Source organism: Cebidichthys violaceus, unplaced genomic scaffold (assembly GCF_023349555.1).
Source record: "Cebidichthys violaceus isolate CVI_PGR_0920_01 unplaced genomic scaffold, fCebVio1.0.p SCAF_2, whole genome shotgun sequence".
NCBI classification, from domain to species: Eukaryota; Metazoa; Chordata; class Actinopteri; order Perciformes; family Stichaeidae; genus Cebidichthys; species Cebidichthys violaceus.
Genome location: NW_027176372.1, coordinates 4,644,121 through 4,716,209, shown reverse-complemented (window position 1 = coordinate 4,716,209; position 72,089 = coordinate 4,644,121). Strand labels below are relative to the sequence as shown.

Here is a 72,089-nt window from a genome sequence, read left to right as displayed (position 1 = left end):
AATCTCAATTCTCAACGTTATGATAGCCTGTAACAATTCTGTGACACCGGGTTATCCGTTCCTTACCGCTGCCCCTGAACGCAACAAACGTAAAACACGTGCGTCTTGCAGTCGATTATGGATCCCATCAGCACCCCCTGGTGTAAAAGATCATGTATGGAACACTTCTTCTTCTTCCGCCCAACTTGGAAACGGTGCAGTGAATCACAAAGTAGATTGAAACTTTTTTTACCAAGGATTTGCGCCCCTATTCAGTCATTGAGAATCATAGCTTTCGCGTTATGTTGCACACTTTGGAACCAACATCCAACATTCATCTCAATGTTTTTATGGACACAGCTGTACTCTACAACCAAACCAACGCTAAAGTCATGGAGTCATTGAGGAAAGCGAGTGGGATGGTAGTAACACGTTATGAGTGCACATCTGTTGGAATCTAGTGTCAGTGTAACCACACACTTTATCACTGTATGCAGTTTAACCACATGTTCCAGAAAGCAAGAGCTAAATGCTCATTACCTGTAACAAGGGGATTTGTTTGAAGAGAAGTTTATATTATCCATTTGGGAATAGAGCAGCTTATTATGTCACATGATTCAGAACATACTAAATTCTGTGTTTTTATTACGAGGATGTCGCTACAGGCCCAATTTTATTTCTTTTCTTGTTGGTTGTCTTTGCAGTGTTGGAAATGTAACCCTCCAGTTGACACATCTCTTCTATTTGTTACTAATATATGAATTAATAAAAGATAATGGAAGTAAATTCATCTGTTTTTTTACTATGAATAATTACAAATTTGCAGTGTTTAAAAAAATAGATATAAACAGTGAGTCAAAATAAATCATGTGTATATACAAATGTTGATGCATCAAGATGAATCGATAATCGTTTTATAATCAAATCGTGAGGTGCCTAGAGATTCCCACACTGAACCCAAACTTTGCGTGTGGTTTGAATTATGTGCTATAATAGATGTTTCCCAAGTAAAAAAGGTCTGTCACAAATTTGATTTGGAATATTGTTGCAATGTACTAAAACTATTTTTTTTGGAGGAAAAGAGTTGCAGAACAGGTATTGTCTAATATATGATCACAATCGTGTGTAAGGGAGATGGAGAGCTTTGCGCCTGGCAGTGGTGGCTTCTCCTCCGGCCAGGAGCAGCACTTCACCTCACTGCTCAACTAACCCATGCTGATAGATGACGACACAAGTGGGTGACTGTATATACTGAGAGAAACTTTCTATTTTCTTCAGCCATTATAAAAACAGAGCCAATTAAACTTGTCAGCCAGCGTGTTAAGAGAATTGTTCTGCATCCACCTGAGATTGCCTCACAAAAAAAACATCTCATGTTTCCTAACAGAAAAAGGATCCAGATCTTTTCATTTGTTACACCATTCATCTTGGAAATGACTAATTGAAGACCACAAACACACAAAGCATTTATTGTATTCAACCGTATGGGTAAATAATTATATTTGATTCAGTTTTTTTCTCAAATTGGATTTTTCTGATATAGAAATGCGTCCATGTTCCAACATCATCCAATGTGTCCATAGAACAACATCATCCAATCCAGTCAGTGTGGGCTATAATATTGTAATAACCAATAATTCTTTAACTGTAAAAATATGTTTTTAAATATATAGTTAGACTACGAGACCTTCGCATAAATGTCTATTTCTGAAAAAAAGATTCTACATTCATAATCCTCTGCATGTCGTATTTGTTATGTGCCATAAGTGATGTAAGTCTTTCTCCCAAATGGCCGCAAGAGGATGGCAACTAACTAACATTTGAGAAACCGGCCCATCTGGTCTGTTGTTGGAGAGTCACTAAAGGATCACTAAAGGATGTAATACAGTAGAGGTGTTTCAAGGCACTCCATATGTTCCTGCCCACTCTGGATACTTAGAAGGCACTGAACCAGTGAAAAAAGTGTTATTGTTCTTCAAGAGGGGCCTTAAATTACATTTTGATTTGATTAATACAAAGTGTTCAATGTCAGCTAAAAAACTGGCAACAATAGAACCCATAGATTTCACTTTTTTCATAATCACTTTTAAAAAAACAAGTATTTAATTAGAGAGAACATTTTCTGTAGCTCTCCAGGGTATCGCAGATGAGTCATACTTTATGATGCCTGAGTGGGAAGCCCTATGAAGAGTATTTTTTTTTATTCCATATTACACTGCCATCCAAATCGGGATATGGAAACTAGAGCACACTGCAGAGGTTTGGACATATATCTTGGTTTTACTGCCCGAAAAGGTCTCTTGCCACTGCACTGCCCCACATATTTGAGAAAATGTACTCTGCTTAGCCGACCGTGACCTCTGAGCTGTTCTGCCATGAACCATTTCCACACCTTACATACTGTATTTGCATTTTACACCTTAGTGACAGTCTAATAGGCTGCACTATTGGGAAGACTCAAACTAAATCACTAATTGGCTACACTTGACCTCTGGTCACCCCAAGACTGTTGAAAATAATTTCCTTATGGTCACGCATATGCAGTAAGTGACTACCAAAGTACTAAAAGTAGTAGCTATTATAGCTTAATATTATACTGCATCTGCAATATTCTTTGTAAAACAAATTCCCCAGTTGAAGTCATTCTGTTGCTCTTAAACAGGAAGCCATCCTGGGTGCCATCAGTGTAAGAATGAGTGTGAATGGGTGAATGATGACATAAAGCGCTTCGAGTGGTCGCAAGACTAGAAAAGAGAAATACAAGTACGGTCCATTTACCATTTACATGATTCAGCACAGTGGAGTTAACGGGTGTGAAAGAGAATGAGGTAAACTATGTTTTTTTATTGAGATAATGATAGAGAAAGACAGGAAAGGCAAGGGAGAGAGGGGGGATAACATGCTGCAAAGGGCTGTTGAAGAAACGTTTCTTTCAGGTCCAAATCTGTGGCTGGTTCAGATGAGTTTTATTCACTCAGTGGAGACAGAAGTTCACAACAAAGGTGTCGAATTCTCTCTGACCAGAGAGAGTTCTGGCCATATATACAGGGTTACAGGAAATAACAGTTAAACACAAGGTGTGGGTTGGGCTAAGCTTCTCAGGAAGGACAAGGTGATTGAATGTATCTGTACCCAAGATGTGTATTCGTTTTCAGCCCAGGGAGCGAGTTGGGTCTGGGAACTCAACTCGCAAGTCTGTAGAAGTGGATTTGCATCGGCTCAATACAGGTCGGTTTTAGAAATTGAAAGGCCTTTGATAAATTGAGGTGTGACCTCTGGTCTGGGCTTTCTTCACACTACACCGAAAGGTTTCACTAGCAGGTTTGTTAATTAATGTAAAATTGTCTCCGTCTACACAGAGGTTGAGAAAGACAGAACTGGCCGAAATACACAGGCAATGTAAAACAACACTGTTAATACAACTTGAAGAAATCAAATGTTCTTCTACAGGGCCCTGGCCGGACTTAAACCAGGGCTGCGGTAAGGTCTTAGCCTTAATGGTGCAACTCTGTCATCAAAGATGATGATCTAGTTGGAACTTAACTGACCAACGTATCCTCATACAACAGTTCGTATGATATCTAGGGAAAAGTTACTTCTCATTTTTTGTGCGTTTTCCTTTGGAAAGCCAGCAACATGTGTGAATTTCCATGTGTTACATGCATACGGTCTTTCCTGTCTATACAGGAAATTAACGCTACTTAGTTGGGTTTAAGCAACAAAACTACCTTGTTAAGTTTAGGAAAAGATCGTTGTTTGGGTTAAATTAACCACGGAAGTGCCGTAACTGCATTATGTTAGTTACGGTACAAATAAATCAACATTGCCTTCTTGTTTCACATGGGGAACGAACAGCGGTTTTGAGGCTGAAAAATCACTGGTTGGACCCATCCACCTCCACTCCCGCCCACTGTGTGCTTTTGCGGTCTTTATACAAAATAATTTAGATGGATATCTACAAATTATGACGCATAAACTAATTTGTGTACTGTATACAAATTCTCATTATTTCTGTTTGTTCCCAACATCTCCTTACCTGTTTAGTAAAGTCTGCATTTTTATTACAATTTCGCTCTACACATCTTTTACCGTTTGTGCTGATAAATGTAAAGGTGTATAAATATATACATGAAATGAAAAGCTGTCCTTGGAGAACTCTGGAAAAGGAATGTTGGAAGACACCTTTGACTTAAGTAACTACCATCACTGAACCGGGATTTGACACCAAAGCAAGATGTTTTTACACAACTTAAAAAGTCTGAAAAAATAAATTAAACCCTTAACAAAAAACTGGGCACCACATGACAAAATAAATGAATCCTCAACACAATGGAGTTGGTAAATAAAAAAAATAAAACTATTAGTTTTTTTCACCAACTCCTCAAATAAACTTAAAAATCTAGCAGTGGTTGCCTGTGTAGCTTGAAAACGCTCTTCCTCCTTCTGGGCCTCCTCCTTTAAAAAAGCCATCAGGTGCCCCCAAGTGGCCCGTCTTTTTCTGGGCCGGGGACAGGCAGAGGTGGATGGCTCATCGTCCTGTTCGGTGGTGGTACAGCTACTTGTGCCAGGCTGTGCAGAATCATCTTCATCACATGCCTGGCCACAAGAAGCTGCCCCAGCTCCAGAGGATGATGAGCCACTACCACTGGAGGCCACGTCAGCCACAGGCTCATGTTTTGCCCCCACACACGAGTCCATCAGGACTGGGGGAACCATAGAGGGCCTTCTCCCGATGGCCTCATGCATGAGGGAAAACCATGGCCAAGTAGCTGCCGTGGCCTCCCCTCCATCTGTCCCCGTCCCAGTGGGAGGATTTTTCAGGTCCTGTAAAATATAAAAGGGGATTTATCAGTGTGATGTGGACACTAAAAGCACTGGGAAGAGATGCATTATGTCACTAGTGATTTACATGGAAGTGAACTGATCTCTACAATAAAATACAATATCTCACCTTATATTTTCTTTTTAAACTGTCCCACTTTTTGGACACTTGTGTCAGTTGGCCCTGAGGTCCAAGCATCTTTATGATCTCTCTGTAGAGTAAAGTTATGGTATTCCTAGTATGATCCCAGACACATCATAGTGCTGTTTCATAAAAGGGCATCTGTTAATTGGCTGACAGATACAATATCTTATTCAAAGTCTATGTTATGAGCAATGTTTATTATCACAGACAGTATACCATTTGATTCAGGCCAGTCTCACATGCAAAGTGAGGGAAAGAGCCCGAGTGTGGTGACTAACAATAAGCTACATACATAATAATTACAGCACACAGAGGAGGCACGTGGAAAATGGTGAAAGCGCAACATTGCATTGTTTATTGATGCAGACACAGCGGAGTGTAAACTGATGTAGGGTTGTTATCTCACCCCCAGGCCTTCTTGGCTGTATGCTTCTTCCCCGTGAACAGGTGATCATTTTCGGATCGACATTTTATGAGTAATTTAGTCGATTCGTCTGTCCCTGATTGAGAGACATTTCATGTCAGTACACAGGCGCACAGTATTTCACTCACATATACAGAACAACTAATACATTAGTTTTACCATGTGGGGGACAATGGCTGTTAAAATGATCAGCTAAAGATAAATGCATTTACGTGTACACCAGCACTTCTCTTACCATAATGACTTGACCTGGAATGAACAAGCGTGTGTTTTTAACTGAATTCTGATTCATAAGTTTTTGTCACAGCTCTGCCCATTCTCTCCCATCACTCAACGCTCTCCTCACTCTAGTCATCAGCACAACTCCCCTCACCTGCCTCCTAATCAGCTCATTCAGTGCACCTGTTAGTCACCCACCTCATCAGCTCTATCACTCTCACCTGCTCACTCTGCTGCACTTACTATATAAACCCCTGCCTCTCAGTCACTCTTTGCCAGGTCACTATCATATCTACCCACCTGTTTGGCTCGTCTTGCTCCTGGTTTCCCAGTCTGCCTGCCCTGCAGGATTCTCGCTGTTCTCGTGGTTCCTCGCTTACAGCTCCTCCGAGATCCCTCTGAGATCCTTCGAGCTAAATAAGAGCTTTGGGACGGCCGTCAATATGGCGGTGCAGAACAACTTCCAGTTCAAGCGAGGAAATGACAATTAAGAGACTTGGGATGTACCCTAAATTACCTGCTATGTTCCCTGCTATCCTTGTCCTGTATTACATTACATTACAGTCATTTAGCAGACGCTTTCATCCAAAGCGACTTACAATAAGTGCATTCAACATTGGTAATCAAAAGAACTACTAGTCACCAGAAGTCATAAGTACATTTCCTTTTCCAAACAAGCATCTAAGAGCATGAAGCAGAGCATAACTCAGAGCCAAAGTACAGTACAGTGCAGAAACAAGAAAAACAGTTAGTGCTATAAGTAATACGAATACAATAAGTGCTAAGTGGAAGGCTCAGGGTAGCACTTCCTGAAGAGGTGGGTTTTCAGCCTGCGCCGAAAGATGGGCAGCGACTCCATCTTTCGGCGCAGGCTGAAAACCCACCTCTGTATGTATCCCTCGTGCTTTTTTCTGATTCACCTTACCTTGTTTCACATGTCATTTTGCTGGTTTTGGGATTTTCAATACTCACATTTGGACTCACCCTTGTAAGTTTTTGTTCATTTTTTGTTTATCAAAATCACCGTGAATCATCCCTCGGTTTCCCCGTGTCTATCTGCATTTGGGTCCATCCCATGTTGTCTTTTTTCCCCCTTGTGACAGATGAGAAGAAACAAAAATAGCTGTTATAAATTCTGAAACATCCCTGTCAAATGTAGGAAGTTTCTTGTCCTCTGGACCATCAAATATTCTTCACGTTCTCAGGCAGTTTATTAGGAATGTCAGAAATGCATGCTTGGGACCTTCGGTATCCATTCCATCCTCGGCTTGCCCCTCGTCATCAGTTAATTTCACTATCTCATGAGATGGGTCATATGAAGCACGTCTGAAGCATGGACTGCTTTGTCCCACATATTAGCTCTATTAGTATTGATCCTGCGGCAATATGTTTTCATTATCTTTGCTGAGAGTTCTTACACAATGTCTGCAGATTCCTCTGTGCTGGAATAAAAGGTTAATGGTCTTGAATTTATATTGCGCCTTTCTAGTACACGCTGCACACTACATTTCACCATACACACATTCATACGCTGATGGCAGAGCTTCATCATAATCTAATATAATTACACCAATGGCACAGCCTTTGGGATCAATGTGGGGTTCAGTATCTTAGCTAATGGCACTTCAGTGGATTCTGACTTCCTCTTCCTGTTTAAAACGGACAATACCAGCACGTTTGTCAATTTCCCGCACACTAATCTTAAAACATTTGGCAAGGATGCAAGAAGTAATGACTAAACATCCCAAAATATTTATGGGAGTTTTTCCTTATCGTCACTGATGGTGTAAGCAGTGGTGGGCCATCAAGGCCTTCTCTGCTGGCCTAGACAGAATCACAAAGTTAAAGCTATTTTATAATTTAATTATTTTTCATAAATACACTACATGTATTCTAAATATTTTTTTCCCATTAGCTTATTATCTCATTAATTCCAGCACAGCTTGTTTTTATCCAATCAGATTTCACCCCTATGCTGTCTCCAAGTAAATAAATCTGCCCGGAGGCCTTCAGAATTACAAGTGAATTCCTTTGCAGTTTAAGTAAATGGGGATGATATTGTTGATTGTCATAGTCTTCAACCAATCAGACTTTGTTTGACGTGTTGGCCGTATTCTTTGACATGTCAGAGACTTCTAGCTGGCCTACAAGTAAGCATTAACGTGCGGCTTGATTGGTCAGTGGCCTAGTGTGACTGTTGTGAAACTAGCCAGCAGAACTTTGTAGTAGTAAGAGTTAAAGTTTTAACGCTTAAAGATATTCAAGAAGTTTTTACTTGACATTACATTTTTTGCATTTTGGCGGTGACAATCCCAATATCTACTGCCTCTGTCGAGCAGACATTTTCACCCCTCAAACGCATTATAACATATTTAAGAAATACAACTGGGGAGGCTCCACTGTGATCACTGGCGTCCATGAATCGAGAAGGACCTCTTACTGGAACTGAACCGCACCGATGTTCTGTACAACCGCGTCATTAAACTCTTTAAATCAAAGAAAGGAGGATGGACTTTGTCTTTAAGTGAACAGCAGCTTTGGTAAGTGAACTGCTTTTGTTTTTTTACATCTGCAGTAGCGTTACTACTGTGTTCATTTTTCTACTGTTGTTTTTATGATATGGTAAATATTGCTCCCTCTGATGTGAATAATATTTGAATGGTGATCTTTAGTGTGTGGTGGAATGCGTGTTTTAGCGCCGGAGTTTTGCTGGATTGTGCAGAGGCCTGTTAAATCGTGTTATTTGGGCTTTATGTTATTCTACCTGCTTTGTTGTCATATAAATATATGTGACTGGTTATTGTGTTTGTTCTTGTCATTGTGTTAATTACATTGATTTTCACTATTGTCCGTTAATGACGAAGCTTCCTGTCATGCGCATACTCATGTATCTGCACTCTGTAGATGTGTATTTGTAGCCCTCATAGGTGTTAAGCTTCATGTAACATTTTATTTCACTTGTCAAATGTTGCAGTGTTATGTGAATATGCGTTTTTTACGTCATAATGACGTTATTAGGAGGTAGTAGTAGGACAGCACTGAAGGCCCAGGTTGTAAGGATTACAGGTACGGATACAGAATTCAGGTATAGATTTATTTACTTGTTAAAGGCAGGGTCAACACCGGGAGGTCAGTCCAAAAGGTAAACAAATCCAATAAGGTCGAGAAAACAGGCAGGCAGGGTCGGAACAGGCAGATCAGAACAATGCGATATATATAACGCTGGAGAGCTTGGCAGAGACACACAAGACAATCTGGCAGGGAACAAGTGCAAGTGAGGGGACCTAAATAGTGAGGGACTAATGAGTGAATGGGCTGCAGGTGAGAAGGGCATGGAGGACCAGGTGAGGGGAATGAGAGGTGATCGGGTGTGAATGGCAGGATCTGAAATGCCAGGAGAGTTAATTAAACAGGCAGGCAGGATGAAAACAACTAATATGAAGGGGAATTTGTGACACAGGTATAAAATACACGGTCAGCCACTGAAGTTTTGGATGTCATTTGGACCTGCATTCAACACACAAATGACAGATTAGATTGAATGAAACTATTATCAATTCACTTGATTTAAGGAGAAATGCCATGATAGATGCAAACTAACTATGAAAAGAAAGTGGACTGTCTCCAGATGGCAAATTAAAATGGACCACACTGCCATCTTCTCTTGAGACTGTTCACTGTAACTTTTGAAAGACAAAAGTTGTGGTGATTGATATGGATATGAAGATGCATTTCATTAATATCCTCTGTGTTACCTTTGATTAAATGTTTTGAATCCTTAAATCTTCCATTTCTATTGATTTCTGGTGAATTGTTATAATCAAGTGGTAACTGCACATTACAGCGTTCGCTGTCATTTCCCGTCTCCCACCTGGTTTGTCAAGTCTTCAACAGTGCAAATGTAAGATGTTATTCCTTGGTGGGCCCTTCCAATTCCCTGCTTCTCTTCCTGAACTGTGAAAGGGGTGTCTGTTTCTTAGCATCAGGGTAAAACAAAACATGGGCATCATCTTCCATATCCTGGTTTAAATCTTCAAAGCAGCAGCCAACAGTTGACCAGATGACCATTGAGGTTGAACATCAAGAGTAAGTGACTTTCCTCTCGCAGGTTTAAAGGAGTCACCTGACATCCTCATAACTCCAACCTCCAATCTGTAGAAAGGGAAGCAAATGGAACATTTAAAAAAGGAGCACCCGTCATTTGACAGTGTATCTACATTGGTTGTTATAAACAATGTAAGAAAGACCGTACCTTCACTAGTTCTGACATGTTTTTTTTCTTTCTCTCTCTTTTTTATTGCCCTACATTTCATAAAGGCAAATTGGTCTCAGGCGAAGGGCCAGACTAAGAATGGTTCAAAAACCCCAATGAAAAAACAAAGAAGAGTCGAGGAGCCACTTGCCTGGTGGCCAGGTTTGCCACGGAGCCCGGCCGGGCACAGCCCGAAGCAGCAACTTTGCACCCCCCTCCTCTCCATCCTGTGGGCTCACCACCTGCGGGAGGAACCGCTAGGGTCGGGAGTGCTGCCCCATGGGTGGCAGTGAAGGCCAGGGACCTCGACAGACCAGACCCGCGCAGAAAAGGCTGGCTCTGGGGACGTGGAACGTCACCTCTCTGTGGGGGAAGGAGCCGGAGCTTGTGCGGGAGGTAGAGCACTACCAGTTAGATCTGGTGGGGCTTACCTCTACCCACTGCATCGGTTCTGGAACCGTACTCCTGGATAGGGGTTGGACTCTTTTCTTCTCTGGCGTTGCCCAGGGTGTGAGGCGCCAGGCTGGTGTGGGGATACTCACAAATCCCCGGCTGAGTGCAGCTGCGTCGGAGTTTACCCTGGTGGATGAGAGGGTCGCCTCCCTACGCCTGCGGGTTATGGGGGGGGGGGGGGGGGAACTCTGACTGTTGTCTGTGCATATGCACCGAACAACAGTTCAGAGTATTTGGCCTTCTTGGAGACCCTGACTGGAGTCCTGTATGGGGCTCCAGTGGGGTACTCCATAGGGGAGCATCATCAATTTCCCTGGTGGAAGTCACTGAGGTAGTCAAACTACTCCACAGTGGCAAAGCCCCAGGAATTGATGAGATCCGTCCAGAAATGCTGAAGGCACTGGGTGTGGATGGGCTGTCTTGGATGACGCGTCTCTTCAACATTGTGTGGAGGTCTGGGACGGTGCCTAGGGAGTGGCAGACCGGGGTGGTGGTTCCCCTGTTCAAAAAGGGGGACCAGAGGGTGTGCGCCAATTACCGCGGTATCACACTACTCGGCCTCCCTGGTAAAGTCTACTCCAGGGTGCTGGAAAGGAGGGTTCGGCCGATAGTCGAACCTCGGATTGAAGAGGAACAATGTGGATTCCGTCTTGGCCGTGGAACAACGGACCAGCTCTTCACTCTCGCAAGGATCCTGGAGGGGGCTTGGGAATACGCCCATCCGGTCTACATGTGTTTGGTGGACCTGGAGAAGGCGTATGACCGGGTCCCCCGGGAGATACTGTGGGAGGTGCTGCGGGAGTATGGGGTGAGGGGGCCACTTCTGGGGGCCATCCAATCCCTGTACGCCCAAAGCAAGAGCTGTGTCCGGGTTCTCGGCAGTAAGTTGGACTTGTTTCCGGTGAGGGTTGGCCTCCGCCAGGGCTGCGCTTTGTCACCAATCCTGTTTGTGGTATTCATGGACAAGATATTGAGGCGTAGTCGTGGGGAGGAGTGTTTACAGTTTGGTGGGCTGAGGATTGCATCGCTGCTGTTTGCAGATGATGTGGTCCTGATGTCTTCATCGGGCTGTGACCTCCAGCACTCACTGGATCGGTTCGCAGCCGAGTGTGAAGCGGTTGGGATGAGGATCAGCACCTCTAAATCTGAGGCCATGGTTCTCAGCAGGAAACCGGTGGATTGCCCACTCCGGGTAGGGAATGAGTCCTTACCCCAAGTGAAGGAGTTCAGGTACCTTGGGGTCTTGTTCGCGAGTGAGGGAACAATGGAACGTGAGATTGGCCGGAAAATCGGAGCAGCTGGGGCGGTATTGCAGTCGCTCTACCGTACCTTTGTGACGAAAAGAGAGCTGAGCCGCAAGGCAAAGCTCTCTATCTACCGGGCAGTCTTCGTTCCTACCCTCACCTATGGTCATGTGGACTGGGTCATGACCAAAATAATTAGATCGCGGGTACAAGCGGCCAAAATGGGTTTCCTCAGGAGGGTGGCTGGCAACTCCCTCAGAGATAGGATGAGAAGTTCGGTCATCCGTGAGGGACTCGGAGTAGAGCCGCTGCTCCTTTGCGTGGAAAGGAGCCAGTTGAGGTGGTTCAGGCATCTGGTAAGGATGCCACCTGGGCGCCTCCCTAGGGAGGCGTTCCAGGCACGACCAGCTGGGAAGAGACTCTGAGGGAGGCCCAAGACCAGGTTGAGGGACTATATAGAGTTGAGATTTTGTCTTCCTTAATATATGTAATAAAGTGCTGTAATTTTTAATAACTTATATGGGTATTTGACTAACTTAGTGTTTCATGTGTTCTGCTCCACTCTTCACCTCTCTTCACTTCCAGTTGTCCCGTCCTGCCTTCCTCTTATGTGATGTCTCCTCGCTAATCAATAATATTATCCTATCATATGTGGAAACAATGTGGAGGAGAGAAAATGAAATGCAATCAAAGGGCTCACATGGTTCTCCCGAAAACAAGCTTTTATCATATTGTAAAAGACTAAGGCCAAATGTCAAAAAGAATATATACTTTTTTTATATCGCCTCTTTACTTTTTGCGTCAAAAATAGCTTCTATGGTCTGGTCACACTCTCTTGGGTAAAATGTGTTGTGAGCTGTTTCACTTAGCACTTGCTCCCCCAACTGGCCTTTTGTTTTTGGGGTTTGTGTGTTTCTGACTTTGCATATTTTCTGTATTACAGCGTGCTGTTAATGTATTTGTTTTGACTTTCTGCAGCACGTTATTTCATTTGCAACACTTGTCCGTTGTTGTGTTTGTTTTGGACTTTTTGAGTTTGATAAAGAGAATTACCTGAGTTACCTAGTAAAAGAAGAATACAACTTAAATTTTTGCCTGTTTTTGTTAATTACCAGGTCAAAATGCAACACTAATAAAAATCCCATCAGCCTCAGGTGTACGTTGTGTTTAGTGCTAATTAACATGTGTTAGCATGCTAATATGCTAAACTAAGATGGTGAACGTAGTTAACATCAGCATGTTAGCAATCTCATTGTGAGTATGTAACATGCTGAAGTTAGTATTTAGTTCAAAGCAGTGATGCTTAGTCTTGTTATCTCCTGCCTCATAAGATCCACTCCAGGCGGTTGTAATATGACGCAAGTTTGACTCAGACAGGCTTTCTTTGAGCTAGTTGACTCAACAAAACCTCAAACCTCAACTCAAGAGATGATAGGTATCGCTACAGTGGCTTTCTATGTTACCCGGGTTTCCTTCATCAGGCTCTCTGTGTTCCCATCAAAGGGTGTGTGTGGTCATCTGAGTCTTCTATCTTACAAAATAGGCTGATGGCAGGCTGCCTTCTTCAGTCAAGAGGAACGGATCATTATGGAAAGCTAGGAAGAATATAAAAACAGTATTACAGCAAAAAGCAACACTGTTGCTGTAAATAAGGCAAGAGAAGAGTGCTGGCAGAAAGTGACTAACTGTGTAAAGTCGTACGGTAAAATATTTACTGTAACTCAATGCCTATCGTTTATTTCTAATGTGACAGCTGCAGATTCTGCATTCTCAGCTGTTTCCCTAATCTCAAACAAGTCCATGAAGGAGGACTTCATGAGGGGGAAAAACACGAGTGGGGAAGAAAAGGCAAACAGCCCTCGCAGGGGGAAAAAGAAAAAAATTTAAGAAAGTTCTCAATTAAAGTGACATTAAAATCAGCCAGCACTAAATGTGTTTAAAAAAAAATATTGCATAAGCCTTGTCTCGTTGATGTGCATACAGAATGGTCATCAGTAAAATTACACATCACATTTAGAATGCAGTTAGTAACTTCAGTGCCAGCTTGAAGGGGACCTTTAAGACTTGATTGCACAAATGATTATATGGAAATGATGGAGCTTTTCATACTTCCATTAGTTCCTGCTTTGAATATTCAGAATGACAAGGAGTGCATACAGAAGACATAGTACACGCTTACGAGAAGATAACTACCACTGAGACTAAAAACTATCAGACATTTTGACATTGGGTTCATCTCTGATGAATTAATTCACAATGAAGTTATACCTTCCTATGCTTGGGATTGACCAGAAAGAGCATGTTGTTCTGTCGTTTGTTTCATCATCTTGATAGCTGAAGATGTGAATATGATAAAAAACGAAATATTTCATGATAAACTGAACATTTAGAGAATGCGGTGGGAAACTAACTAGTCTTTCTCCATCCCGTGGGCATATTTGGACATATCTGCAGGATTTTGGTCAGTGCAGTAGTACGAAAGGTTCAAGGACCATCACCTGATGAGTTTTAATGCAGAACTCTTGTGTCAGTTGAACTGGTGTGACTAAACATCAAGGGAATTGTAGTCCTTGGTATAATGGACTCCAAGTGGAAGACACAGTGTTCATATAGAGACAGTCAAGAAGCCCCAAGCAGAAAATTTAATGTACAACATTGCTCAATAACGATGCAACAATAGAGACGAATGCTATGTAGAAATCAGGTATAAGCCATCATCAAATAGAACATATAGAGTCTTTTGTAGTTTTGCCTATGGTTACAATGCTTCTCAGGAGTGGATCCAAAACAGCTTTCTCTGAACCTCCTGTCAACATCAGTCCCTCTATACCCTGGAACCAAAAGGAGGAAATGGGATGTGAGTGGTTATGAAAGTGACAAGCTACGGGTTAGTTTCTATATTTGTGTCTTATGGAACTTCACTCATTTTTTTTCTTAAGAGGGCGGGGGGTTCTGCCAATAAAGATTGTGTCGCAGGGCTATTGCAAGAGATAACTCCCTGTAGTAGTTGATTTTCTTTGAATAGACTGATCACAGATGAGGTAGGAGGTCGAAGATCAATTTTTCTGAATTCTTTGTTGGACATGAATCATGGGAAGAAAAGCACAGTTTGCTGGACTGCCGAATTTCTTCAACTCAAAGTGGAAATATATGCTAATAAGAAGTGTTGAGACTACTCATAAGCTGCTTAAATACAATGTTATCAATCCTACATGTATATACAGGAGCTATAAAGGATACTATAGGGATACATCATTCTAAAGAGACAATTTAAATCAGTATTACAAACATTTAGATATGAAACCGATCCTAACTTTTCCCTAATAGAGGCAGAACACATTATCCAGATACCTGAACCTTTTGAGAATTATTTTTTACAAAAAGGATTGTGATCAGGATTGAAAAACAAATAGAGGTTGGAATAATCTAACAGAAATAGAACCCATAGATGTGCCTGTCACTTGTTGATAGAAATCCCCTATAAAGGAGGAAAAAGTAAGTTTAAGGATCAAGGAGGCTAATTCAGAAATTAATTCATTAGGAGGGAGATTGGTGCGATCTTGAAGATGAAATCCTAATGCATCTAGTCCTCTCTCATGGGATTTGTTTGTATAAAGGCTTTATAAAGTCTCCCCATTGGTAGATCTTTAATTTCTGAGATTTTATTATTGACATCATTAAACTCTTTGATATATACTGAAAGTATAAGAACATGGCTTAGTGAAATGATCAACAAAATTGGGCAGTAGCTCCAAAAGATTATAGATGAGAAAGTCGTGTTCATCTTTAGACATCTATTCATTTCCAATGCAGTGTCTGAGGCATCTAGAATATTCATCTGGAAATCAGAGGTAGGATTAACCTTTAATTTCCTGTTGAATTGTTCATCATTGAACTGACGGTAAGCCTCTTTTTTCTGATCAGCCATGTTCTGCAGGACAATCACACCTCCTTTACAGCAGGTTTGATAACGATGTCCGTGTCTCTGGAGAGTTCTTGAGAGTACGGCTAGTTTCTCTTTGTGGTTTATATTCGATTGAGAGGAGTTCATTTTGTGTTTCATGGTGTTAGTCTTTAATCACTCTGCAGAAAGTTTGGATGGAAGGATTCACACATATGGGACCAACTTTACTTACATTATTTTTTTTTTACACAAATTAGTTTGATCCTTGTATTTCAGAAACAACATCATGTCATTCAAAAGATTCAGCAGTGTGTGGGGACAAAACTTAACCCCTTAGCTAAGGAAGAGAGTTGGTCTGAGGGAGTATCTTGCTTGAGAAGTTAATCACTGGGCTTTTGCCTACTGGCAGGTGTTGGCGAGCACAGAAGAGGGGATGTGAGAACACATATATGTGTATATGTGTGTATATATATATATATATATATATATATATATATATATATATATATATAATATTCACATAGTCCAAAACTAAATTGCGTAGTTGTAAAGGAGTAGTGTGTACGTTTTAGTGGCATCTACAAATGCCAAATAAATAGCCCTCTGCTCCCTGCTTCCTTTCCAAGTGTGTAGAGAACTACGGTGGGGTACATCCAAAGTCTCTTAATTGCATCCCCGTGTCCTTTCCTTGCGTCTTAGTCCTTCCCACCAGGGATGTATGGAGAGACGCAAGGAAACCATGCGAGGAGAGAGGAAACGAGGAAATATTTTTTAAGAGATATTTTTTATGACGCCGGCCGCTGATCACAGCTGGATGAGCTGAGCACAGCTGATCAGCTGTCAGTCAGCTTTAACAGCTGGAGAGACTTTTGAGAAGTTTTTGTCTGCATATATTATCACTGTACTTAATAATATTAACTAATAATACTAATAACTAATAAAGACACACAGTAATTATCACTGTAGAGGTGTTTTCTCTCTATAGTCTGTCACCTCTTTAACAAACTGTCCTGTTTATAAGCACAGAATCGATTTCTACTGGCAAAATGCGTTTGACTTATTTATGACTTATTTGCGTCCTCAGAGCAGAAATAAGAGCTTTGGGTCGACCGTCAATATAGCGTAGCAGAACAACTTCCGGTTCAAGCGAGGAGCGAGGAAATGACAATTAAGAGACTTGGGATGTACCCAACGATGGCCTTCAGGTAGAGATAGGTCTTTAGGATTTTAGTACTACTAGGAGCTACTCTAACCAATATACTATTCTTTTTCATAATCAAATAATTTCTTTTAAAAACATATATTTAATGTTAAAGACAAATGACTTCAGAACAAGATTATGATTTATTTATATTTTAAATATAACTAAATGTTGTTTCTAAAGCAAAGTTACTATATAAAGTCATTAACATCTCACTGGAAACAAATTTAAAATATCAATAAAATAACATTTCTGAGTAAAGTTTATAAATAATGAAGAACACAGACATCAGCCAGCATCAGTCCTTCCTCCTGTCCTCTGTCCTCCTGTCCACTGTCCTCCTCCCTCAGCTGATTCACTGCCTGAAAGTACTACTGGTAGAGGGTCGTAGGCTGCTTTGTTTCAGCCAGCAGAGCTGTAGAACATTTAAGCTAAACAGTTAGACTACAGTCAGCTTTTGTTTCAGCTTGTTTGTTAAAAATTTGCTGAGAGACTTTGGACAGAGCTGATGAAATATGTTTTGCTTTTGTTTAAATGTTCATGCTTGTTGAACAGGTGTATTGATAAAGTGTTGGCTTTTTACTCTAATGTATTATTTCACTGCAACAGTCACAAGCGTAGTTGTCGTAATCTTGACTTCCCCTGGTTCACTTCAGTGCTTCCACCGCAGCCTCTCTGTCTCTGCTCTGCATGCTGACTTTGTTCTGTGTGTGTGTGTGTGTGTGTGTGTGTGTGTGTGTGTGTGTGTGTGTGTGTGTTGTTGGAGGAGCTCATCCCTGACAGAGAGAGCAGAAACGTTGCCCGCTGCAGCGTGATATTTAATTACCCCAAAACCTTAAAAAGTACCAATAAGAAGCACCAGTAGTATCAGGGCTTATCAATACTTCGGTCTTTAATATTTTAGCGCTGGGCCCCGTCTAATACTGGATTTCAGTACTTATCCTTTTTTAGATAACATCAAATTCAGAATGTAATAATGATTGCTGATATGCACGCTACAATGTGAATGAGTAGAGTACTGCCACTTGTTTCTTCCAATTCAATCACTGATCCTGGTTACAAACTGTTGCTACCTAGTGAAAACCACGTATCTCTAAAATTGCTGATTCAAATTGAGTTTTCCTTTATGGGAGGAGAAAATTCTTCTACACCTAAACAATTTGAAACACACTATACTATGTTCAAAAATGCAAAGTCACAAACCTGAAAACGGGGCTGCTATGCTCCTGGGAGGCGATGTTATGGAGATACATGGTTTTCACAGTACAGATATAATATGCTACAGGAAAAAAATATATATTCATGGCTAAGAATGTAATGAAGACAAATCAGTGAGTTCCCTTTTTAATTCTCTTAAGACATGAAGGAAAGCTTGTACTGAAGACAAACCCTTTTAATCCATTACAGTGTTAGTGAATGTGGGACAAATGATTATATAGGAGCATTAGGCTAATGATTTGACAATTTATAGCTACATGATGAATCACAGGTGCACACTAACTCAGACAATTAATAAGATGCATCTCACATACACACACACACTCACAGCTGCGCACACATTTACTGAGAATGAGCAGCAGAATACGTGTGTGACAAGACATGCATATATAAAGCCTCTGAGGCTTATACACACAGACTCATAATGAATGGTGACCTATTCCATCTATCATGCTCACATATAAGAAAAAGTAAAGCCTGGTTGCTTCTGGAGCTTTTTTTCCCTGTCTCTATTCAAGAGTGGGGTCTTTCAATTTGAGAGCATAACTCATTGATCTCTCATTTTTTTTGTGACGCTTTCCCTCAAAACCCAGTCCTCATGATCAAATAGCCCCTGCTGGTGTTTGGATTTCTGATCATACATAATTGCTTGCACAGATTTCCTGCGCTCCAGCCTTACTCCTCACACTGCTTCTGTGTGCTCGTGAAACATCTGCTCTTAGATTTCTCCTCCGCTCTTGGATTATATTTGTTCAATAACCCTGTCAAAATTCCACAACCAATGGAATGCCAGGTATTGACCAATGAAATGATCCTTGCCTTACTTCTCAGTGCATCTCCCATGGGCGGTTACTTTTTCACCTGGCCCTCCAATATGCAATTTGTTTGCTTTCTTAATGACTTTTGGTCTAAATGATAGTATACCAGCGCCAGTATGATTTATGGTAATACGCATTACGGTAGAATGACCAGAGGCTACTCCACTACCCAGCCTATTGCTTACAGTCTGACCTCCATTCACAGAAATATAAGATGGATGAAATAAGTCTTCAGACAAACCCAGCAGCGGGAGGTCGGTGACTATTGAGCCCACATCTTTTTTCAGAGACTTGACTCCATCTTTGAAACCCAAATCAAGCTGCACTTGACGGGTGAACCGCAGGACAGAGAGCAGGACTCTGGTGGGACTAGAGGAGGTGGACTCTGTTTAACTGTGTTTGAGCACCAAGCATCATGATGTAAAGTTGATTGACATTTCCAAATGTTACATTTTAATGATAAGATATTGGCCACATTATCTGCCCTGAGAAATTTCTTTTGTTGCTGCTGTGTACATTCCTCATGATGCAAATTCAAAAAAATGGTTTAACTGTGCTAAAATTAAGGGTTAAAATGATAACTACTTGGTTAAGGTTGGTTAATACATTTTCACTGGTGGTACAAAATGGGTAATAAAACCACAGGTGAAACTGATGCAACATGTATTGTTTACCACCAGCCACTTATGTTGGACACACAAAGCATCTATGTGCATCCTCTGCAGCATCATTTCCATCCAACACACAAATTAATTTCATCATTTTGTTGCCCAAATTCACATTACATTATAAGGCAACTTCAGTTAGCATAGCTAGCAATCGCTAATGCTTGAGTTACTACATGTAATAACGTTACCTGTAATATTAATGAGTGGAAACAGCCGTCTGTAATTACTGCTATAATACTCTGAGTGGAAACAGGCAAACGTCAAAGTATTGACAGTAAATCAAGTAAACAGGGAGTTAGCTAACTGCTTTGACTAACATCTTTTAAAGATGTCTGACTAGCAGTGAGAGCGTTAGTTAACCAGCGTTATTCATACAGACTGATATAATACATGACATGATAGAAATATATAGATGATAGAGGATAATTACACTGTTTAAATTGGTTGCGTTGCATGAGTGAAGCTGTGGCTCAGTATATATATATATAAACATATCAAATAAAATGATATGATATGTGATTGATACATATAATAGATAAAGGATAACAAATGAATAATGTGTATGAATATGATAATATGTATGTTAACATGCCCGAGCGGCCATGGAGTCAAATGAGCAGATCAGGAGTCCAGAAGAGGTTTCAGATGAAGCTTCATTTATTTTGATATTCTAACATCACACCAGTGTCTACTAGTCAGAATCTGAATCAGCTTCATTGGCCATCTATGATGCGTATGCATACATGGAATTTGGCTCCGGTTTCCACTCCGCTCTCAATGTACATACACTATTTTACAATAAAAAATATATAACGAATAAAAAAGGGCAGCAAAAAAGTAGAACAGATGTAGGTATAAACATTTAACAGCTATATACACAATATAAGTATATATATATATATATATATATATATACACACACACACACACACACACACACACACACACACAAAAACCTATAAACAACAGTGGTAATGGAATTCAGGTGATTGTGCAAGTCCAGGGTGGAGGGCAGGCTGGAACCAATGATCCTCTCTGCAGACCTGACAATCCGTTTTAGTCTGTTTCTGTCCTGTTTGGTGGCCGATCCAAACCACACAGTGATGGAAGAACAGAACAGACTGGATGATGGTCGAGTAAAACAGGATCAGCAGATCCTGAGGCAGGTTGAGCTTCCTGAGCTGGCTCAGGAAGTACAACCTCTGCTGGGCCTTTTCCCTGATGGTGTTGATGTTGGGGGACCACTTCAGGTCCTAGGATATTGTGGATCCCAGAACCTTGAAGGTCTCCACAGTGGACACAGTTTTGTTGAGTATGGTAAGGGAGGGCATTGTTGGGGGGCTCCTCCTGAAGTCCACTGTCATCTCCACAGTTTTAAGCTTGTTTAGCTCCAGGTTGTTCTGACCACACCAGAGGACCAGCTGTTCAACCTCCCACCTGTACGCAGACTTGTCACCGTCCCCTATGAGGCCGATGACCGTTGTGTCGTCTGCGAACTTCAGGAGTTTAACAGACGGGTCCTCTGAGGTGCAGTCATTAGTGTAGAGGGAGAAGAATAGACCTGCTTTACACAGGTCCCTCTACAAAAACAAACTGAGCTCCTATTATACACCTTCACCCTCTAATTAGCCCAGACACACCATCTATAGATAAGTATATACAGTATATCAACAGTATAAGTACAATAAATGTATACATGATTTCAACAACCCAAAAATATCATTAATGATTTACAAATATGTACTATCCCTATAAGTAGAGTAAATTATAAACACATAATTTATCTAAATAAACAGAGCAACACATATCTTGACTTCCCCCCTACCAGCTTCCTGTGGTTGGTACTTCCCAGAACTATAAATGGGTGCTCGAGCCCCTGGGGAAGTATTTTGCCCGAACACCCTGGGAAGAGGAAACAGGCAGAGGTGAGTTGTTGCAATATTTAACTTAACCTTTATCTTTAGTAGTGATGGCGAGATGAAGCTTCATGAAGCATTGAAGCTTTCCATCCAATTGGTTCACTCGTGGGCCGAAGCTTCATGGTGCGTTTCGCTGCCCCTTATATTTCGAATCGCAAGCCAAACCCACGAACCATTTCTTGAATCAGTCACGTGGAACAGCCGGCTCGCGAGGCTTCGAACGTCATCAACACAAGCCTCGACAATCGCTTCACAAAAATCTTCCTGGATTACTCGACACAGGCTTCGAAGCCTCGACACGGAAGGACACGTCACTAATCTTTAGCTTGGCAATATACTGTATATACACTATCATTCTGCCACATAACTAATTAGATATTAATACCATCAGGTATGTTCAATCAGTCGCTCACTGCAATTGTCTATTTGTTTGTTGGCAGGGAGAACAAAAGGCCCACTCTGTGTCCCAGCTGTGCACATGGCTCCCAGCATCCACAGTCCAACAATAAATGAATACATTAAACATTGTGTGTTTTTTCTTGGTACCGTCATCAAACCACATATCAAATACTGTCCGCAGCATAGGTAACAGCGGTGCGTCGTTACTATGTATAATAAAGAGTAAATCCCAGATAGCGTGTTATCAGTGAAGTTTGCTTAACTAACAGTATTGTCCCAGTAACTGTACTGTATGTTGTTGCATTTGTAGATGCAGCTTTTGTTATTATTTCCATGTTATCTTTAGATGAGAGCCACAAGGCAATGGGAGACGGAGAGTGGATGGCAAGGTTGGGGTTTGGCCTTCTGGAGAAGGCAGTAGACCAGCCCAGAGGCAGTGGCAGTGGCATGAAATATGTACCCATTACTTTTTATGGTCATCAGTATGCAGGGCACCTGATGAAAAATGTAAAAAAAAAAAAAACTCTGCTCCTTTGTATCTTATTCCAGTTGCTGGGCAACCATTTGAGCATCTGATCATTGACTGTGTTGGTCCCTTGCCACGCTCCAAAGCTGGTATAACTTTTTGTTCACAGTGATGTGTCAGGCTACATGCTATCCAGCTGCATTTCCTCTCAGAAACATTACCACTAAGTCTGTTGTAAAGGTGCTGACACAGTTTATGTCATTTTTTGGCATCCCAAAAATAATTCAATCTGATGAGGGGTCTAACTTCAGTTCAAAGTTGTTTGCAGAAGTGTTGAACCAGTTAAATGTTAAACATTCTCAGTCCACGCCCAGAGCCAGGGGTCTCTAGAAAGGTTTCACCAAACAATGAAGTCCCTCCTCCGTACATATTGCACTGAGTTGGACTGTGACTGCGAGGAGGAGTTACCTTGGCTGATGTTAGCAGCCAGGGAGGTGTCTCAAGAGAGCTTGGGTTTTAGTCCCAATGATTTGGTCTTTGGTCACACAGTGCGAGGCCCTTTAGTGTCCCTACACAGGGACTGGCAAGCTGGGGAGGCCTTAAAAAACTTAATAGATCATGTAAATGGTTTTAAATGGCTTTACCAAGCAAATAAAATGGCGAAAGAAAACCTACAGGCAGGTAAAAATAAAATGAAGAGTCTGTATGATCGACATGCAGAACGCCGTGAATTTAGTGCTGGTGATCAAGTTCTGGCACTTTTGCCTTTCGTTGGCTCTTCTTTCCAGGCTAAGTTCTCTGGTCCCTGTACAGTGACCCGAAAAGAGTCTGACCAAAATTATTTAATCGCAACCCCTGATCGAAAAAAGTCTGTGCAGCTCTGTCACATTAATTTGTTAAAACCCTACTTTGCCCTCTCCCTTGTGCCAGGTCCTGAGTCGGGGTTTGCCTCTGTTGCTGCAGTGGTTCCAGCTGGTCATTCACCTCCACCTCTTGATCCGACCGAGGAATATGAGGAAGAGTGTTATGTTATACACCAGATGATGTCATTTTGAAAGGACGTCTTAAAAACTCTGAGTCACTTGCCAATCTGGATGTAATGTTGAAACATTTACCTGAACCAAAGCAAACAGAGTTGGTGGATCTTATTAAAGGTTATCCCTGCCTGTTTGTTGACACTCCTTCTTATACTCATCTTATGGAACATGACATTGACGTGGGAGATGCCCAGCCAATTAGACAACACTTTTATCGTATGTGTCCAGATAAACGTGAACATTTAGAAGCAGAGGTCAGATATATGCTGGAAAATAACATTGCTGAGCCATGTTCATCTAGTTGGTCTTCCCCATGTTTACTGGTTAAGAAGACAGATGGAAAATGTACTTGTATGTATTTAATGTACTGATCTCCGAAAGGTTAATCAGGTGACTAAGCCCGACTCTTTTCCACTCCCACGTATGGAGGACTGTGTGGACCAGGTTGGCTCTGCTAAGTTTGTCAGTAAATTTGACCTACTTAAAGGTTACTGGCAAGTTCCTTTAACTTCCAGAGCTAGGGAGATCGCCAGCTTCATTACAGCCAGTGGTTTGTGTTCCTACACAGTTATGCCGTTTGGGTTACGTAATGCTCCAGCCACGTTCCAGCGCCTAATGAACAAGGTGGTGTCTGGGTTGGTCGGGTGTGCTGTGTATTTGGAGGATGTGGTGATTTACAGTGACACTTGGGAGACTCATCTTCAGCTCATCCGAGCGCTGTTTGACCGTCTTGCCTGGGCTTGTCTGACCATTAATCTGGCTAAATGCAAGTTTGCTAAGGCAACAGTAACCTACCTGGGAAAAGTTGTTGGACAAGGGCAAGTATGCCCAGTAAGAGCAAAGGTGTTGGCAGTTGATCAGTTTCCTGTTCCCACTACAAAGAAAGAACTTTCTCGTCACTATCGTGGGTTTTGTAGAAACTTTTCCACGGTAGTTTCCCCACTTACTTCTCTTCTCAGCCCAAATGTTAAGTTTGAGTGGTCTCTCACTTGTCAGAAAGCCTTAGAGACTGTCAAGTTGTTGTTGTGTTCTGCCCCTGTCTTAGCAGACCCCCAGATGGACCAGGATGCTAGTAAGGTGGGAGCTGGGGCTGTGTTAATGCAGGATAATGGAAGTGGTGTTGACTGCCCGGTGAGTTTCTTTTCTAAGAAGTTCAACTCACACCAGTTAAATTACTCCATCATTGAAAAGGAGGCACTGGCACTGATCTGGGCGTTGAAACATTTTGAGGTTTACGTGGGTGGTGAAGTAAGACCTTTAGTGGTATATACTTATCATAACCCCCTAACCTTTCTCCACTCACTCCAAAACCCAAATCAAAGGCTTGTGCGTTGGTGTCTTTTCCTTCAGCCATATCATTTAGATATGCGTCATGTAAAAGGCACGGACAATACAGTGGCTGATGCCATGTCCCGGGCTGTAACTGTTTCAGTTAACTTGTGTTCTTTTACTCCCTGCAGTGTCTCTCTCTGTCTGCTCTGGTTTTCTCCTCTGTTAAATTGCTTCTCAGGTACCAAAGTTGCAGAGGAGAGGATTCTGGATGGTCATGTTTGAGACTGCCTGCAGTGAGGACCGCAATCTTAAGAGAGGGGGTGTGATGACCCTCCCACTCTACTGGCTGTGATCCTGCTCTGTGATGGTTTCCTGGTGGGAGGAGCTTGGACATTCACCTGCTCATACCAGCCCATCTGATTGGAGCCTCCAAGAAGGCATAAAACACAACACTTCTGGGAGTGTCTCGCTCTCTCTCAGCAGGACCTGCTGCACCAGCCTCATCCTTGTTTCAACTATGCTGAAGTTGTTAGCTTAAATAAACTGCTTTGGGTTAGATATCTGTGTGAGGCCTCCCTTTTTGTTGCCAGCCTTGAGCCAGGTGGCAACAATGGCAATTCTGATGTTTCAGATTGAGGAATGCCCTATAGGCCCGAGGATGGACCACCCTTTTTGTGGGTCCATGGGGTCCTATTTGAAACTGACATCTCAATATTGTTAGTGTTGCATCACATGTCCATGACAATGCTGTTATGATGTTACATCACATGTTATGCTGTTGTGGCTCGGCCCATGGTGCCAATGCTGCAGCCCACGGTCTTTCCTGTGGCTCCTAATTACCTCTATAGAGGGTGAATTATTTGTTTTTATTTAATGTTTTGTGTGAATCGTTTTGAATCGTAACCACTGGTTCTCGTCTCAGTTCACTAAATCAAGCTTTGGTGTGTCACAGTCTGCCTCACTGAAGCCCAATTTAGTGGCTAGGACGACCATGTGAGACAGCCTCTGTAAGAACCTCCAAGCCTGCTCCAGCCTCTGTGAGGACGCCATCTATGTCCTCAGTGTGGACACTCAGCACTGCTCCGTCCTCAGTGAGGACCCCAACCAGCACTGCAGTAAGCTCTGAGAATACAGTGTTTATTGATTGGTCTGGCTCTGTTGTAAGTCATTTAGTGTAGCCTTTATTTTCGCAATAAAAAAAAACTCTGGGCTCTGGTACAAGCCCCTTGTCGCAGCCCTCATTTATTACCAGACACCGAAACTCAACCACTTCTTCACCCATCTGCTGAGGGTGTGGATACCCTACCACCTGTGGAAGGTGAGGGTGTCCTGCCCAGTTTGTGGGAAGCAGCTCCTCATCCAAAAGCGGTCTGGGAAGGTCCTGGACATCACAGGTATTGCCTGATGGTGACCAAGACGCTCAGGTGCTCTGCATGCCCTCAACTACCAGTCAACCGTTCTTATTGTCCGGAATCAGCTGGACTTGCTGTACCAGAAGATGATCCAGCTGATCCTGACTGCAAGTAATTTAAGCAGTTTTGAAAAGATGGTGATTGTGAAGATTCAAACCATGGAAATTACACTCCAAAAAACATGTAACTAATCACTGCAACAGTGAACATTTTATTGCAATTCATTTCAGTCATTTATCAAATGTATTCGGAATTACTTTGATTTACAACAAGGAACTTTCATTTTGTGATGATTATGCCAGTCAATGTGGTTGAAAGTATTTCTGAGAACCAGAATCTCTTTAGAAAACCTAATTTTGCTGCAGCGGGGTCTGCTCCTCGCAGTCCTGGTTCTCCTATGCTTTCCTTCCCTTTAGTTCTGAGGAATAAGGCGTTGAATCGCAAAACTCGCAAATCCTTCAGTTCATGAAATCCCTGCAGCAGTTAAAACCATGTTGATAAATCCGTGAAAAGTGTGGCGCAGGAGTGCAGAGCACAGTGCATTTACGCACGGCCTTTCACTGTGTTTACCTTCATTAAATCGGCTGAAAACGACAGGAGGCAGCTTCAGCTTAGGGTTTAACCAAACAGACCTCTACACACAGCAGACTGGCCGGTCATAACTCTATATTCTGCTTTTAGTGTGAAGTAGACGTCTGATTACCAGGGCGAATCAGTGCCTCTTTCCCATCTTTAGCAAAAGTGGCATCGCATGTTTGTTTTTTTAAATGCATTGCAGTGCAAACGATGTTGTGTAACATTAATTACTAAATGTTGTGATCATGCACAAGCTAAGCTAAAATAGCTTTAGTCAAATATAATCATATAAACGGTTTAAACAAATCTATTTCTTTATTTTATATGTCTACTGTTATTATGGGCCCAGTAACTGATGGAAAATTAACATCCATCTGGCTTTGGGTGCAGATTTGTGATAATGTGTGTTTTGTGTTCATGTTGTGATGCGTTTAACTGTGATTGGCACAGCTGAGAGACAAGGCTATCTAACAAGCATCCTTTCTATATACAGACTATGTAATCACCACCTGCTAATCTCTATTCACCTTCACCCAGCACGTTGCGCTGCAGCACAGAGCATACATTAACCAAAATAGAAGGTGTGCGTGGAGAGACACCCACATACTACCACCTTGTCATCATTATTTAAATTTGACAGCTACAGTAGATATATAGGATCAGGCCCAGGGCACAAGGGTTTGCACTGGTTGAATGTGTGTCCCTTTACAGCCACTAACCTCTTTGTGTGCTCCATTGTTTTTTTTTTTTTTACCTCACATCTTTAGTGGGAACTCTCCAATGTATTCAATGTATATGCATTGGTCTGGTCAAGCCTAGGGACAACAGATGACAATTGTGCTACATCTGGTGCAGTGCATTTATTATACACTGTCCATGTTTTAAATAAACAAATAAATGGAATAAAAGCACGTCTGGTAATGCAGTTTAAAAAAAAAACATGGGGAGGAATGGCTAAACACTATCTAAAGGAGTGCGCTGACTTTGTGGATCAGCCCAGCCTTTTCCTATTAGTCTGCCAGAAGCCCCATCTACATCCCCACCTGTTGCCTCTGTCCGTGTATGGCAGGGACATCCTCTCCCGCTCGGACCATATTAGGGTCAGCATCACCTTCACATTTGGTTCTATCTTAAAGATGGACTCTGCAACGGCAGGGTCACTGAGTGACCTCCATCGGCAATTAGGTCAGCCATATCCCGACCATATCCGGTGTGATTGAGAGGTGCCGCCAGGCAGCTGTTTTACAAACTGTGTCACCGTACGTGGACTTTGGCTACTGCATTAGTGAGGGGAGGAACCAGCTGAAGACCTCCACATCAAAAGAAATCACTGTATCTGTGTACGTTTTGTTCCATATCAGTGTCTACAATTTTTGTTGCTCATCTGTTTTTTTGTTCAGGCTGTGGATGACTCTGGAATGCCAGGCATGGACAGAGTTGACAGCTTGGCTGTCTGGTGGAGCTGAGGAACCAGCCCTCTCTGGCCCTAATGAACCACATGGTCAGGAACAATTACAGTCTTGCTACTTTCCCTCTGTGCGCTGTCATACATATTCACACATGGTTTTGTCTTATGTGCTGTTGTGTTCTCTCTCTGCTTAGGTGAGCAAGATCGTTGCTCTGTGGCAGGACCTGCTGAACCATGACAAGCAGAGGGGAGGTGTTTGCAGCTAGACACCAGAGCAGGAGTTCACACCAGAGATGGAGAGTGTGAAGAGGAAAGCCCTCGCCACAACTGCCCCGTTTGCCCAGTGACCAGATTGCTGCTGCCTGATTGAGACCATCTTTGTCAGACTCTGTGACATCCACCGCGGTCCAAGGAAAAGGGGGACTGGCACAGTGTCCAGATGGAAACTCATCCTGAAGAACGGTGGCGAATTCTGGCCAGTGGGACAGTGATAAAGCAGACCACCCAGGTGTAGTGGCACAACAAGTGGATTAAGAGGGAGGACAATGATGCAGGGGCTGGACTTGCCAAGCTCTTTGTCTGTTGCTGCTAACCATTTCCTCCCTGATAATGTGCACCCCCCATCTTTTTTTATTTATTTATTTTTAACTCTATTACAATCGTCATTTACATCCTTAGCATATTAGGAGCAGTGGGCTGCTGTGAAGTGCCCGGGGAGCGATTTGGGGTTCTGTGTCTTGCTCAAGGACACTTCAGCACAGGACACGTAGCAGCCAGGAATCGAACTGCCAAACTTGTGGTTACCGGATGACCCTCTCTACGGCTGTGGCTCATGGGGTAGAGATCTGCACTCCCCCAGCCAGGCCCAACTCACTAGTTCCACCTACCCAGCAGCACCCTGGGCTGGAAGCAGCACTTTACATTATAGATTAGTATTAAATAAAACTTGATTATTTACTTACCCTATCCATACACTGATTCTTTATATCGTCCAAGTTTATTGATTGTTTTTTGCTCTGCGTTGCCTTGAAGAACAAATGTGATTATTTTCCATTGTCTTTTGGATAGTAACATATTTGTCTCAATAAAGGAGCCAAAAAACAAGTGTTTATTAAGGATGCAAATGGAAAAACTTAGTAGTTTTCATTCAAGTGAGGGCATGAGAAATCCAATTTCAGTGCACACTGGAGTTGCATTTTAATTTCAGATATAAACGTAATTCAACTACAGAATATCAATGGTCTATACGCATTTTGTTTTTATTGAGAGCCCTGTGTATGTTGTTTTCATTTGTATCACAGCTCATTGTACCTGATTAACTTGACTCTAGATGGAATATGGTCACAGACAACTGAACTATATCACATATATGCACAACTATATGCTATTACATAATATACTATATGCAAGGTGTTATGGCAATGTTGCATTTTTTATGGTTTGGGAATTTCGCCAATAAGTCCATTAGGAGCCAGTGAGGCAATCAACAGGTCAATGTCCAAAGGGTTTGGGGACCTTTAAGCAATGAGCCAATTCTGCTAACAGTACCTGGAATTTGGTACCGGTACACAGCGATATCTTTTTTCTGTACTTTTTCTGACTTTACTGTCTGTAATAACAAAAATGTAATTTCAGTTTTAGAAATTATGCAATTCACCTACTAATACTGAAGAAAAGAAATCATTCATTCATTACATACTGTTTTAGCGTGCTAAATTTCATGTTGATAATGAATTTCTGACTCATGCAGGGGCTGAGTGTTGGCTAGCGCTAGTTAAAATGCTAAGCTAACGTCAACCAACAACAACTTATCCAACAAACTAATTCATTTTTTAAAGATGTCGGTGAAGTTGTCGATGCCTCACTTAAAGTTTTGTTGTCCATGTAGGGTTCGACCTCTTCTGCTCTGACTCCAGTCATGCTAACGTTAGCTGTGGCTGCTGCGGGGGACTTGGCTTTAAACACTTCAGCTTCACTCTTCAGCTTTTAGATCTATTTTTTTAGTTTGGCCAGGTGTTTCCTCAGGTTACTGGTTGCCCTGGCCAGCTTGGCATTACGAATTACAAAAATTGCAGCAGGCATTGCATCATATTTTGAAAAGTGTGACTATACTTGCCACTGCTACTGCCCTGACTCACTGTGACTTGAACAAACTGTAGGGGTGATTTTGTCACCCTCTCTCACCCACATGTGCGCTCAGATGGTGAAATTTGGCATTTGGCAATTTAACCTGTCTCTGCGGTACCAACGGTATACGGTCGGTCTTCTAAAAAGTACTGAGTTTGGTGCCCAACCCTACGCCACAGAAAGCCACAGTTAGAGCCACATTGGAAAAGGGATAAGGAGACGGGTTGGGAAGGCTGCCATACCAGGAATCTATTAGAACTTTCTGTGGGTTGACAGCAACAAGAAGTCCCCCTTCAAGCCTTTTTTTCAAGGAAAACAAGGAAGTTGTCCTCACTTAATCACTACTAATATGTTGTCTTTGTAAAATCCTAATCCACAAAGTAACTACTAACTATAGCTGTGAAATAAATAGAATGAAAAAGTGTAAAGTGAAATAAAAATATTACATAAAGTACAGTTACCTCAAATTTGAGTAAATGTACTTCCATGCCAAATATGGATCAGTGCATAGCTGTATACAGAGCATTGTCTTAAATGACCGGCATAGAACCTTTATTTAATTATAATGGAAGTGTTCTCTGATGGCACAGCGTACTTCAAGGTGTTGTCCTGCATTTGTGCCTGATATAGCAGAGCAGTAAAGCAATCTTTCACTTTCTTCTAATTCACTTCACACAGTCCATTCCGTCTGCAAACACTGAGAAGACAGATCAAAAGTGGTGTGTGTGCAAAAACGCATTATCAAATACACAATCTCTGCTCCCCAGTCCGTCCTTTCTCTGATAAAGTATTATATCATCTGGACTCAAACCAAACCATGAATTAAGGTCTGGCCTAGCCTGAGACAGCCCGCTCTTAGAAACTACACATACACACTCACACACACACACTCACTCCCTTCACTTCATAACCGATAATAAGAATTAATCAGCTCTGGGATGTCTTTTCCCCTCAAAGTACCATAATGTTTGAGCTGGTCATGGTTAAACCATGTGTAATAGTGATACTAGTTACCCGGAAAGGTTGGAAGGAGATATATGTTTGTAATGATTGCCAGAAGTCTGTCTGTTATGTACAGCAAATGTGAATGGGGAACCTATGGGTTACGTTCCTTCACCTTTATAAAGTACTGTACTCGGGGTTTGGGTGATCGTTGTCGTAAATGTTTAGTTTATTGTGCCGAAGTACGGCGGGAGCCTCACGGTTATTTTGGTTGTGTTGTATGCCGAGTGAATTTTGAGTTATATTAATATATTGTGTTACATTTACCTGGCAGTGTGGTTTCTTTGGTGTCTGGTGTGGTCTATCCTTATAGGGAATAATAGGGAGATCATATTCAGCGTGTTTTGGTACCTTTCACCACGTTATTCAGGCAGATATAGACTCTGTAAACCTACCAATTCAGATCTGCCCGTGCCCTTAATTTTAGCTTATGTACTTTTCCGTTTATAGGGTTATGTAATTAGGTGAATTGTTACATGTTTCTAAAATGTTACATCTACACAAAAATCTGTGGAGCTAACATTAGCAGAATATGTTACCACGTCATTAAGCGTTAGCACTTATATGCTATGCTAGTTACTAAAGATAAACTGAATGTATACACTGGCTGCTTTTTCATTTTTAATGATTGTAACTGTGAATAAAGACCCACTCTGCTTTACAGGTATAGTGTTCTTCCTTAATAGCATTGTCTTCTGGCTACAGTCTCTCGATTAAACTCACATTGGCAGCTCAGTAATGTTAGCATGAGGTTATTGATGGCATTGGAAGCACTGAATACTTCTAATGGTAATGTAATACCTAATGTTGGCTCAAAATGCACCCTTACGAATGATATGATTTCCATACATCAGCTCTAGACATTCAACGGTGTCTGCTATTTCATGCTGAGCGGACAGCATATTGTTAATTTGTCTGAGATGTTTTTTGGAAACATAAGCCTACCAAATGTGGTGAGACTCAAACGTCCAGTCCAGTCCAGGCCAAAATTTGCATACATCTGTTGAGTTTAGTTTATCTGCACTACATTGAAGATACAAAATACACACAATAGGGAAAAAAACAGTAATTACAGTGCAGGAGAAAAAAAGTAAACAACAAACTGTCACAGCCATGCCACTATTTCTACTATGTGTTTCCCTCTGTGGCTCCTGTGTTCCCCTGTCTCTCTCTGTTGGTATGTGGTGTGGGCGTGGCTCCCTTCCTGGCACTCTCTCAACTCCCTACTGATTAGGGCTCATTCACCTCACCTGTCCAGTTTGCACAGCTGCCTTCCATCTGCTCATCAACTCCACCGTGTATCTACTCCAGTTCTCCATCCACTCATTGCTAGTTTGTTGTTTGAGCTCTAGTAGTAGATACATGCTCTCAGGCCATTCCTAGCTCTACTCTCCAAAAAAATTAAAAATAAATCTCATTCTCCTAAGCACCCTGTGTTCTGTGTATGTGTTTAGGGTCTTTTTCCACTGGTCATAACACAGATGAACACATGGCACAAAGCATATCTATATACACAAAAACCACAAGCAAGCATGAACAGTAGTCAAAGAAAAGAAAGAAAGACAACAACTAAACAAACCTAGAACTGGAACGTGCACTCGATAGAGTGCAGACCTCTGCCAAGTGTGTCTGCAATAACCACAGCTGTAATGTTTGTTTGAATGAAAACAATCCATAATTCCCCCCCCCCCCGTCTACAAGGCAAGTGTATCAGATGTTTTTTCAATCGTACCTCTCACACAAGAGATACACGCTAATTTTAATCTAAGCAGATATATGGATGAATCATCTCAACCACAAGAGGTCGTTGAGCCTACAGTCATAAATGTGCACAAAAAATATTAGGCTGATGACTCCAGTTGTATGTGAGATTAGCTGTGAACAGAACGACAGACAAACACGCCCACACAACCAAACACATTATCCCTCCAGCCTTATGCCTGGCGGGGATCATAAGTAGATAGTAGTGTTGTGCCCGTTTTGGAGTGTGTGCACGTTTAAACAGGCCGATTGTTTCGCCCCCGGAAGCACTGCTAGCAAAATTGTTGAGAACCACTCATCGCTCATAGACTCCATGGGGAATTGAAGAGGCGTTTGGTTGCATCCTAGGATTTCAGCAGCAAAAGTGAACTGCAGTCAATGAGCTGCGGCCTGGAAAGGCCCGATGCGGACGGCATGTCCAACTCAGTCCGCAGAGCCCTGAACATCCGCCCCCGCAGCTCGACATTGCTTGTTTATTCAAAGTTTATTAATGTTGAACATGTCGCATGTCCAAATTGCACCAACTTACCAGCAATGTACCTGCCAAGTGTAAAGTAGAACGCTTCTTGAGGTATATACGTAGTACCTCTACTTTTGATTTTTTTTTAAACATTGATATCTTCATGTACAACAATAAGGTAAATGGAAATAACTTTGTGATTAAGATGTTGTCAATGAGCGTAGCCAGAACTTGTTATTCTGGAAGGTTTATGAATCAAGGGTAGCAAGCAAACCCATCACACAGTGAATTGAAGATTAAATAGACAGTATGAATCTACCTGCATAAATGTCATTTCATTTAGAGGTGAAGCTGATGTTCAGATGTCCAAAAAAGGTCTAGAACATCCTTGTAGTAAAATTATATGGCAACTCTCAAAAGTACTTAATAAAAAAGTAAAAACTTGCATCAAACTAACTTTCTGTAAAATGTGAGTTTTGGAAGCCAGGACTCTCAACCCTGAGTGTCCTTGATATTCATCAATAACTCTGCCCTGTGCACACACCGTATATATTATTGACATTTTGTGCTGAGAAAGAGTATAAAAGTCTTGGCCCTTCAACTATTCAGCAGGACGGTTCTCCTGTTACACTAGAAAATGATTTGATGGCTGCAACTTAATGTGCTCTACTCTACAGTAATTGAATTATGTGTCAGCATAACAGAATCCAGCTTTGTCTTCTGTATACAGTAGCACAGATACAGGCAAAAGTGTGTGTGTTTGTGTGTGTACTGATGATCCTTGAGAAGCAGGCAGCTACACTAAATACAGATTAGTGGCGATTAGCATCAAACACCTGCACATTCACATCAGCAACGGCTTAACTGGTTATATTGTTCAAAGTTAAACATGGACATATTTTGAACTGAATAGCACACACACACACACACACACACACACACACACACACACACACACACACACACACACGGCACATTACAAACATATTCTTCATTCAAGATACATTTTTTTCCTGTTGACACATGATACACCATTAAACGGACTGGTGTGAGTTTTAGCTAACAGGCACAGTGAATAAATAATCAAAACTCCAGCAATATGGATAACACATAAATTAATTCTGTGTTCTACACATCCATTCATCTTCATGAATCAATACCAGTCTTCTCTTGGCTGGAGTTTAGTGTGTTTATTGATAAAGGACATAGGCTGGGATATAATGCAGGCAACTCCACCTAAACCCAGTTTACCCTCCCTTGGGCTTGAGTAGTCGTGGATGGGTTTGTACGGATTTAGGTATGAGTCTAGTCGGAAAGGTAGATGGGCTGGAGTGAACCGTATTGGTTGGTCTTGCTGCATTTGGGGTGATAGGCGACGGGAGGTGTCGGGAGGATGGATGAGATGTCGGGTGCGGTGGCATGTCGTGACGGATGGTGGTTGGAGTTCGAGGTGGTGAACTCGGAGCAGTGTAGGAAGCCGAAGAAAGCCAGCAAGAACGTGGACTTTAATACTTTGTACATGAAAGGAGGCAGATAGCCTGAGCGGAGGGTACGGATGCAGCGGGTGAGGAGGTCCGAAGTGAGGGGCAGACGTTTAGGTGTAGGGCGTGGTTCAGCTTTACGGAGACCTTCGAGTAGCATAGCGATGTGTGAGCGGGTAGAGGCTGGCGCGGAGCCCTCGAGGACGGTTTTGTGAAGAAGTTGATTCCACTTATGTAACCCGTATGGTGGAGGACTTGAACAGCGTTATATCTAGATGAAGTGACCGTCCTTTATTATTATTGTCTACGACGCTCTTGTCTGAGTATCTGGCTATGGTCTTTTTTGGACCATTCATTCCCCGAAAGAATGGCTGCTATGACTATGGGATATATTTCGTAGATCGCAGAAGAAGGAGTGAGGGATGGGAATTCAGGCGGCCATGCGGCTGAGAACCCCTTGTCACCGTGGAGGCCGCCGAAGCTAATGGAGGGTGCTGCGTCTGTGAAAAGCTGGATGTCTTCGGGCTTGGTGATGTGTTCGTCGTAGTAGAAGTAGATGCCGTTCCAGGAGGAGAAGAACTGGTGTCGTAGTTTAGCAGTGCAGCTGGGGTAGCCTGTAGAGGTGGGAGGAGTTAGCCGAAGTGGGTGGGACATTAAAAGGTAGAAGTAAGAGAAAAGAAAAGGATGCTGGGATGGAGGGATGAATGTAAGATCTTTAGTACGGTCGATGGGTACCCGATAGGGTAATGAGGCTGGTACCAAGGTTTTGAATCGATCCTCTTCAAGACGAGTCACAATTAAATATCTGTTAAACTACGTGCGGGAGTCAGAGATACGGCGTTCAGTAGGAGAAGGTGTAGTTGTTTAAGTTTGGATGCTGCTCCCGATCTGCTGTTAGCCTTGACTTAAATGTGTTTAGAGAAGGGCTGTAGACTGTGTCCTGCCTTATATTGTTCCATGCCATACTGACTCTGGCTGTGAAAAAAGATTTCTTGATGCCAGTTTGATGCTGGATTTGTAGTTTCTGGGGTTGTGGTAAATAGTGTTGGACGTAGCATTGAATTTCCACAAGTGGAGCAGGGTCTGTTGCGTCTGATGCTGTCATACCCACATGCCTGGGTTAATAGTGAAGTTTGGGGAAAAACATTGCAAGGTGAGATGTCCCTGGCACAGAGGGAGATTGAGGTGGGTGGTATACGACCTGGGCCTCTGGATTGATTGATGTAGATGGCTGTGCTTCTTCAGCCATGTGATGCATTATGGTGTCATTGTAGCACCTGATGGGGCGCGGGGAACATGGAAGTGCTCTGGAGGCTCAGAGAGCGAGGGAGGTGTTGTGCTGCGACTGCTTGAGTAGTTTGAAAAGTTGTGCTTTTTTAACGGACTGATGTAAAGGAATGTTGCGTTGGATGATTGCGTTCTTCGGTTGAGAGACTGTCCACTCAGAGAAGTGGGATATGTAGAGACTGTCGTCGAAATGGTGAATGAGGGTCGCGGTGGTTTCACCAGTCGTTTGAGCGCCTGGATCTACAGTAAGGGGTGAAGGGATGACGGGATTAGGGTCGAGGGGTCGAGGGATGAGGGGATTAGGGTCGAGGGATGGGATGCCGAAATCGGGATCTCCCCCCGATCTCTCGCCCGTTGGAAGGCGGGGGCGGACGACTTCAGAGTTGACGGAGAACGTGGATGGCTAAACGCAGCCGAGGTTGCTGGCGACGAAGCGTGGTGAGAGAAGGAGGGAGCTCCGGGACTTCGGGATATGGCTGGTAGTCCGGAAGGGTTGAAAAGAGCCTTTGTGCAAGGTAAGTGGTATTAAGATTTTGCTCGTCTGTCGTACGTCGCGTTGAAGCAGAGTCAAAGTTTGTTTGTTTGTATGTCGTACATCGTGTTGAAGCTGAGTTGAAGTTTGTTTGTTTGTCTGTCGTACATTGTGTTGAAGCTAAGTCGAAGAGCGTTTGCTCATCTGTCGTACGTTGTTTTGAAGCTGGGGGGTTAATGTGAAACTCCAAATACATGCACACAGAATGTAGACATACAGTACACTGCTAAGCGTTTATTTAATTGAACATAGCTAGTGGAAACGACAACGAGTCCAGCTGGACATGATGTTTGACACCAGAAGACTTCAGCAGGAAGAGAGAGAGAGAGACAGAGCACCCTCAAACAAACACACACACACACACACACACACACACACACACACACACATCACCTCAGACCCACCCCCACATACTACTCCATGTTAAGGGTTGTTGCAGGCTGCTACTAAGTTAAATGTAAGAACTTGTGGCCAGCTGGATCTATGCTGTATAAAATCACAAACTGCTGCAGAGAGATTAGGTGTACTGTAAAGATTAAGGGAGATAGAAACTGAATAAGAAAGGGAAGTACAGGGAAAATAACAAATAGAGAAGAGTAGGGAGAAGGAAAAATAGATACAAGAAGAGAGAGTGATAAAGAGGAAGAAGTCGAGTGTGTGTAAGAGAGAGGGAGAGATTGAGGTTAGACTGCAATGCTGTAAATATGTATCACAGATGATTTTTACGGATGTACCTCTGCTCACAAGACATTAGTAACCTTCTACTGCCACTCTGTGGTCAGTCATAATACAATCATTGGTGGAAAGTTGAAAGTCCATTTATTCACGTTGTAAAGTATCCCAAAAAAAGTACCACGCATACCATTTAAATGCACTTAGTTACATTCCTCCACTGACAACACTTATATTAAATAATGTTGAGGTACTTATACCTTACTTGAGCATTTCCATTTTCTGCTTCTTTATAAGTCACTACATTTCAAAATATTGTACTTTTCACTCTTTTTACAGATTAAGATTAAGAACAATTCTCCCTCTGGCTCTGACCCAAAAAGATTCTGGAAAACAGTGAGAGATCTTGAAAATGCTGTTTTTGTTAATGGACGACATTATAGTCTCTGATAAGGTGCGTATAGCAGAATTTTTTATACAGCATTTTTTAAAGACTGGTTTTATTTTCCAGTCTGCTAATCCACTTGCCTGGGCAATAGTACTTTTCACTTAAGGCCACCCTCCATATCACTAGCTTCTCACAATATCTCTCCCCCACCGGCCCCCTACACATAGCATCCATCTCAGAGGGTGAGGTCTTTAACAAGCTACTTAGGCTGGACCCTAAAATAACAGTAAGGGCTGATGAGCTGAACCCTTATTCTTCAAGATTGCAACCCCCATTGTCACAACTCCCCTTGCAGCTCTTTTTAATCTGTCCCTCCACACAGTTGAAAGTAGTTGTAGTATAATCTTGATATTGGCCACTCACTGGCGTGGTTCTCTAACTATCTCATGGATATGTGTTAAATCAGAACAACTCCTCTCTCAGCCCCTCCCTGTCACTAAGGGTCTACCCCAGGGTTCAATCTTAGGACAAACACTATTTTCTATCAATATGAATAAAATTGCTTGTTCTGTTAGAGACTCGTCTATCCACTTCTATGCTGACGACACAGTTGTTTATGCTATTGGTCCCTCCCCAGATGTAGTATATACATCACTTCAAGATAACTTCCTGAGAGTCCAGCAGGCTTTTTCCACCCTAAACCTTCTATTGGGTTATTCTAGACCAGATCACTGAATACAAATATTTGACTATCTGGCTCGACAGCACTTTGTCCTTCTCATTACATAAGCAGGTTATAGTCTAAGGCAGAGGTCTTCAACAGGGGGTCTGCGACACCTAGGGGGTCTGCGGAGGTACTGCAGGGGGTCCGCAGAATTTTTGGTTGATTAGAAACAAATTTAAATGTCTTTAAATACACATTAACATGAATCCAACAAATGGATAAATGGAGGCAGAAAATGTTACTTTACAGTCAGAAATGCACACATTCGGCGACACACTGGAGCTCTCTCAAGCTGGGCACCGGTTCATTCACAGCGCGAGACTAGCCTGGACCTGTCCCTCCAAGCCTCCTGCACACAAAGAGGAGGACCTGCCCCTATCGCTGCTGTGCCAATCACAAGGCTGCATGTTACATGCTGGCTCTGTCTGGTTCCCCGTGATTGACCGAGAGCCTATTCAGTCCCCAGCTGACTAAGATCCCAGACACAAGGACGCAAGCTGCAATATTATTTGAAAAGAAGATACTGTTGTAAAAATAGTTTTTTTTAAATTAAAAAATGACATTTACTTCACCCACGAATCCTTGTGCAATCATTTATGCAAGATATTCCTGGCTTAAACACTGCCGCTCTTATCCACAACAGCCAACTACTGAGGCCAGTATATTATTATGCCAAGTGTATGGACATTGTTATGAGCGAAAATGGATTGTTTTGTAACTCAATCAAAAAACATTACATTACATTACATTACAGTCATTTAGCAGACGCTTTTATCCAAAGCGACTTACAATAAGTGCATTCAACATTGGTAATCAAAAGAACTACGAGTCACCAGAAGTCATAAGTACATTTCCTTTTCCAAACAAGCATCTAAGAGCATGAAGCAGAGCATAACTCAGAGCCAAAGTACATGGCAGAAACAAGAAAAACAGTTAGTGCTATAAGTAATACGATTACAATAAGTGCAACAAGCTAGTATGAAAACAATAAGCACTAAGTGGAAGGCTCAGGGTAGCACTTCCTGAAGAGGTGGGTTTTCAGCCTGCGCCGAAAGATGGGCAGCGACTCCGCTGTCCTGATGTCAGTGGGGAGTTCATTCCACCACTGTGGGGCCAGGACAGAAAACAGCCGTGACCGGGTCGATCGGCCGCCAGGACCTCTGAGCAACGGGGCGACCGATCGCCCCGAGGCAGCAGAGCGAAGTGGTCGGGCGGGGGTGTAAGGCTTGACCATGGCCTGGAGATAGGAAGGAGCTGTTCCTTTCACTGCCCTGTAGGCTAGCACCAGAGTCTTAAACTGGATGAGCTCTTACAGGTAGCCAATGTAGAGAACGGAGAAAGGAAGTTGTGTGGGAGAACTTGGGGCGATTGAACACCAGGCGAGCTGCGGCTTTCTGGACAAGCTCCAGAGGTCTGATGGCCGACGCCGGGGCGTAGTAGAGAGTTGCAGTAGTCCAGGCGGGAGATGACAAGAGCCTGGATGAGAACCTGCGCCGTCTCGTCAGTCAGGAAGGGACAAATCCTCGTGATGTTGTAGAGCAGGAATCTGCAGGAGCGTGTGACGAATGAAATGTTTGCCGAGAATGACAGTTGGTCATCCAGGGTCACACCCAGGTTCCTCGCAGTCCGAGTTGGCGTCACCACGGTATCATCAATGGTGATGGACAGGTCCCGGTGCGGACAACCTTTCCCCGGGAGGAACAGTAGCTCGGTTTTGTCTAGGTTGAGCTTGAGGTGGTGTGTCGTCATCCACTTTGAGATGTCAGCCAAACACGCAGCGATGCGCGTCTCTACAAACATAAATCTGTCCATTATTTTAATAGTTCAGTCTTGTATGCAAGATAACAGGTATGTTTATGCATGGCAGTGGCACTAATAGGCCATCACTCATTTTAAAATAAAAATTTGAATAGCTTGTATGCATGATTATCATGCAATTGACAGACAATGTTGATATTGGCATTGGTATCAGTTGACAAGGTATGTTTATAAATGGCAGTGTCACGGCCACCCTACACCTTGCACATGTTTAAAATTAAAACATGAATATATGAACCTGTGTATTATTTGAATAGCTTAGTATTGAATGCACAATAACAAGGTATGTTTATACATGGCACTAGGCCCAGTTTAATACAAAACACAATTTTATACAATATATATAGTAGGGGGTCCCTGCTCCATCTCTCTATCAGTTTGGGGGTCCTTGGCCTGAAAAACGTTGAAGACACCTGGTCTAAGGTCACATCCAAACTTAGCTTCTTGTATAGAATGCGCTCCAGCATCATTCCCTCTACTAAATTAAGTTTTGTTCAAATGACCATCCTTCCCATGTTAAACAATGGTAAAGTTATATATAAATAGGTTGGTATGCAAAGCCACACTCCAGAAGTTTGATGTTCTCTATCACTCTGCGAACCGATTAGCTACGCCACTTTCAAAACACACGATTGCACTCTTTATTACTCTGTTAACTGGCCATCTTCACACAATCGTCATAATACTCATAGGCTCATGCTTATCTACAAACTGGCTAGAAACCAGCCATTATTAAAACACATATGTACAAATTAATCACAGAAACTACTCCTTAAAACTAATAAGAGTTATTCTGGACTACCGGACTTTATCCCGTTAAGCCCTAAGCCTTTTTGTAGGCCTCTCCTCGATTTTTGCAACCCATAATAAAGAGAGTGATTTTCATCTAAATATAAGGTGTATTTTAATAGTTGTTATAGTGTAGAAAGCTGACACTTGTGAAATTTGCTCTGATTTGTAAATATCAGTAGATATGTTACTGGTTAAGAGTACATTAAGATGGAACACAGCACAAATTGAAATTCTTTATCTCCGATTATAAATTAATCCAATTTTGATAAGATATTTTTGTTTTATGTTGTAGTTGAAAGCTTTAAACCTCTCCAGATCATAGCCCAATGGGTTGGAAGTCTCTCTGCACAATGTTTTATTTGATAAAGTGAAGTATTCAAGAGCTAGAGAGGTTAGAGTGCAGAGATTTCAGCCGAGGTCAACCAAAATGTCATTTGGTTCCAGCTGTTCCATTGTAATTTTATAGAGTATATAATTATATATTTCACTTCTTTTATGACTAATAGTGTTCAATCTATCATATGCAGCAGTTTGGCATCATTTAGAGAGCCTGGATCCTCTCTGAGCCTGTTTATGTCTGTCATCCATGGGATTTTCTCATCTGGCTTCCACTCCAGGTCTCCTAGCTCAGCCTATGGTTGGTCGATTTCAGTCAATCGACCCTGCTTAGAAGCGTCTGAGTCCTGGCTATCTAACAAACGCATCGTGATTTTGATAGACAGAAGCGTTAGCCAGTAAGGAGTAAAACGGTGGCGCGTCACCTGAACCGTGCGCAAAAGATCGCCGTGGGGGGATGGGTTCCTTTGTTAGGCGGGCCCTTGTTTCTGTACGGGGGACATTTCAGAGACGCACCGGAATTACGTAGAAATATTGTTGACGGAAATAAGCGGAGCTATACAGCAGAACAACGAAAAGGTAAGGAGCTTTGGATGATTTTGAAGGATATTGCGCATTGTGTTTCTGGTGTTTGTTTGCTCACAGCCTTGTGAGGGTTTACCGGAGAGACGATCTGATGGTAGTTCTGGAATCTGTGTCGAATGCTCGTGCTTTTTGCTATCTCGCTATAAGTTGCCTATGCTAACCGTTAGCTTTGTTATGCTAACTCGGAGAAGAGCGAGTTATGGCTAGAAATACGTGATTTTGTGATAAATCTTTTATTTGCGTACACTATTTGTGTAGAATGGTGTTTGGAGTGTGCAAGAATGTATTAGATTGTTTGTTTTACCCAGATTTTGAATTTCTTTTTGGATTTTTTTTTTTTTTTTCATATTCATAAATGCATGCAAATGGACATTTTTGGACGGTAAATGCTACAGCGGACCCGAATTCGGGTCCGTCGGGCTTAACCAAAATGCCTGAAGGCTAACAACCAAAATGTATTGTGAAGAAGCAAGAAGACAACAAGCGTAACAGGCAAAACAAAATAAACCAACCTTCACTATGCCACTATTAAATGTTTTTTGTATTTAATTAGATTTGGCTGGCAAAATATATAATCAAATGTAGATTTTGTTTAAGACCTCCAGTGGTGGACAGTTAAATAAAGGTTATTTACATAATTGCATTTTGACCGATTGTAATCACGGTCATTGCATCATAGTCCTCGTGACCTCACGTGCTGGTAACTTTATTCTGTCATGTGATATCACATTCAATGCAGCAGCAGCACTTGATGATCTGTCAAGTGGAATGCCATTCGTTGCAGCAGCAGGGGGATCAGTTCGTGGAATTACATACGTTGCAGCAGCAGCATTCGGATCTGTAGTGGAATCACATACGTTGCAGCAGCAGCATTCGGATCTGTACGCACCCGTTCCTCTTCTTCTACGCTGCCACCTCAGAGCCCGTGACTGCTTCCCCTACTGGCCCCATCTGTCATTAACCCCTTCAGCCGCCGCTCTCCCCATTCAGACTATTGTGACAGACAGGCTGCCCTATCCACACTGCAATAACAAAGCCATAAACAAAAACAACCTCTACTACTCTACCTTGATCAGTGTTTAGAACGAAAAGTCGCTTCACCGTTTTCGTCTTGCATTGTCCAGGTCACCTGGTAGGTACGATCTGTCAGGTAGGATGCAAACAGGGAGAGTGCAGAGCCTGAGACGCCCATCCCTTCGAGGGTGGAGAGGAGGATCTGATGGTTCACAGTGTCAAACGCTGCAGACAGGTCCAGGAGAATCAGGACAGAGGAGAGAGAGTCCGCTCTTGCGGTGTGAAGCGACTCTGTCACCGCAAGGAGGGCCGTCTCTGTCGAGTGACCCACCTTGAACCCGGACTGGTGGGGGTCCAAGAGGCTGTTCTGGTGGAGATAGGAAGACAGTTGGTTAAAGACAGCACGTTCAAGTGTTTTGGATAGAAAGGGTCAAAGAGCATATTCCTGGCCTTGACGATAGTTTCTCTAATAGCTTGTTTTTTTTATTAAGAGCATTTGGAACATGTAGCTTCATGATATGCTCTCGATCCAATTGTCTTACTTTTTTAATTTGTCAAATTCAAACAAGCGTGTAAGTTCCTGTTATACGCCACCAGGTGGTGCTGTTGATCCGTTTCTGTAACTTTGAGTTGAGGGTAATCTTTTTTTGTTTGATTAGTAGTGAATAATCTTTGTTAAAACATGTCGGCTACAAATACACTCTAGAATCTAAGGCTCCAACTAAAAAAACTAATGTACAAATACTCTCTCTCTCTCTCTCTCTCTCTCTCTCTCTCTCTCTCTCCGTCTCTGTGTGCATGTGTTTGTGTTTGAGGCTCGAGACAGCTCCAGCCAGTCAGACGCCAGCAGACGAGCGCGAGCCCGCTTCGCTTTGTAACCATTAAGCTATCTGGTCCTCCAACGACAGGCTGAACGCTGCACGCGCAGAGCAGGATCCCGTGAGACCCGGAGAGGATCTACCGGTGTCAGCTCAGAAGATACAGCTCGTTGGACTTACAAACAAAGATAAAAACAAAGATTCATATCTGGATAAGCAGGAATTTACTGTATCCGTTTTACACGTTGAAGTGGCAGCGCGATACCGGAGCGTTTCTTCGAGACGGGACCCGAAGCTCCACAGACTGTCGGTGTGTCGGTCCCGGGGCAGCATGTTTGGTGGAGTTTAGAAACTATTGCTTTGAGGGTACATGAACTCTCTCTCTCTCTCTCTCTCTCTCTCTCTCTCTCTCTCTCTCTCTCTCTCTCTGTGCTTGGCATATGTTGACACTCCTGACAGCCCGTGGCAAGTTATCAATTATCTAACTTCGAATACGATCCAATACGCTTACGACCCTCTGGGTGCTTTGAAAACTTGTGTATAATGTGACTGTCTGTTTTTGATGTAGTCATTATTACATAACTGGTCAGTGCGAATGCATTTAGCATTTGGAACTGCTCATGAAGAATTGCCATCCTGTTCATGTGCTGTTCCCGTTATTTTGTCCAGCAGCTGCGGCTCCGCTGCAGCCGATCTGTGCTCAGTGTGTGTGTCAGTGTGGGTTATTCACAGTGCTGCTATGCAGACTGACTGGAGCCACGCTCAGACAGCTCCACTGTAAGCCCAACTCTGAGGCGCAGGCCTGGACCGCTCACACAGAGAGAAACCTTTGCAGCTGAGGAAAGCTCCCTGCAAGTCTGGAACCAGAGGGGCCACTTGTGCGGAATAGCAGATGTTACACAGCTTTGTGTACTAATGTGGATTATTCAGGATGCTGCTATGCAGACAGAGTGGAGCCACAGAAACTCTGCTGGTAAAGTTGCAGTAACACACACGGCTGTGCAGCTTCTGTCAGTGCAGTTGAACAGCTTGTGTTACGCTGTTGGCAGCTGAAGGTTTGCCAGGAAGGAAAGGTTGTGTTTTTTATTTTTTTTTAACTCATAATGGTTAAGTATGAGTACATTATGAGTTGGAAACTTTCACATAGACTTGGACCAAAAGTTGTGTCTGAAACACAAAAGTTCCCTTCCACTTTTGTACAGTAATGAAGCCAATGCAAGCAGGGGAACATTGTGAAAGATGACAGTGAAACTTTGTGGAATTTAAACATTTTGCGTTCGAGACACGCAGTGCATTTTGCATAGTTGAAATTAGATTTGTTGTTCAAATTTCACTTCAATAGCTTGTTAGTTACACTAATTGTCGGAAAAATGAAGAACCCTCATCCGCTGAGTAATACCTGGAGCAGATCCATTAACAAAGACCCAGTGCTGATCTCTGTGCCAGACACTAACAAGAAGTTCAAGAGGAAGTCTCGGGAGCCTAAAAGGCTTTACAGCGGCCCTGAGCCCGAGACGATGAACACCTACCCAGAGAACATGTCGGATGTGAACTCGGTAGATGACACCGAGACAGAGGCGTGTAATGTCAGCAGGTTGGCTCCTCTACAGAGACAGCTGATGATGTCACAGGAGGGGATGGCCAGTACTCCGGGGATACTGTCCGGACTAGAAGGTAACATGGCTCCAGCTCAGAGCGGCGCCATAGACATGAGAATCGGCATTAACGTGCCCGCCATCACTTCCAAACTGTCCCAGTTACCCGCCTCTCCGTTCTCTAACTCTGAGATCTCCCACTGGCCCACCGCCATCTCCCAGCCTCTGTCCAACAGACACAAACTGGGCCTCCGCTCCACTTTCCCTCTGTCCACATCGTCCAGCAGCAGCCACAGCCATTCACCCAACCACCAGGCCTTCTCCCTGGAGCCCCAAACTGCAGCTCTGCCTGTCCCGAGATCCTCCCAGACCTCCCAGTGCCACGAGTATGTGGAGTCCCAGGACCAGTCACCTGAGGTGAATGTGTGGAGTGTCATGAAGAAAGTAACGCGTAGAAATATTGATGTAATGGAATTAGAGCTGAAATGAATTCATCATTAGTCAATCGACTGAAAATGAATTGCAACATTCTGAATTGATTTAAGCTAAATGTATTACATCCCATTGATTTGTATGTGTATAGTAAACTTAATATATTACAAAACAAGAATTTAAAAACAGTAATTACTGCTAGAATTAAGTGCATTTGACCTCTTTTTGAGATGATTTGTCTCATGTGTTGTGATAATTTGGGATGGGCAATAGTCATCAGCAGTTATTAATCCGTGCTTTTCAAAGGGACATTCACTAATGCCAAATGATTAGCTTTTGAGTTTCAGTCCCTGCGGTAGGGATCTGCCCATCCTCAATACTGTAATAGAAAGACTGCACATGAGAATGTATGCTGGCTATCTACAGGCCCAACACTAAATGTGGGTTGTCTCATTCTGGTGACCATCATGAGCCCAGCATTGTGATTGAACAGTCCTTATGCTGCTTCAAGCTGCCTTGTTTCCTGGATTCCATTATGAACTTAAAACATCCCCAAATCTTATTTTTTTAAAAGTAATACAAGAAATCTGCCAACCCAGTGAGGTAACACATTTCTAACAAAAATGACAAGGTGAAACAATACATTTAATTGTTAGAAATGATTTTTAATCAATGTCTCTTCATCATCTGCTGTAGTTAGGTGCACATGATCCTAAGGTTGACCATGGTGAGGTGTTAGTCAGGGTTTGGTTAGAAGGTTTGACTGCTGCCTCGTAGTTCTGATAGGGGTTTTTTCCCATGGGCCTGGGTCAGCCACGGCGTGCCAAACCAGCAGGGTATATTCATGATTATATTTCCTACTGCTGCTGTTCACATTAACAACTGGGATGATTTTATTGTGAGGAGGGTATAGGAAATGCAAGGTAACCTTGCTGTCCTTGACTTGTGGGTTACAAGCTCTATTCCAGAGGACAAGTTTAATAAAATGGTGTTGTGTAGTTCAGTGAAACAGAAAAAAACAAATGTCCTTCTGCTCTCAGGAGTCTCCCAGGAGGCGGGCTGGGGGGAGTGCTGATGGACCTGGCCGTCTCCCAGAGGTCAAAGCCATCCAGCAGACCAGGAGGCTTCTAGCCAACGCCCGAGAGAGAACCCGGGTCCACACCATCAGTGCTGCGTTTGAGGCCCTTAGGAAGCAGGTCAGACTCGCGTTCTATACTGATCACGCTAGAAACGCACGCATGTACAAGCTCAAACACACGCATACTGTGCACATAAACACTGCGCGGAATCACATACATCGTTTTGGCTTTCAGTAAATATGTTTACGGTGGCCTCAATGTGCAGATGCTGACAATATACTGCAGGAAATACAGTCTGTTGGTCTGTAAGTGAAGTGGACACAGGTTCACTTAGTTTCTCATTTAAAGCGCTGTATAATGTCGTTATAGCAGACCAACATCAGAATGGCCACATGCAGAGTAGCTGTATGGGCCAGCACCAACAAGAGATTCTGTCTGATCACATGTAAAGTGGGGCTGATGGCATCAGTTTACTGCTGTAGTCTTGCCTATAAGAGCACAAAGCCTCATAAATCTTTTGCCATCATGCCATTAAAAAAAAAAGTTACTGAGCTGAAGCGCAAGCGAGCATTTAAATGATCCTGAAACAGGAGTTTAGTTGGAGGATGTGGGATAAACTCCAACTATCTATTGTGTATGAAGCTTTTTTTATATTTCACGAGCTCACAGACATGTTGAGGAGAAGGGGTGAAGCTCGAGCGCAGGAAGTCTGTGTCCGCAACAATATGTCAGAGTGCAAGCATACAGTTTGAGCAGAAGCAGAGCAAATCCAAGCACAAGCAGGGGCTGTTTGTGCTTGGATACCTAAACATGAGTCACGCTCTCTAATGGAAAGACCGTATCTTATAATAAAGATAGAAAAAAACTCCATGGTAACGCAGTTTGCCTCAAATTTGAGAGCAAGGCAGATTAAACACGACAATAAGTTTGTGTTCTGATTTCATAACCACTAATAAATAAAACAATTTGTATAGGTAGGTAGTAACTGACTTTGGGCTTAACTTAACTTAAAACTTAAGAAAAACTTTGTTTGGTATAGATCCCTGCAAAAATCACACCATTATCATGTTGGTACGTTTTTTAATAAAATGTACTTTATCAAACCCAAATTGGCAAAGTATTGTGTTACAGCAGCAGGTTATTCAAGCATTTCACAGGAACAGTAAATATACATATCATATATATATATATATATCTACACAGTATAAAGAATATATTAGAATACACTTTAGATATAACAAACCACAAGTAGAATATAAAATATAAACATAGGATAACAAAGCAAATACTACATTAGACATACATTTGCAAACTTCTTTCTTTTAAAATTGAAATGAATTGTGTGAGAAAAACAATGTGCAATTTCACCAAACAGAGTGTAATGGTTCGGACAGAAACTAGCTGAGAGTTTTCTGTTGGAGAGAGGAGAGGTGTTGCAGAGGGTTATTGCTTCGGAGAGGAAATGTTTCCTGTATTGGTGCTTTCGCCAGTGAAGCTGAATCAGTCTGAATCAGAGAACGAGCTCCGCTGTCGGTCCACTAAAGTGGAGAGGCCTTCTTAATCACTTTATTAAGTGTGTTGGTGTCACCGGCTTCAGTGCTGCTCCCCCAGCAGACTACAGCCAAGTACAGTGGCACTCGTCCAAGGATCTCAGCTTCCTCAGGAAAGGGAGTCTGCTCATCCTAATATACAGGCTCAGTACTGGTCTTAATAGAATAACTGTGATAATAATGTAAAATGATCATTCCCTCTAATATCATTGCAATATCAGTCAAAATTTGATTTTGTTTAATTTAATTATTTTTTTTACTTTACTTAAAGCAAAGAATGACCACTTAGAGTAACTTGTAGTCACATTATAATGTATTATAAGCGTCGAACAAAAAGTTCGGAAATTAGTGTTTGGTAGATTATTTCTCTGTTGTAACAATGCTTCTTGGCAATACATTTTATACCGTTGGAAAGCCTGTTTATTTCCCTTTTTAAACGGTGCCTCATTTGTAAGGAACATGCATTTCTGGGATGAGCAGCACAGCTGAGTATGTGGGTTGCGCCAATTAAAAATTTGCCAAATCTTCTCTGCCAATGCCAAACAACTTGTTATATTGTTGCTATAGTGGATTGGATGATTGAAGTCTATCAGTAACAAGGAAGAAACAAGACATATTGGCAATTTTACAATTTATTCATTTAACAAACAGCCAGGAGCCTCAGTAGCGTGTGGAAGAACCATACACAGCCACAACAGCCTGGCACCTCCTCCTCGTGGTCACCAGCCTGGTCACACACCGCTGTGGGATGGCATTCCACTCCTCAAGCAGAATTTGTCGCAAGTCAGCCAACGTGATTGTGTTTGTCACTCTAGCATGAACAGCACACCCAAGCTGATCCCACAAGTGTTCAATGGGGTTGAGGTCAGGACTGTTGGCAGGCCATTCCATTCTTTCTTCTCTCAAATTCTGGAGGTAGTCTCTGATAAACCCCGCTCTGTGGGGGCGAGCGTTGTCATCTTGGAGGATGGAGTTTTGGTCCCAGACTGTGGAGAAATGGGATTGCCACTGGTTGCAGAATCTCATCTCGATATCTCTCTGCATTGAGATTGCCTCCAATGAAGACAAGCCTTGTTTTTCCAGTGATGGAGATGCTGCCCCACACCATCACACTGCCTCCACCAAAAGATGTTACTCTATCTGTGCAGCAATCAGCATAGCGCTCTCCCCGTCTTCTCCACACTTTGACCCTACGGTCCAACTTCCGTAAGCAGAATCTGGACTCGTCGCTGAACATAACGTTCCTCCACATGTTCAGGTTCCAGTGCAGGTGTTGCCGACACCAACGCAAACGGGTCTGACGGTGAAGGGCAGTCATGGCAGGCCTCCTGGCGGCCCTATGAGCCCGGAGATTGGCTGCGTGCCGTCTGTTCCGGATTGGCTGGGCCGAGAGCCGTGTGCCACATCGTCCTGCAAACCTTGACTGCAAATCTGTAGAAGACAGCCTACGGTTCCTAAGTGCTGAAAGGGTGAGGAACCGGTCTTCTTGGGGTGCCGTCTTCTTGGGACGCCCACTTGGCGGCCTGTCTCTTCCATCCCCCGTTACATGGAACTTGGCCTTCAGTTTGGAGATGGTACTAGGGCTCACTCCAAATAATGCCGCAACTTGCTTTTGCGGAACACCAGCTTGAAGTTGCCCTTGACCGCACGGGCCTTATCAAGATCAGACAAACGTGGCATGCCGATTCTTGGAGCAGACACCAATTGACCACTGTAGCAGGGCCCATGCTCACAGGTGCTGGCTGATTGACACCTGATTGTCAGCACCTGGGGGTACTGGAAGCTCAAAACAAGAGTCAATAGCAACAGCAGAATAAGTTGTTTGGCATTGGTAGAGATGATTTGGCAAATTTTGAATTGGCGCAACCCACATACTCAGCTGTGCTGCTCATCCCAGAAATGCATGTTCCTTACAAATGGGGCAACGTTTAAAAAAGGGAAATAAACAGGCTTTCCAACGGTATAAAATGTATTGCCAAGAAGCATTGTTACAACAGAGAAATAATCTACCAAACACTAATTTCCGAACTTTTTGTTCGATGTTTAAAAGTGATTATTATTAAATATTACAACTATGAGAAATATAATACAATTTGATCCTTGAGTTAGTAGTATTATATTATATATAATATATATATTATATTATATATTATATAAGTATTATATTATATAAAGTGCTTTATAACGTGTTGTTATAATTATTGTTATAAAGCATTTTTAATATTTGACAGTGCTTATAACAGTGCTATAAGCAGATTGTAACTCACTATAATTAAGTTTATACTGCATCATAGACATGGGCAGTGGGCAGACCACAGCTAATCCAAAATACCACAACTATAATTTTAACAAGAAAGAACAAATCTGATCACATCACACCGGTTCAACAATCTCTGCAAAAATGTTTCCGCAAACTACGGGCTACGATGACTGTGGACGTTTGTGGAAAAAAATATGTTTCATGAATATGTTTCATATCAGTTCGTATCACGCTTGCAGCAACGCGCAATGCCACATGATTAACGTTGTGAAACAATTGATCAGGCTTATAGGTTCGAAAAAAGATCATGGTTTGTGTTCAAATAATGACATAACAACGTATCCAAACATCTTAACTAAGGTAAATAGATAACAACCACACTTAGCAGACTTTCTTACATAATGTAATAAGCAAACAGTTAACATTGACTTTCGGTTTCATATGCAACAGGAACAGCGGACTCCTGGGTGAAAGTCATGTCTTTGTTTGAGTCATCCATCCACCCCTCCCCTTAGAGGATTTTATCGGCTGTTATTATACCACGTAACTTTCAATAATGTTATTATACCACGTCATTTTTAATAAAAGTCACTTGATATACTACGTCACCTGCTCAGTGTGTCCCTCGTTTGACTGCGTCACTTGCTGCAAAAAACGTCCACATCCAACATATCTGTGGTTTGCAGAGACGTACAAAAACTCTATTCCCAACTCCCTCTACTTCCTCCTCTCTCCAGGTGCCGTGTTACTCTTATGGGCAGAAGCTATCCAAGCTGGCAATATTACGTATAGCCTGCAACTACATCCTGTCTCTGGCTCAGTTGGCTGAGCTGGACTACAGTCCCGACCACGGCAGTCTGAACTTCTCTCAGTGTGTGGAGCAGTGCACCAGGACCCTGCAGGCCGAGGGCAGGAGCAAGAAGAGGAAGGTGAGGCTGCACTCCTTCTCTCACGTACACTCTGAAGTAGTGGCTGCAGAAAGAAACACATGCTTTATAATTATCTTTGATCATATTTCAGTTAGAGGCCTCCCTGTTTTCTGACCCGCTCCTGGTACAAACTTAACACATTCTTCGTGTTTACCTGTTGTTGACAAATTACTCACCACTCTGCTGACAGCACTTTCTCTTTACACACAAACACTGTTTTTACTCATTATTTTATTCCATTCCTTTTTTACTTTGCCATCCTTTTGTTTGCTCTTCAGCTACTGTCAATGAAACTCAGCAAGCAGGAATTAGAACTGTGTCAATGTGTATTGTACCTAATGTAGCATGTGAGCCATTATAGTACAATAGTTCAATATTTTTTATTATGAGATAGAAAGTCGAAATGATGAGATAGAAAGTCGAAATTCTGAGATAAAAAGTCATAATGATGAGATAGGAAGTCGAAATTCTGAGATAGAAAGTCATGATGATGAGATAGAAAGTCGAAATTCTGAGATAGAAAGTCATGATTATGAGATAGAAAGTCGAAATTTTAAGCACATCTTAAACACAGCAGTCATAGAAGCAGCTCTTTGGCTTAGGTTACCCTACATTTGACAGAGAAATGGATTGTGAGTACGTTGAAGAAATGAATTGCTTGCTGTTTCACGTGGGATTGTACTGAGCAAACGCAACCTTGGAAGGATTTTAAGAAGCAGCTCTGGCATAGAAAGAATAAAACCGATGTGGCCACCTTCATTGAACAGCAACTGGAAACATCTGGTCAGTGTCATGGTTACAGATGGATGCACCTAAAGTGCCATGGGGATATTTTTATTATCAAGTCCAACTTTTCATCTTTTTTTGTAATTCTTTTTTTGCTGCCGGAGCCAAGTATGCCTCCAAGAAAAACCTAAAATTGTTATAATAAGTTATAATAACAGAAATGTGCTTAAATATATTTTTTACATTTAAATAATTGCATGTACAATATTGTTACACTTGAATAAACAATAGTCAAATGCAGAGACCGTTATTTAACAATATGTTAGGGAGTAGTTAGTTATACAGTCTTACTTTGAGGGCGACCATGATGCTGATCACCGGCCCGGGGTGAAAATGAGTTTGACACCCCTGATGTAAACGATGCAAAGAAATGTTTTTGAATTATTGAACTTGAATTATTCACTGTTCAGTCCACAGTCTACAGCTTTCAGCTTGCTGCTCTTTGTAATTGATGTAAGTGGGTGGAAGTTAAAGACAGTGAGCTTTGATTTTACTTTAAGGGCCTATATTGTAAAAAGGGAGGTCTAAAAATCATAAAGCAGGTCTAAGTTTTATTCAATTCAATTTATTTTTGTTTAGCCCAAAAGTTTTAAATACTGTGAAAGTACTGGAACACTCAATCTATGTAAAAACACACACAGTCCGTATTCAGAAACAACTATACAATATATAGACCACTTCACAGATTGAAGCGTTCTGAATGTGTCCCGGTTAATTCCCCGTTGCAGTGTGTGTGAGAATCAGGAAGTAAGCATGGACCCAAGCCGTTGCCTAGCAACACAGTTCTGTTGAAAACGGAGCGTTTCAGACAGACAGTATGAGCAAAAAAGTGAAAACATGTTCTCGTGGAAACCCAAAATACGAGTATGAACCTGGAATTGAACATGACATGTCCCCTTTAAAGTCACATTAAACCTATGGTATGGTATGATACAAGTGAGAAGACGGAAAAGAGAAAAATAAAGACAGGAGGTCAAATGTGCATCACAAATATCACAAACGACACTTGACATGCAGACTGTAGGGCCGGGGATTGAACTCGTGACCTGGTGGTTAAAGGAGAAGCCGCTGGACCACTGAGCAGCTGCTGCATCTCTTCTCTACTTCTGTAGGTCATATAGAGGCGTCTGTATTTCATTGGTTTTTTTAACCGATTAAACGTTCCTTGTAGTAACTTCAAATGAAACCGTTTTTGGGTCCTCTCCCGGTTTTAAGAGCTTCTTAAAGGTTAGGTTGGTATGGTATCACCTGCCAAACGCTTCCTTTGTGCAGTAGAAGTGAGTGTGTGCATGAAGCAGTAATTCTCACTCTGAGCCACAGACTCTGACCAACAACCCACATTAGCTTTCTCACTAAAGTCTCCTTCTTATCTAACTTCCAAACGGGAACACTGCTGGTTCTTGAACGAGCCACCGGTCAAACATTCACCAGGGAACAGTGCGCCGCTAACGGCAGTTTGCAGGCTAGCTGCTAGCTGTAGCACATTAAACAGCATGTAAATGTGGCTGCGAATGTCAGTTAGATGTGTTCTCTACTCTTCAGTACAATTAAGAAGTAGACTACTGCACAAGTTTGTTCACTTTCACGCTCCCTATTCGTATATGTATAACACCGACACTGTGGCAGCCTGCTACAGAAGCGTAATGCATTCTCTTTAGAAAAAAATGTCTATATTTCTGAAAATTAAATCTGTTGTTTTTCTGACTTCCCAAAAGTCTTTTTTTTCTTCCTTTTAATACAAAACTATTGACAAAACACTTGAAGAACACATTGGCATTACTTTTTGCTACAAAAAGGGATAAAATGTGATTTCACACACATTCAACACCTTTATTAAATACATATATTTTAAAGTGAGCAAGCTTGGATTGAAGATTTTCATTTATGAGACAGTCAAAGTGTTCAGCTTTCCCATCCAGCTTCACACTATTGCAGTCATGTTGCTCTTTTAGATGTTAACTAGCTGAGGGCTTTTTCCCTGCTTGCTGGCTGTTTCTCTCTGTGTGCATGCCTGCATTGTGTGTGTGTGTGTGTGTGTGTGTGTGTGTGTGTGTGTGTGTGTGTGTGTGTGTGTGTGTGTGTGTGTGTGTGTGTGTGTTCTCAAAGTTCCAGACACCAGATGTTTAGAGTGGAAGGGAAGTGGAGCTGGCGCCATGAAGGGCAGAGGGCAGCGAGAAGGCACGCGAACTGAAACCACACAAACGTGCGCACACACACACACACACACACACACACACACACACACACACACACTTGGCACATTCCCCAGCAGTCTCTCCAACACATTCCCCCACTCTGCCTCTCCAGGCCATCTGCTCCAACATACTTTGAAACAAGGAGGGGAAAAAACACAGTCATCATCAGCCTGTCAGACATCAGCAGCTGGTGGAAAGACAGAGGGGGGGGTGCATGCGTGTGTGTGTGTGTGTGTGTGTGTGTGTGTGTGTGTGTGTGTGTGTGTGTGTGTGTGTGTGTGTGTGTGTGTGTGTTTTAATTTTCCTCAGAGCCACTGAGTCTGTGCGCACAGTTGGCTGGAAAAAAGTTTTTTTTTTACTTCATTGTGATTTGTATTTTTGCTCCACCATAAACCTGAGGTCCCAAATATCCCAACTGGAACTCATTTCAACACTAAGAGTTTCTACGACTCACATTGTAGTTGAAGTGAAGGAAGACGTTTATATTGTACTTAATTAAAGAGGAACTTCTCACCAAATTATTATATTTTTTTTGCACATAATCTCGTAGTTTGTTGTCGGCACATTTTTCTGCTCAAAATTAGCTTAATAAAAATGTCTGCTTGGGCAGGCCACCTGCTGTGATCTATTCAAGACATTTAGGATGACGAACGGTAATGCTAGCTGTGATAAACAGCATGGCTGAAATGTATTTATATCCCCATAAATGAATACGTTTGAGTTGACTCTTCTCTGTGGTCTCACTGAATGTTTCGGTCTTTATCTTGTGTGATTTTCTCTCCGTGTTGTATATTACTTAACGCGTTGTCAGTTAGTGTCTTGGTTCCTGTCATTCAAAATTAGTTTTAAACCCGTGTTCAGATTCAGAAACATCATTTTCACTGCATCCAAACATCCGAAGTACTGAGTTTATACACCGTAACTACAAGCAGCATTTGCATCGCAATACTTACTTTCCGTCATACATCTCCCAATTTTTCTTTTGTATCAATATTCATGAACTGGAATAATAACACCTTGGGACAAGTGCAAAAATGTAGATAGATCTATATTCAGTGCATTCAGAAATTATTCAGACGCTTCACGTTTTTATATGGTGCAGCCTTATGCTAAAATTTTGTTAAATCCATTTTTCTCTCATCAGTCTACACTACAATATTTCATACTGGCTCAGCGAAAGCAAGATAAGGTGGACAGCCATCTTCAGCTCTCACCAGAGCCAGAGCCCGGACATGAACCCAATCGAACGTGATTGAATTGAAGTCCGGCTCCTGACCGGGCCACTCCAGGAGGTCAGGGTCACATTGTCTTGGCTCTGCGCTTAAGGCCGTTGTCCTGTTGGCAGGTCAACTTTCGGCCCAGTTTGCAGTCTTGAGCTCTGTGGACCAGGATTTCATGAATATCTCTGTTCAGCTTTCCCTCAACCCTGGTCAGTCCCTGAGTCTCTGCTGCTGAGAAACAGCCCCCCCAACATGATGCTCCACCACCACCACGCCTCACCATGTGGTTGGTATTGTGCAGGTGATGAATGGTGCCTGGTTTCCTTCCAGACATGACTCTTTGGAATAGAGACCAAACCGTTAAATCCTGGTTTCATCAGACCAGAGCATCTTGTTTCTCACAGTGTGAGAGTCCTTTAGGTGCTTCCATGCGTCTTTCACTAAGGAGAGGCCTCCGTCTGGCCACATCGGTACAGTTTTGCAGTGATTGTTGTTCTGGAAGTTTCTCTCATTTCCACACAGGATAGTGGAGCAACCATCTAGTTTGTGGTCACCTTTCTTACCACAAGCCTTCTTCCTCAATTGCTCAGGCCACCCGCTCCCCAAGGAGTGGTGGTTGTTCTAAACCTCTTGTATTAAAGAATTAGGAGGGTGCGCTCTTTGGAACCTTTAACGCTTCACTTTTTTCTTGTAACCTTCACCGGATCTGTGCCTCGACACTCTACAGACAGTTTCTTCCGCCTCCTGGCTTGTTTTTTACTGATATACATTTTCTTGCATACTTTTTGATTATTTGTGGAAATTAGATTTCTGTGTATTGTATTGTTTGATACATGTCCCTTCAGACAGGGTTTCTTTGAAGTTTATCATGTGGAGTGATTACTGTGTGTATTTCTGCTCCCTGTAGATTTAAATCTCTTCAGAATGAGCAGCATAGCCTCCAGCCCGCTAGTCATCTGAGTCCATTCATACACAATACATACACAGCCATGTGTACGCCGTATGATACACTTCTGTCATTTCAATTTCACTGCAAATGTGCATTCTGTAAGTGATGTTAATATTGTGGATGTTGTATGACGATGTGTAAACGTTCTAATCACACTCTGAATTCCCTCAAAACTTCACAGATAGACAAACCCGGAGCTGTCAGAGCTGAGATCAAAGTAGCCTACCGCCAATCTCCCAACTTTCAGCTCACACTGTTTTGATGGACTCACTCCTCTCTGTGTTTCAGGAGTGAAGCTGAGAGCAGAGGACCGGTCCAACGTGCAAACCTCTGACAAAGCAACGAGGAAGCAGAATACTGGGAGGACGAATGACGAGATGAGGATCAGAGGAAAGCTGAGGAAGTGGATACATGAAGGAGTGAAACTTTTTTTTTTTTTTTCACCACTCATTAATAACTAGCATCAATACTTGACTCTGAGGTGGAATTGTGGAGTTTTGTACATAAAGGACAACAACTGACAAACAGACAGAGATGCAAAGGGACTTCAAGGATCAACCCGCGGAATCCCTCAGCAACAACCTGCACTCAACTATGCATACAGCTAATAACATTACATTACTTCGCATTGGAGCCACTGTTGCCATCGTCAGTATGTATGTAAGAATGTATTTCATGAGAACGCAAATCATCATGAGCATGAAGCTCATCTGGTCGCAGGTGTAAAAAGCTCTAAAGCAACATCAGTTTGATGAGGATAAAACATTGGAACAGTCACCGCAGCTCAAGCAGTATATTCATTAAGCAGTTTTAATACTAGATGTTTTATTGTTCATAATCCTGTTATATTTCAAAATATGCCAATTATGTTTATTCAGTACAAATAAAAATAATTGAAAACATATTAACCATTGTGATTTTTCACAAACACTACGCTAATACAATAGAACTATACATTATATTTCTCTCTATGTGTATTTATATTAAAGGAACGGTGTGTATGATTTACGGGGAATGATTTATTGGCATAAATTGAATATAGTATTCACAACCATGTTTTCATTAGTACTGTATATAATCATCTGAATCTAAGAAGGTTTTATTACAATAGAATGATCCCTTCATATCTACATGGCAACGGGTCCACTCCACAGATTCGCCTTGTTTCTACAGTAGCCCAGAAGGGACAAACCAAACACTGGCTCTAGAAAGAGCCTTTTGCTTTTTTTTTTGTTACCTGAGGGCCACCGTAGTTCTTCAGCACGCTTAGAATAGGAGCGAAAGGAATTCAGTTAGTTGCAATCTGCGACTTCACCACTAGGTGGCACTAAATCATACACACTGTTCCTTTAAAGGCCGCAATAAACTGTTGGCAATAACACAATTGTTAATGGATAATTTTCCCACTGATCTATAATCTCTATATATATATATATATATATATATATATATATATATATATATATATATATATATATATATATATATATATATATATATATATATATATATATATATATTTTGTCACTGTCTTCCTCCAGCTGTGATCTTCTGATCATCAGTTATTTCATCAGACTTGACCAAGCTCCTCCAGAGCCACACAACACATCACACAACTGTTTCCACAGGTTGAGTCGTACATCTCAAGTCATGAGGAGTGAGGACAGGTTTTTGTTCCCCCACGAAGAAAAAAAAATGAAAGCAGCAGAGGACTTTTACTTGTGACGAACCGCTCATAGATGCAACAATCTTTTCAATAAAGTACGCGTTGGCAGATAGATAACCAATGATTCAGAAAAATAAATTAAATAACAACACTGGTAGCAGGAGGTACTTGAGATCATACCTTGCTGCTCTAACACAGACATTCCCATTAGAAGGGTAGCCTTTCAACGTCAGAAGCAGGGTTAGGAAAGAATGAATAGGTTATGTTCTTTTTTTACTTCTCTCTCAAAACAGAGTTGTTGATTGTTGGAACAGTTAAAAGACTGAAGAATTTTATTTCATTGTGTCTCGATGATCGGCAATGTAAAATGACTGTCGTCTGGTAAATGGACTATACTTTATCTCTTTTTCTAGTCTATTCGACCACTCAAAGCTTTCACACTACTTGTCATCATTCACACACTGATGACAGGGGCTAAGTGCCACCTGCCCAACAGACTAACACTCACAGTAGCAATCTTGCTCAAGGACACATCCACATGCGACTAACGGGGCTCGAACCCTCTGATTGAGGGACGACCCTGCTCTCCACTTAGCCACAGCTTTTAGTGACGTGCATCACACAGCCTTGCACCGTTCAAGTGGCGAAAACCTGCGTGTCATGTTTCCATCACTGGAGCCGATACGTACCAGAACTACTGCAGAGTCACTTGTCTCGGGAACGAATGACGATTATAATCTTCCCCATTGAAAGCAAAAGCCAGATGTTAGTGGGTGTTAATGTGGGGTTCTTTTGCACAGTGGTTTGTTGCTTTACTTCAGCAGGCTCGGTGTGAAAGGAGAGAATAGATTTCCAAAACTTATAGAGGAGAGGCACCAAGGTCAGGGAGAGAAGCTGCTCAATCACAGACAAGAGGTTCTCTAAACAAACACACTGAGGAGGGGGGGGGAATAAATCATGCCCACATATGTGCTGACTCAGCAGAGATAACATTTAATGAGAAAAGTTGATCTACAGCAAAATAAATATTTGAAAGCAATAGAGAACGTCGGAGAGCCTTACTGCTTTTTATTTCTTCGTCACCTGCCACCTGAATTACGTGTTTTCAGTCGTTTACATTTATGCATAAAAATTCACCAGAATGCAGAAAATGAAGTGTTTGACACTCAAAATGTCAAGGGGGAGGACCCAAGACCCCCCACTTAACAGTATAATATGTATACATCTATTTAGATGAAATCTGATTCTCAGCAACGCAAGAGCCGGAGGTCAATTTAAACATTTTCTATTAATACAATATCTAATTAAGGATTTACCAAGCTTTATTGGGAAGTAGTAGCTTCTAGTTTTAAATTAATTGTCATTATTTTCCTCCACATAATATTTCAAAAGGTTCCAATCTTGTGTTTTGAGTTTTGGTGGTTCTGATCTTAACTGTATTAATTCATTTGTCACCCAAATTCAAATCCTTTAAGTTCTGTCATGGGGAAGTGTCAATGCTTTTACTTGTGCTCGTGCAGGATAACATTCACTGTGAACCCATGATGAGAGGTGAATCCTTGGTTATGATCGGCTTATTCATGTGAAGAACCACGCGATCACTTGAGAGTTGCTCCTTAAGGTTGCTTTTACACGTTGCTGTAGAGTAGGAGTGAGTGAGTGAGTTGGCTCATCAGAGCATTCTGAAGTGGATGTACAGTGATACAGGCTCTTGTCATAGAGTCGGCATATTTATTCATTGTTCACTTGGACGGACACACAGAGACCAGGGTAACTGATATCAACCCTCTTATCTGATCGGAGGTAAAACCCCAAACAAGCACATCTCTCAGAATGTCACATTGATCATGCTATGTACAGCATGTTGAGGTTCAAAACAATTGTTTTTCATGATCACTCCTTATTGAAAGCACAGAATAAGTTCAGTCCAAAGTCCTGTCCACTGCTTCTCTCTCAGAGGTTTGCTGCTGAATGTTGCTCATAAATTATTATTTTGAGCGAGAATAGTCCGTGTGGATCCGTTTAGTCGTCTCAGTGGACCGCACAGATGTCCAGTATACAGAATTTGGCTCTACAGGTGGGACAGGGGACTCTGCTGGACAACCAGGTCTCAGGTCTTTGCTGGTCTTGGCGGCTGGCGAACCATCGACCCAGACAGGACAGACACCACATGGGTCTGCAGAAACACTGCTGGCACTCGGACTCGTTATCGGCCGCTATAAACACACAGCAGTCACAATTAGAATCACACCAGAAGGACAGAAAAGCTATGAACAAGGACAACAAAGCGAGACAAAGGAATAGACATCGTCACATTAATGAACTAACACTACTGCACATCTGCAAACTAGCACTACACTACCTGTGGTTAAACAGGTAAATGGTTAATGGACTGTACTTGTATCTCTCTTTTCTAGTCTACTGGCCACTCAAAGTGCTTTAACACTATATGTCATCATTCACCCATTCACACACGGCAGGCACAGCCTACAGGAGCACTAGTGGAGCCGGGGATCGAACCACCTCCTAATTGAAGGACGACCCGCTCTACTACTAAGAGAATATGTCATTCAGTGTGGCTTTGTGGCACAAGGCAGTAATACTGCCTGTGCCAAAGCACACTGACTGTAATCCTGCGGGCTTATTATTCTTATTCTCCATCTTCCACATCAGAGTTTGCCGCGAAACTTGTCCCACAGCGTTGCCAACACCTGCTTAAAAAGTAATTCAACACGTGCGGCTTGATCGGGAATCGTGAGCTATGACTTTTATAAGAAATTCGTCCAGCGGTTTCCCCAAAAATCGCGATCTACGATGACAAATCGGCCCATTGACTTGAATGGGATTTCGGCGTGAAGAAAGCAAAAAAAACACTTAACTTTGGACCCATATTGACCAGCCATACTTTAACGTAGAAACATGATTCAAAGTTTAAAACGTAGACAAATTGATGGACGTTATTTAGCCAAATGGACATTTTGCTAGCTAGCATAGTTTTCATGAAGTCACCGATTTAGTTTCAGCAAAACTTTGGGTCTGTTTGAGATTTTATAATGGGTGTGTATTGCGCAGCTCGTTAAGTGCTAGAGTGATGACATCACGGTCAGAGTGAAGCAGAGCAGGAAAATGTTCTGTGATTTTTCCAAACAAATTGCTCCCATTCCCACAATTTTTACTCTTTATACACCATTTTTGGCCAAAAAGCTTGGAAATCTTGTGCTGGTCGCAACAAAGTGTCTATGGAATCCAACGGACTTACACATTTGGCTCAAACAGCCACAGAGCGACATGAACTCCAACCAACTACTCCATTAGACCCCATGTTAAATCAGAAAAGAAATTTGTCAAAGAAAGCAGACGGTACCAGTTTTGTAACTTGCGCTGGCGCTCACATTTATAACACTATAAACATAAAAAACATACCAGGGCGTTCGGCAGAGTCTTATCTCTCTCACGGTGCAATTATTGTATTGATTGGACTCATGGTTTTGGTATAAAGTGCATTTGTTTGACAGGTGTTTTCCAGTGTTTTCTCATGAAAAGTCTGCCAAGCTCACAGGTGTTCTTAATTCAGCTAATTACTGATGTTTATAAACAAACAGACTCACAGACTCTCCAGGCCCTGCGTCGTCACCATGGCAACCAGTGACACGCACGCATGCGCTCTCTCTCTCTCTCTGTCTGTCTGTCTGTCTCTACACAGAAGGATTTACAAATAAATGTGACTCACAAATGCACGCAGAACAAATATATTTCTGCATTTTTATGTATTTGTGTGTGGATGTTTTCTATTTGTTTGTGGATTTGTGTGTATTTGTTTGTGGATCTCTTCACATTTGTTGGTGGGTTTTTTGAGAGTCCCCTGCCTGGCCGGATTCACAAATACGTTTTTTTTAACATGGACCTATCTGTAGCCAATCAGATGTCAGCCTCATTTTCAAGCAATCACATGAGCGCAGCTCCCCCCTCCCCTCCCCACGAGGCTGCCAGCTGTGTTCACACCGAACGCAGGGCGAATTATTCGCGTGATGAGATTACATACAAAGTCTTTGCACAGACACGATGAGACTGCAGTAATGCGAATTTTGCGCGGCGCGTTTTGAGCGACACGTCTGGGGCGTTTGGAGCGACGCGTTTTGGGCGACGCGTTTGGGGCGTTTAGAGCGACGCGTTTGGGGCGTCGCGTTTGGGGCATTTGGAGCGACGCGTTTGGGGCGTTTGGAGCGACGCGTTTGAAGCTACGCGTTTGGAGCGACGCGTTTGGGGCGACGCGTTTGGAGCGACGCGTTTGGGGCGTTTGGGGCGACGCGTTTGGGGCGTTTGGAGCGACGCGTTTGGGGCGTTTGGAGCGACGCGTTTGAAGTGACGCGCTTGGGGCGTTTGGAGCGACGCGTTTGGGGCGTTTGGAGCGACGCGTTTGGGGCGACGCGTTTGAAGCGACGCGTTGGCGCGATGTTCCTCCTGTCATCACTGACGTCCTGTTGTTGTTGAATCAGGAAGTACAAACTGTAGCCATCTGTGTTCACCCAGAGCTCTACGCAGGGACGTGCGGTCAGGGTGTGATGATGAAATGTAAAAAACAAATAATGCTAAAATAAATATTAATATTTCTCTACTGATCTGCGCTATAAATGTAATTTCTGTATTATTCCAAACATTTTTATAATCAAAATCTCTGAATTAGTGCATGTCCTGTTCAAACAGAGAGGAGACAGTGAGGTGAGGCAGTGACCAGCTGTTCCTCACCTCAGACTGTGAATCCCTCACATACTGGGTTGAGCGCGTGCCTTTTGCTGTCTCATTCCTGCACACACTGTAATATTTGTAGACACTTTTATTATATGTCCTTTCTTTCCATATAATAGGTACTGTATTTCACGTCTGTGTCGAACATATTTAGTGTTGCTGATCTGACATTAAGGGGAGGCAAACACTACTCTGCCTCAATGAAGGGGGCGCGAGAGCCCAAGGCTCGGGTTTATCGCGTCAATTAAGACAGAGCAGATCGACCCAGGCAGGAAGTCAGACACCGATAAGGGATAGAGCATCCGGTAAGTTTTCAAAATAAAAGCGTCAGCTTTAACTTGGTTTAACTTTTTCAAGAGTATGAATCTAAAATGCAGAAAAGAGAGAAGCATTATCTCAATCGAACCTCAACGATACTGCCAGTAACATCAGCGTTTATGTATATATTGCGACGTCTTCGGGCAGTAGAAGCCACACTGTCAAAATTTCTTGCGAAATTTTCTAGTTAAAACTACTATTTCCTTTATCAAAGCTTACTTTAGATGACAATAACAAAGTAAAGTAAGTTTACACTGACTTTGGGATGGTATAGTCAGAGTACATAATACTGTATATGAACTCGGTATCGGTACCTGGGAAGAAAACAAAAAAGGTACACACACACACACACACACACACACACACACACACACACACACACACTCTCTCTCTCTTACCTTCTGCCTGGCACAGTCTGACCAGCTTACTGTTTGCTGGAACCTGCATACAGCCTATACATGGCTCCACCTCCTGTGTATGGAGAGACAATATTCTTCTGAATCATTTTCGCAGGTTCATCGTGATCCTGTGGTCAGGAATTTAAAACACACAGACAGTAGTGTACCTGTCCACTGGGGAGTGTGTACGGTTGATTGAGGTCCACCTGAGCTCGGAATGTTTCCAGGAAGAGTTCACTCATGGTTTGGTGGATCACTACATTAGGAGAGTTTCTGATGGGAGCATGGAGCTTCTCCCTGAGCTCTGCGTACTCTGTAGAGAGGAGCCTGGAAACAGTGGGAAAAGTGACACGTCAAATGCTGCTTTTTCCTGACAGCTCAAGACCACACACACACACACACACACACACACACACACACACACACACACACACACCTGATATCAAAGGGTCTGACAGCAGGGTTGATGCTGTCCACTCTCAGGGTCAAGATCTGTGCTGGGGAGGCTAAGTCTGGAGTCAGCTGGTGCTGCCTGGACTCTGTCACTGTCACATGACATTCACTCTGTAAGGCCATGTAGATGTGATATGTGGTCACCTGCAGAAGGACAGAGATGGTCAGGCACGTGGATGAACAATGTTGCCAATTTAGAAAACTTCAGATTTGAAAAGGTAAACGGGACGCCAACCCACCCGATGACGGAAAGATAGTGGAAAATGTTTAGTGTGGTTTCACTGGACTGCACCTCGCTATGTGTGCACTCTTTAAGGTAGAAGTTGTTGATTTGCATTACCTTCACATTCCATCACCTAAAGTGTAACATGATGCCTGGTAGTGCTCGCTAAACATGTGTCACGGGTGGGTATTAAACTGATCAAAGTGTGGTTTATCAGAAGGAGGAGGACTCTTTATGGAACATACAATTGCCTTTAAACATGCGGTAGACACAGAGCAACATTAGCATTTATTCAGTGTCCTGTTTGTGTCCATTATTCATTCTCCTCACTTCACTTGTGAAAAACCACACTATGGATGTCTGTTCTCATGCGAGCCTGGGCCACTGCACGTAAAGCCCACGTAATGATGGGAGTCCCACAACCTCACTCTCATTGATTGAACATGCAACGTTAGCGGGGGATAGTTCAACAACAACTGAAGGATCGACCTTAAACCAACTATTTCAGACACTTGTAATATTGTAATTCATTCCCTGACAGCATGGACTCTCCCTAGCACCGCCCTGTTTATACGGAGCAAACGGCTAACGTTAATGGAGGTTGCATTGACTTGCAATGCACCTAGAGTAAAAAGTATATAACTCTGGGCAATGTGCTTTTTCATTGAAGCTACTAGCTAACAAGAGAGTTTGAAGCACTCCGACTCTGCAGTAAGATGATTTGACCACTTTTCCGAACCCCTGTGGTACTCTGACGCTCTGCACGCTGCTGGTGGAGGAAAGCCTGAAACTCCTGCTGATTCAGCGCTATTGATCGGGTGAGATCAACTCACATCACCCTGATGGGCGGCTGTGGTGCAGAGTGCTTTCTGAGGTGTAATACGATGTCATTGAAGGGCCTCTCCTCTGCACAACTTGCTGAACATCATTCCTTTCTGCTCACCTGTCACGGCCTAACACGGGAGATTGACTACCTGGATGGCATCTGGCAATCTACACATATAGTGATAATGACACCTAGTGTTTACATTAAGAACTGCATTTTAATATAGCCAGCAGGCCAACTATAGGTGTAATTTAAAAATAACTCATGGACCATATAAATGAAGGTGTCAGACAGCACATGGTCGTAGTTTGGACACATCTAGTTTGCACCAAAACATTGAAAACACAGATGCCCCCATCACCCTTGTGTGACTCCCCCTATCACCCTGTGTGACTCCCCCTATCACCCTGTGTAACTCCCCCTATCACCCTGTGTAACTCCCCCTATCACCCTGTGTAACTCTCCCTATCACCCTGTGTGACTCCCCCTATCACCCTGTGTGACTCCCCCTATCACCCTGTCTGACTCCCCCTATCACCCTGTCTGACTCCCCCTATCACCCTGTCTGACTCCCCCTATCACCCTGTGTGACTCCCCCTATCACCCTGTCTGACTCCCCCTATCACCCTGTCTGACTCCCCCTATCACCCTGTCTGACTCCCCCTATCACCCTGTGTGACTCCCCCGTCGACGCTGTGAAGTCCTTCTGCTTCCTGGGCTCCATCATAACCCAGGACCTCAAATGGGAGCTTAACATCAGCTCCATCACCAAGAAGGCTCAGCAGAGGACGTATTTCCTGAGGCAGCTGAAGAAGTTCAACCTGCCAAAGACAATGATGGTGCACTTCTACAGAGCCATCATTGAGTCCATCCTCTGCTCCTCCATCACGGTCTGGTACGCTGCAGCCACAGCCGAGGACAAGGGCAGACTGCAGCGCATCATTCGCTCTGCTGAGAGGGTGATCGGCTGCAATCTGCCGTCCCTCCAGGACTTGTTCGCTTCAAGGACCCTGAAACGAGCAAGAAAGATTGTAGCCGACCCCTCTCACCCTGGACATGAACTGTTCATGCCCCTTCCATCTGTCAGGAGGCTGAGGTCCATCAGGACCAAGACCTCACAACACATGAACAGTTTCTTCTAGTCTTCAGTTGGGCTCATCAACAGAGCCCGGGACCCCCACTGACTCTGACACTTACATCCCCAGAACAATTTGTTCCTGTTACACACCCATACACATCTTTTCTCTATCAATATACACTTGCCACCAACGTACTGTTATTTGATTGTTTGTTTACCATATTGTATTTTTCTAATTTTAAATTGTGTGTTTTGTGTTTATTGTTATGCACTAGTCAAATTCCTTGTATGTAACATACTTGACAATAAACAGTTTGTTTCTCACCTTTAACACCCAGCTGTCAGTAACGATAACTCTGGCTCCAGGCGCCCCCGTAGCAAACTTGTCTATGCGTCTGAACTCAGTGTTGACGCTGGACGCCACAGAGCCCCAGCCGGGGTGGGGGGGCTGTATGTGGGCCTGCAGGGCCCGGCTGATTGGGTGGTTGTGCCAGTGACGCCGAGACCAGTAGATGACAAGTGTCCAGCTGGTCAACTGGATGCAGAGAGAGAGGAGGAGAAATGCTCTCCAGCTGTCACTCACCTGGTGAGACACAACAACACAGCTGAGACCGATATTTAAGAACTCCTGCTGACATGGTGGTCCTGAAAACACCGGAGATGCTCCACACTTCATCAGGACATAGGTCAGTCAAAGATCTTAAAATCTAAAAATCTTGAAGTTAAATATCATTATGACAAAACAAAATATTGGCCAAAAGGAATATCATTTTTTCCCCTTAATGGTTATTCAAAGATGCAGTGCATTGCATTTAAGTGTGCATTGCATTTAAGTGTGTGTACGTTTTAGTGGCATCTTGCAAACACAGACTGTATATAAGAAGAGGACGGAGTCATCATGACGTCACCCGTTGGTTTGTGGACAGCCTGTTGAAGCCTCAAGTGTGGCGATTTCGCCGTCGCCATCTTGGATTACGGTCGTCGCCATGTCGTGTTTTTTTAACAACCAATAAACGAAGGTTACCATATTTGGAATGCGGAGGAGTGACGTAGAAATTGGTAGCGGCAGAGACTTGTCAATCACAGTAGCCCCGCCCTAATGCATACTCCACTTTATGGTCTATTTGACTCATATTGGACCATTTACTAAATGAACATCATGCTGTATTGAAGAGGACTTATTTTGATGCAAAGGTTTGTTCATTAGCAGGAATGTAGCACCACATGACTGTGAAAGCAGTGCTCCGTTGAGTTCTTATTTTGGCTCAGACATTTTGGTACAATTTGATTTCTCCTGTAGGAGCTGCACCGTCTTATTCTGATGCAAAGATTTGCACACAAGCTGGAATGAAGTAGTGAAAGCGGTGCCGTTTATCGAAAAGTGAAAGTACAGCCTAAACATCAATGAATAATCACGACTGCCATTCTGTTCAGAATCTTGCAGCCTCGCTGGGAACGGACTAAAGCCGCTTCAGAGGAATTCAGGTCCGCAAGCAATCTCACCCGTCCCATTAGAAAGAGTAATACATGTGAGAGAGACAGGCTGACCTGGTGAATGTATCCCAGGTTTTTCTCTGGAGCGGCGATACACATCCCCATGTAGTAACCTGGAGAGATGGACAACAACTTAAGACACGACATGAAGCAGAGCACCAAACGACATCATCGGAGACAGATCCCGTCCACTTCACACACAAACAGGTAACCAACAGTGAGTAATGTATGAGGACAGCCGCAGGTTGTTTAGTGGTGTTCTCTGTACTTCAGCACAGTGATCGTGCTCAGAATGTATCACCTTAACTTTCATACTATTATTTCAAACTATAAATTTTAAAAAAAAAACATTACAATGTAGCCCTACTACAGATACACATATAAGTGCTGATGCAGGTTTAGTAAAGGGGAAACAGCACTCAACTCCTTTTAAACCATTGGTAATAGACAAGCTTATTAATGAAGATTAAAACATTTAGAACTGTTTATGACTTGAATACTAATGAGTGTTAATGTAGGAACAATGCTTTATTAATGATGAATTAAGTGTTTACTCATACTAGTGCTTCATAGCGTGGAGGTACCAGGAGTTTTCTTGTATCTAGACGATCCCTATCGAGGGAGGAACCCTTTTAACGACTTCTACAGTTTAACAAATGAAAACAAATTGTTGCCACTCGGAATTCTTGCACATTTTTGGTTTATCCAGAGCTGCCCGCTCTATTTTTCAAGCAAATAGAGCGGGCAGCTCTGTTTGGGGTCTGGCATGAATGACGTATAAGTAGTTATTATCCAATAGCGCGCTTGGAAAAGTACAAGTTAAACGCCTCAATCCCAGTTATCGCTACAGTATCAATGACATTAGTTTGTATTATTTAACATTTTTAATGTTTAACTATTGTTCTTTTGCACATTCGTTTCATTGTACTTGCTTATCGTGACACCTCGGATTTGGGAATTATAAAATCAAATATTCCCTGAAACTTCAGGCTTCAGCCGCATAATAACCACATCTGGTTTCACTGGTCTATCTTTGTCAAAGTGATGAACATAACGTCATAAAAACGAGCCACCCAGTACTTCTTTCCCTTTATTCAATGTTCATTAAAGGTTACAAAGAAGATGAGAATACAATTAGTAACAAAGGAACTAGAAGAGGAAAATCAGGACATACAGTACTTATGTATGTATGTATGTATGTATGTATGTATAGTAAAACTTGATTAAAAATAAAAGGAAACTTCTGTCCAGATCATTTCCCCATAGTAAAGAAAAAACTCTTTTCTTTTAATTAATCTTAGTCTCACATAACATTTTAAATATTAATCCAGAAAGAAATTGCATACATTTATTCATAAAAATAAATGTAGAGTTGTTTCTTTGCCCGTATTACTTAATACACAGGACTCGGAACGATCATTTCTATGTATTTTCAGAAGGCTGTTTGTTCACACTTCACTAAGCTAATTCACGACAAACTATTTATTATAGTAAGTCTAAATCCATCCCTGATGACTGGACTACCCTTGTACCATCCATGTTTGCTGGGGAAGTTGAGAAAACTGGACCCATCACTCTTTTAACAAATGTATTTGGAATGATCTTGAAACTTCAAACTTCAAAGACTAAAGCAGCCCAGAACAAAGAGAGAAGGCAGCTTGAATTCTAAAATAAACCGTAAAAAAAAAAAAAGCAATGAATAGTGTGGATGTGGATCTTGAACTTTGAATCTGTAAAGGAAACAAATAATGGACATTAGGAGAAAGTCAGAGCGATATTTCACACATTTTACATTTTGACACACAAGCAAATATCATTTGAATAAACTGGGTGATCTGTGATTATTACGGTTGCATTAATAACAGAAGAACATAATGGTGGCAGTATAACTTCGCCTTCTGTGGTGCACAATGTCCTCTGAGGCATCTCTTTTGACACAGCTCCCCCCCGTGATGTTGTCATGGGGAGGAGCTGTGTCAAAAGAGAGTAGTACATAAAGGGGAAGCACAGCCTCCCCCAACCTAAAGCTACAGAGGATGGGTAAGAGTCGTGACATGTAGAACTGGAGCGTCACTAATCTAAATGTCTTTCAGTAGTGATGACATAGGGAGGGGGACAAAGCCTCAAAACAAGCTGAAGCCTAAATCTGTGGTTGTCTTCTACTTGTCTTTTAGTGCTGGAGGTAGAAACAGAGAGAGGACGGAGAGGACACGAGAATTTTCCAATAAGATTAATACTTACTTCCACACGTCGAGTGGTCTTCTGTTTACGTCAGGTGGTGCTGCTACAGTGGGTGCTTTTCAAAGTGCTTCCTTGTGTCCTCTTTCCTCGCTTGACACGGAAATAATGTCCCTGCCCGCGATCATTGGTGTATCCATCTAAACTTCACCCGTAGGGTCTATGAAAGTCATGGACATTGTAATGCTCATCTGACAGAGATCATGAAATGCATATCAAAACAATGTCACACGCCATATTTCATTGACTCTTTAAAGATGTCTCATTTGATAAATGTCTGCGGCCTCGACTCCTCTCTCCTCACTTCTCTTTCTCGCCTCCTCAGCTCGAATCTCTCGTGGGCGGGACAAAGACGAGAAGAGGGAAGAAGAGGGAAGAAAAGGAATCGAGGAGACACATTTGCATATTAGAAATCACCCCATGTCCTTTTGTTTATTCCTCATACAGCTGTGCTCAATGTAGCTAAATCTGATGGCATTCATCCACATCTGAGACAGTAGGTGTGCAAATTCAACTAACTTTAGACGATGATTTTTGGGAAAAAAAATGTGCAAGAATCTCAAGCAGCGTGAACAGAATCTGATTTAGAATAAAATAATCTTCACAACTTTAGAAATCTGGGTCCTTCCTCACTGGAGATCATTATTTTCTAACACTAAAGCAGATACGTGGCAGCCTATTTAGGGGCCTTTAACGTCCTTACTAGGTGACGAGGTGTAGTTCTGTGAATGCATCACGTGACGTCCCCACACGCGCAACAGATATTGAAACCGGTGCATAGAAAGTACAACACTGTCCCACCTCAACATGAAGGCGTCAGGTCACCTGCTGGCTCGTCGTGTGTGTTGTCTTTAACAGGAGCTCAGATCACTTATTAAGCTAACATGACGTGTGTTAAACAAAGTCTGTAAAACTAGACCTTCCAACGAATTAAGTTGATACTGTTCAACATAGTGGAGCTAATATTAGCTGGCTAACGTCACTAATGCTAAACTGTGTGCGCTAGCTAAGTCATTCAGTGTTTTCAGTTCGGTCTCGATACTATATGTGACACATTTTGATATAACGTTAGTTCTTTCCGTATCTGAATGTTAGCTTTTACCTAAAGGCAGAGCGGAGTGGACCAGGACGGTGATGCTGGTCCTCCTGACGTGGTACTGGATGAAGCCCACGTCCTCACTCCCCAGCCACGACGAAAACACATTCTGGATAGTTAGACCGGCCGAACGGAACTCGTTGGGCGTAAACACGAAGCAGAGAGAGAACACTACATAAGCCAGAGTAAAGGATAACTCCGGGCTCTCCATACTTTCTCTAGGTACACTACTACCGTGGTGGGACCTCCTCTACTTCCTCATAAATGTCTTCTTCTACCCGTCCCTCCCGAAATGTAAAGGCGCGTGCTGCCATCTGCTGCTCTAACGTTACTTCTTCTATTTTTGTGTTGTTGTTTTTTTCTCCCCTTCTTCTTCTTCTTTGTTTTTTTTTCCGACAGCTGGCATCCTTTATTTTGAATTACTGCCTCCTACCGGGTTTAACGACCACTGTTATTTTATTCAGCTACAGTTTTGTGAGTAGTCCGCTTGTTTTGAAAAGCTCCCATCCACCGTGTCTTCATGGTCACATCTTTAACCTGTCCTCGTGCTAGCCCCTGTAGTCCTGCAATAGAAACCCTGTATGAAGTCAGGACGGGCTCCACTGTCTTCTTTTCTACACACTGATTACAAAGTGTTGGAGCTTCTACCACCAATTATTATCTATGATAAGCGATAAGAATTGGTGGTAGACGGTTAAACTACTTCTTACCGCTCCTACTTTAGTTTGTTTTTCATGCAAGTATCTTCCTCTTGTCTCACAATCCCAATACCGCTGCCACTGCTTGTTTATTTCCCTACAAACTCTGCTTTTACCCTCAGATTTTGAAAGTTTCATATTTATTTTCCCCAGTGAGTAGCCCTTTTTTTGTAATTTGAACTATAAATATCAGAATCAGCTTATACATATGCATACATGGAATTTGAC

The 72,089-nt window shown here is 42.5% G+C and overlaps 2 protein-coding genes and 1 pseudogene across 2 annotated transcripts; 1 reads left to right on the top strand and 2 right to left on the bottom strand.

The window, feature by feature from the left end:
• Nucleotides 1–34,490: 34,490 nt before the first annotated feature.
• Nucleotides 34,491–43,965, bottom strand: LOC137875807 (uncharacterized; annotated as a pseudogene).
• Nucleotides 43,673–57,531, top strand: atoh8 (atonal bHLH transcription factor 8). Its single transcript, XM_068714149.1, has 4 exons — nucleotides 43,673–45,644; nucleotides 46,700–46,855; nucleotides 51,286–51,477; nucleotides 56,916–57,531. Exons 1-4 carry the CDS (start codon nucleotides 45,003–45,005, stop codon nucleotides 56,919–56,921), a joined length of 996 nt encoding a protein of 331 aa, XP_068570250.1. The 5' UTR covers nucleotides 43,673–45,002; the 3' UTR covers nucleotides 56,922–57,531.
• A 2,473-nt stretch (nucleotides 57,532–60,004) lies between these two features.
• On the bottom strand, nucleotides 60,005–71,566 carry tmem129 (transmembrane protein 129, E3 ubiquitin protein ligase). Its single transcript, XM_068714148.1, has 7 exons — nucleotides 71,170–71,566; nucleotides 67,884–67,942; nucleotides 66,661–66,918; nucleotides 64,192–64,352; nucleotides 63,923–64,082; nucleotides 63,756–63,828; nucleotides 60,005–60,509 (listed from the first exon to the last, which is right to left on the bottom strand). The coding sequence occupies exons 1-7, from the start codon at nucleotides 71,372–71,374 to the stop codon at nucleotides 60,325–60,327; spliced, it is 1,101 nt and encodes a 366-aa protein (XP_068570249.1). The 5' UTR covers nucleotides 71,375–71,566; the 3' UTR covers nucleotides 60,005–60,324.
• Between the last annotated feature and the right edge of the window lie 523 nt (nucleotides 71,567–72,089).

Excerpts from the sequence above, each read along its gene's own strand:
- atoh8 (XM_068714149.1), top strand. The coding sequence starts at position 45,003 with ATGAAGAACCCTCATCCGCTGAGTAATACCTGGAGCAGATCCATTAAC. Across the intron at positions 45,645-46,699 it reads CCCAGGACCAGTCACCTGAG|GAGTCTCCCAGGAGGCGGGC; the intron begins GTGAATGTGTGG and ends TTCTGCTCTCAG. Across the intron at positions 46,856-51,285 it reads TTGAGGCCCTTAGGAAGCAG|GTGCCGTGTTACTCTTATGG; the intron begins GTCAGACTCGCG and ends TCCTCTCTCCAG.
- tmem129 (XM_068714148.1), bottom strand. The coding sequence starts at position 71,374 with ATGGAGAGCCCGGAGTTATCCTTTACTCTGGCTTATGTAGTGTTCTCT. Across the intron at positions 67,943-71,169 it reads CCACTCCGCTCTGCCTTTAG|GTTACTACATGGGGATGTGT; the intron begins GTAAAAGCTAAC and ends CCATCTCTCCAG. Across the intron at positions 60,510-63,755 it reads CAGACTGTGCCAGGCAGAAG|CGGCCGATAACGAGTCCGAG; the intron begins GTAAGAGAGAGA and ends GTGTGTTTATAG.